This window comes from Oncorhynchus masou, chromosome 4 (genome assembly GCF_036934945.1).
Source record: "Oncorhynchus masou masou isolate Uvic2021 chromosome 4, UVic_Omas_1.1, whole genome shotgun sequence".
Lineage (NCBI taxonomy): Eukaryota > Metazoa > Chordata > Actinopteri > Salmoniformes > Salmonidae > Oncorhynchus > Oncorhynchus masou.
The window spans coordinates 14,919,144-14,991,232 of record NC_088215.1 but is presented as its reverse complement, the minus strand read 5'-3'; the positions used below and the strand labels follow the sequence as shown (position 1 = coordinate 14,991,232).

The following is a 72,089-nucleotide window of genomic DNA, read 5'->3' as shown; positions in this document are numbered from 1 at the left end:
ATGGCATGACTGTGATTTGCTTTGCTGCAGATGCCTGGTAAATATTTTAGCATCAAAACACCACCACTCAGCCATTCCCTAAATCGCCCTTCAAAAGTAGAAGGTAAACAGAGTAGAAGGTAAACAGAGTAGAAGATAAACAGAGTAGAAGGTAGACAGAGTAGAATGTAAACAGAGTAGAAGGTAAACAGAGTAGAAGGTAAACAGAGTAGAAGGTAAACAGAGTAGAAGGTAAACAGAGTAGACGGTAAACAGAGTAGAAGGTAAACAGAGTAGAAGGTAAACAGAGTAGAAGGTAAACAGAGTAGAAGGTAAACAGATAGCTCCGCCCAGGCCACGAGTCAGCCAGACATACATCTATTTCTTTCTTTCTTTCTTTTTACAAGCAATTACTTATTTAATGACTGTCTACAGAACATTGAGATAATGGAATGCTAGCGTCTTGTCTAATTAATCAATATCTGTTTATGCGTGTACAGAGGAAGTGAATACTTTCTGTCTCCTGGATCCTTTAGGACCGAGAGCCATGGGCTGAGTTACACTGCTGTCAGCACTTAGAGTGAGAGGAGAGAGGAAGAGAGGAGAGGAGAGGAGAGGAGAGGAGAGGAGAGGAGAGGAGAGGAGAGGAGAGGAGAGGAGAGGAGAGGAGAGGAGAGATTTGGGTTTGTTATTTTGTGGGAAACAGTGCTGAATTGGGGTGTTTCTATACGTGTGCTGTGATGCTATGATGTTATAGAGGAGAACAAGCCCTTGTACTGCACGTGTTGTTGTCTGGATGGCTGGGGCTTGTGAGAATGTGCCTCGAATAACCTCCTGTTTTATTGTGTATGATTGGTTAATATGGATCTTTCAGTGTGCCATAGAGGTGTTGAAGTGGAGTACCCCTCCAGTGGGACAGCCGATGATGAGTACTCTGTCACTATTAGTTCACTATCACCATGAACTTGGCAGGACATTATCAGTGTTTTATGGACAGGCTCTCTGGCTTTAGAACATCTCTCAAAACCTACATTTATGTTTCTGTGGCCAAAAATAGACAGTATAATTAAATGATGCCCTCCACTCTAATCTGGAGAGAATCTTTCATGGATTTCATAACAGGGGTTTCAGGGTTCATATCTGTCTCTTCAGTGTGGGTGGGAGTGAAAACTACAGAAGGACCCTCTTTCATCATGAGGGTCTTTCATGATTTCAGCACTGCTGTGCAGGGAGGGAGACAGGGAGACGTCATAGTTAGGGAGAGATATGGAGTAAAAGTGGATGAACATTCACAAAGTCTGAATAATGAATACCAGCGTGTGTGTGTGTGTGTGTGTGTGTGTGTGTGTGTGTGTGCTCTCCATCCCTCTCCCCTCTAACTTTGCACAGAGCTTCATCTGCAACTGCCTGACATGGAAGTAGACAGGGATACAGTTCCTGATTCCTCCGTGACAGATCTCCATAGAGCCTTGTGTGTGCAGCTTGTCATTACCATAACAAATGGACTTAAATTAGTATTAGCAACTAATATCCTATTTTTACACCCTGAGTTTGTTTGCCTTCAGTGGACATACGCAGGGTTTTTGTCAAACCCGTAACACGGCCCCAATGCTTGTCATTACTGTTACAAATGGACTTAAACAACCACATTTTTCATTCGTCATTATTGCAATAAAATAAGTTTTTCAGTGCAGTTGTTTTGTCCAACCCGTAACGGATTCCACATAGCAGCATAATATAAACAACATCTGTCTCTATTTCTCTCCACTCACTTCCCTCTCTAAGGTACAGGAACACATGATTAATACCAGCATTACCATTAAGTCAGACCCGGTGACATTTCCCCAGAACAAATTCACTGTTGGTCAGAGAGTAATGGCTCCATTAACTGTTGGCCTTCTGCCTCTGCTGTTGGTGTTAGCCAAGCCATCGGAGGGAATCGAAGGGTGATAAATTCATTCAACGTTACGGTTCTGAATGATGCCTCATAATTGCCTTCCACTCACGTGTGACTGGCAGGTTAGATGGAGAAAGACCCACTTCCTGAATAATCCCCTATTGTGATTCTGTGGGGATTGTGTGTGTGTGTGCGCCCATGTGTGTGTGTATGTGTACGCTGGTGCTTGTGTATGTGTGCGTTCCTGAAGGTTAAAATAGACATTCCCATTGTCAGGTAAGGGCACAGGAGAGATGGTGATAATGTTGCAGCACTCGATACATATTCCCTCAGTCACCCACCTGGCATCAAGAGACAGACCTCCTACAAAGACAAACAACACACACACACACACACACACACACACACACACACACACACACACACACACACACACACACACACACACACACACACACACACACACACACACACAACCACAAGACAGAACATATGAGGAAAAAACTGCTTCAGACAGCAATGCTTTCAAGAGGGGTTACTACAGGGAAGTAGACTACAAGCCATTTAGAGCAGAGCTAGGACAGTACTGTTCTAGTACCTCACTGCATGGTGGTTGTGGTTTAGCATAGTGATAAATAGACACTGTTGTAGGTCATTACCTCTCTGATTTCGAAGGGTTTAGAGACACATTCTCTTTTGTTATTTCCTCCCAACCAGGGAAGAGGAACCAGTGTCTTGCCAAATGTGTTTGACCACCAATTGAAGAGAAAATGAAAGTCTGGTCAAAGAAATATATTCTATACCGTTGAACAGGACTACAAACGACTTAAAGGTCCTTTGAAGGTGGTTCATCATTTTCCCACAGAAGCATTTGTCATAAAGTTTCCATTTTCATTTCCATCCCATGGAAGAGTTGTTCAAACATGAATGCAATGCCATTCATCTCTATAATGTTCAAACACACACACGCACACGCACACACACACACACACACACACACACACACAGACAGACAGACAGACAGACAGACAGACAGACAGACAGTGTGTTTGATAGTCCTGCATTGTCCTGTTTACAAGAGAGTTGTAACAGACTCATAGGACCAGCTGCTACAAGCTTTGTCCATTTGCAGGTACTACTTTGCACCAGCTGAGGTGAGAATAGAGGATGGATAGTCTGTTAGAGGAAGAGAAGAAAGGGATGATCAAAAAAGAGAGGGAGGAGAAGTAGGGGGAGTCAGCAGAGAGAAGGACAGTGCAGCTCCCACTCTCGTCACATCATTCTCTCTCTCTCTCTCGCTCTCCCGCTCTCTCGCTCTCTCGCTCTCTATCTTTAAGACCTCTGCAGTAACATGTATGCAGTTTTAAAGAAACATGCATCACGCACACAGGCTCATGACATCACACACTATCGATTGGAACTGCAATGGGCGTGGCCACCTTTCCTAACCAAATCATATCAGCCCCTTTTTGTTAGATTTTAGTATGTCCTCTGGTTAAAAGTTGGACACTACAATGACAAGGTTTAATTATATTCTGTGTCATCTCATTTAATCATATCTTTCTTGTATTTTGTCTGATATTGTCTCCGATCAGTGCTACAGTTTTGCAGGGGAATCAGCAGAGAATAGGATTTCTCCAGCACCAGTGATGTATCAATTCTCAACGGGAAGATATAGGGCAGGTTCCATCATGTGGGTTTCACACTACCCTCCCCCAACACACACACACACACACACACACACACACACACACACACACACACACACTACCCTCCCCCAACACACACACACACACACACACACACACACACACACACACACACCCACTCACCCACGCAGTGTGTCTGCACTGTGCCTAACAGATGCCCTAGGGTGGGACAACACAGTGCTCAGTCAGTGACACTTTGATACGAAAACAGATTTATCTCTCAATTAAACACACCTCTGGTGTAATCGTTATCTCTGCAGCACACCAGCCTGCAGTGCAACTCCGTATGGGTGTGTCTCTATCTCTGCCATCACGCCAGCTAGAATCTGACTGTGGCCCATTTGTGGAATCAACACGGGTGTGCTGAAGACTGTAGAGTACAAATAATGTGATTGCTTGTACTGTATAGTGATTTGGAAGCAGGTTAGCTTTTTTTCCATGAATCTTGATCAAAGTGATCAAATCTGATTTGAAACCCAACCTTAAACACTAACCTTAACCTTAACCTAAGACAAAAAGCAAATGTTTTGTTTTCATGAATTTTTAGCCAATTTTGACTTTGCAACTGGCCTATCTAAGCAGAAATCGGTCAGTTCTGCCTCCAGGACATGACAATAGCGTCAACCTGCCATTTGGTTGCATGGAAAATAGTCGCTAGCTAGAATTTCAATGTGACAGAGCTACAGTTATTCCCTCCATCCAGTCGTTTAGCTTCATAGAATATACGGAGTGGAGACTAATCGTTCTCAGATTGTGAGGGGAAATGGTTAAATAAAGCATATGCCAAAAGCAGGCGATGTTCTTATTCTCTATTTATATCCCGATGCTTTAAGTGAAAAGCTCACAAACACGGCTTTGTAAGAAAATCTCCTCTGATGGAGCAGTGCTATTAATAACCTGAGAGAACCTCTGAGAGCTGTGTGTCCTCTAGTTCAGATACAGCAAGTACTAGGAATGTGGTGCAGTGCCTTGGCACAAACACACATGCTCAAACACACACACACAACCCCCTCTCCAACCCCCCCCCCCCCCCCCACTCACACCTTGGCTCATACACACGCATGCCCTCTGAGAGAGGTCTGGAGAAGGGTAGGGTCCCCCTCCGTCTCCTCCACCTCCTCCACCCTTCCACCTGTTTAACAGCTGGACTACTATACCACTGAGGGGATGACTGCCTTAGCCGGCCAAAAGTCAGCTGGGCTGATATCATTAAGCTATGAACCAGTTCATTGTAATTAAGACATGAAATGTTGTCGTTGCAGATATAAGTGTTTTCTGTACATTGATAACTCCACATAGGCCTGCCTACTGAAACTTAGCCATTTTAACATGGAAATCAGCTTTCTTTAAGGTAGAAGAAAATAGTTTTGAGAAAATGAGGTTTCTCCTGACAGAGAAATGATAAATGAGATTCTATGAAGAGACAGGAAGTTCAACATCCGTTCTATTGAGACAAATCATCAAAAACTGATATGAAACAAAAATCCTAAAGGCTTGGAGCTCTTTTGCCTCTTCATCATTAGTTATTCTGTCTGATACACCCACATATCAATCCGTTCCATCTCTGAGGTGTGAAATCAGCCTCCACCACAGTTGAGTCCCCCCGGAAGTGTTACTGCACTCCACAGAACACCTTGTCACTTCGGGTTATCGTCACCTACTGTGGCGTTTATTTCCAAAGTGTTCTTTTCCCCTGACCGGTGCGGCTTGGTTAGGTCCGTTCATTTTGTAGCTTTTTTTTGTCCCTTCTCTCAAAGTGCCAAGTCACCCTAGGCGGTTGTAGGATTGTTGGAGTGCAACCTTGAGTCATTGTTGATTTAACATGGCCAGTCATTGTTGATTTATAATAAATGCTGTACCCTGCTTGTAGCGAGATGAGTGAGTGAGATTTTATGGAATATTTAGCTGGGAGTATGAATGACTAGCTTGAGTGAGGTGGCGTTGTCACAACATTTATATATAGTGGAATTGGAGGCCATCCATATTATTGAGCACAGATATCAATATATTGTCAACCTTGAGTTATCAATAATTGTCAGTCACCACCGTTTTGCAATGTCATGCTGTCTCTCTCCTCCCTCTAATGTTGGGTTGCCCTGATATTGATTGTACTCTACATTTTCAGCACTGCCATGCAACATAATCCCTCTGATGTCCAGGACTATTTTATGCTCCATTTTGCAATGTCACCGGCGTCAGGATACGTCCCATTGGACGGGGTTGTTTTTCCTGTGATGCGCCCTAAAAAAAAAAATAACGAGTCCCATCTGAATAGAGATTAAACATCTCTCTGTTTCTCCTCCCAGTTTACACTGGAAATCCCGGGCAGTAATTACAACTAGAGTCAAAGACATTTGCTGAGACAAAGAGGCCTAATCGTTAAAGGAAAGCTTTCAAATGTAACTGTTTTATTTGTACGCAGCTCACGGTCTCTGTGTTGTAGTCTGAGAAGGTTCCTGGAGTTTTGTGGGAATATTCCAATGGTAGAATATAGCCAAACACTGGAGTGGAGGAGCGTTTGTATAGAGTTGTACATTCGAAGGGAGTCAATGGATTGGTTTGCCAAGTGTATTCAGAATGCACCCACAGGGATAGTTAGTATCCAGAAATGTATCCACATCCAAATTATAGACATCAACCACATCAAGAGTCCTGCATCTCAAACTCATACTTTCATATGAGCAAAAAAAACAGACTCTAAAAAATGTCTAACTCCTCCGATTTACTGGAAGGCAAACTGGCATTCGATCTGTTGAAAAACTAGTTTTCCACTTGAAGTGCATCTCAGGAGCATCCTAGAGGAACTAGAGGAACCCTGAAGAGCTCAATCTGCCTCCAGCACTCTGCTGCTGCAGATGGCTTAAAAAGTTTCCTTGCTGATTGAGGTTGGAGTCCGTCTTTTAAGAGTTGAGTCTTAAAGTGTCTCTCTTTTAACATCTCCAGAAAACGTTCTTCTGTTCTGTTGTGAGAGGCTGCTCAAGGTACAGTATTGGGAAATTATTCAAGAACATGATTGTTCTCAATTCTCTCTCTCTCTGCCAGGCCTGAGGAGAGTTGGGGGCGAAATCTCATTCTTTCACTGTTTCTTTGATCAGCAGCCTTTGAGTGAAGTGGGAGGGATTCTGGTTCAAAGTTTTCCCTGAATATCATTTTGCTCCCACATGAAAAAATACCTGCCGCATTCACTGTAGTGTTTCTGCGGACTGAAGTCTAAAGTCTGCAAAAACTCTACAGTGAATACCGTAGTACTTACTGTAGTGTACTGTTATATTTCCATTAACTATAGTATAAATACTGCTGTAAAAGAAAAATGTGGTATATACTATAGTATTTAATGTAGCGTTTTTGCGGATTGAAGCGGCGTAAAATCACTGAGGAAAACATCCGTAAAACATCCATATTACAACCAATGTTGTGATAATTGTGTTGTTTGCTCTTTAAACCCATTTGTTCATATAAAATGGCCGAGACAACAAACAAGACAACAGTCACACAGTGGCGGAATAAATTCAACTACACATATGTTTGTTTCATCACAGAACCGGAGCCAACATATGTCCGATTAAGTCTACAAAGCAAATATTTCATGTAACAAACAGTTATATGACCTGCAACATGGTAAAGCAAGTTAATGTTTGACAGTTTACTAAACAACTTCTCATTTAGAAGCACAGTTACCGCAAATCATCACGAAGACAACAGGAGCATTGCCTCTGCTATTTCAGCACCATTTCAACTTAAACATTTAAACATCATCAAATCAACAAGGCTATATATGCTTAGTTTGATAGATACCAAAAACAACTTAGTCCAATCAATGTTGCTAAATATCATGTGGCTGTCTATGGTACTTATTTCTGTCTGTGTGTGTGTGTGTGTGTCTGTCTGTGTGTGTGTGTCTGTCTGTGGGTGTGTGTCTGTCTGTGTGTGTGTGTGTGTGTGTGTGTGTGTGTGTGTGTGTGTGTGTGTGTGTCTGTCTGCCTGTCTGTCTGTCTGTCTGTCTGTCTGTCTGTCTGTCTCTGTGTGTGTCTGTCTGTCTGTCTGTCTGTCTGTCTCTGTGTGTGTCTGTCTGTCTGTCTGTCTGTCTGTCTGTCTGTCTGTCTGTCTGTCTGTCTGTCTGTCTGTCTGTCTGTCTGTCTGTCTGTCTGTCTGTCTGTCTGTCTGTCTGTCTGTCTGTCTGTCTGTCTGTCCGTCCGTCCGTCCGTGTGTGTGTGTGTGTGTGTGTGTGTGTGTGTGCACGCGTACGCGTGCATGGGTGCGCAAGTAAAAACATGTTTTTGACTCTCCCTACTTAAAAACTAGCTGAAAACCAATGCATTCCTCCTCTCTTTCATGTTGGCAAAATGGTCTGTGGCTCTGTCATGCAGTACGCTTTTAGTTTTTGTTGTCATAGGCTACCTAGCTAAAACGCTTGTTAGCCTAACTTCCTCGCATGGGCAACAATGAACCAGCTAAGTTAGCAAGCTAGTTAACGGCTACATTTTGAATGTCAATTGTCTCAGGCCAGTGGCACAATATACAACGCATTAGAAAAGAATTCAGACCGCTTGACTTAAGTTAAGTTACAGACTGATTCTAAAATGTATTAAATATTTTTTTCCCCCTCATCAATTGACACATAATGACAAAGCAAAAACAGGTTTGTAGATATTTTTTCAAATGTGTTTACATAAGTATTCAGACCCTTTGCTATGAGACTCGAAATTGAGCTCAGGTGCATCCTGTTTCTATTGATCATCCGCGAGATGTTTCTTCAACTTGATTGGAGTCCACCTGTGGTAAATTAAATTGATTGGACATGATTTGGAAAGGCACACACCTGTCTATATAAGGTTCCACAGTTGACAGTGCATGTCAGAGCAAAAACCAAGCCATGAGGTCGCAGGAATTGTCTGTAGAGCTCCGAGACAGGATTGTGTCCAGGCACATCTGGGGAACAACATTTCTGCAGTATTGGAAGTCCCCAAGAATACAGTGGCCTCCATCATTATTAAATGGAAGAAGTTTGGAACCACCAAGACTCTTCCTAGAGCTGGCCGCCCGACCAAACTGAGCAATTGGTGGAGAAGGGTCTTGGTCAGGGAGGTGACCAAGAAACCTACGGTTACTCTGACAGAGCTTCTTCAGAGTTCCTCGGTGGAGATGGGAGAAACTTCCAGAAGGACAACCATCTCTGCAGCACTCCACCAATCAAGCCTTTATGGTAGAGTGGCCAGACGGAAGCCACTCCTCGGTAAAAGGCACATGACGGCCCACTTGGAGTTTGTGAAATGGCACCTAAAGTACTCTCAGACCATGTGAGACGAGTCAGGATCGAGGGAAAGATGAACAGAGCAAGACACAGAGAGATCCTTGATGAAAACCTGCTCCAGAGCACTCAGGATCTCAGACTGGGGCGAAGGTTCACCTTCCAATAGGAAGTGGCTTTGGGACAAGTCTCTAAATGTCCTTGAGTGGCCCAGCCAGAGCCTGGATTCAAACCCTATCTAACATCTCTGGAGAGACCTGAAAATAGCTGTCCAGCGATGCTCCCCATCCAACCTGACAGAGCTTGTGAGGATCTGCAGAGATGAATGGGGAGAAACTCCCCAAATACAGTTGTGCCAAGCTTGTAGCGTCATACCCAATAACACTCAAGGCTGTAATTGCTGCCAAAGGTGCTTTAACAAAGTAATGAGTAAAGGGTCTGAATACTTGTGTAAATGTCATTTTTAGTCATTCTTTTTAATAAATTAGCAAAAATATTGTTTTTTTTCTGTTTTTGCTTTGTCATTCTGGGGTATTGTGTGTAGAGTGATGAGGGGAAAAACAATGTAATCTATTTTAGAATAAGGCTGTAATGTAACAACATTTGGAAAAAGGGTCGGAATACCTTCAGAATGCACAGTATTTCCATAGTAAGTACTATAGTATTCTATAGTACAATGTAGTATTTATTTTATGTGGGCTGACTGCTTTTCTCTGCCATGTGATGTACAACAAGGAACATGTTGCTATGCAATTCTAAGATGGATGTGTTATACTGTAAGTCTGCAAAAACAATCACTTGTAATTTAAACTAATGCAAATGAAAAAAAATGCTATCCTGCGTTTATGCTTTGATCTACCCACACGGTCTCTTTCCCTTTCTCTCTCTGAGTGTGCCATCCTCTGCCGCAGTCAGAACGGCAGTGGTGTGACATGGCGTTGGGCTCTCCAGGGACAGGAGGAGAAAAGGCTTGGCTTTAAGAGGGGTTTTGCAGAGACACGCTCCACATCAACACACTGACTCACAACACTAACTATAACATCCATCAATATAGGTATAGCAGTTATATACAGTGGGGAGAACAAGTATTTGATACACTGCTGATTTTGCAGGTTTTCCTACTTACAAAGCATGTAGAGGTCTGTCATTTTTATCGTAGGTACACTTCAACTGTGAGAGACGGAATCTAAAACAAAAATCCAGAAAATCACATTGTATGATTTTTAAGTAATTCATTTGCATTTTATTGCATGACATAAGCATTTGATCACCTACAAACCAATAAGAATTCCGGCTCTCACAGACCTGTTAGTTTTTCTTTAAGAAGCCCTCCTGTTCTCCACTCATTACCTGTATTAACTGCACCTGTTTGAACTCGTTACCTGTATAAAATACACCTGTCCACACACTCAATCAAACAGACTCCAACCTCTCCACAATGGCCAAGACCAGAGAGCTGTGTAAGGACATCAGGGATAAAAATGTAGACCTGCACAAGGCAGAAATGGGCTACAGGACAATAGGCAAGCAGCTTGGTGAGAACCCAACAACTGTTGGCGCAATTATTAGAAAATGGAAGAAGTTCAAGATGACGGTGATTACCCTCGGTCTGGGGCTCCATGCAAGATCTCACCTCGTGGGGCATCAATGATAATGAGGAAGGTGAGGGATCAGCCCAGAACTACACGGCAGGACTGTGTATTCCCATTCTAGCTTGCTGTATGACAGACAGGGGAGAGCTCAGCTGGATTCTCATATTGCACACCAACCCCGTCAGCTGTATAAAGAGACAGAGAATAACACAGTCTTCCTCCCCAGGCTGGTCTGTCTATCCATCTGAACAGTTAGGCTGATGGCGTGGGATGTGTGGGTGTATGTATCTTGTTGAACCGTTACTGAGTCTCAAATGGGGTTAGATACTGTAGGTCTGTTCTGTTTCTTCTGCCTCTGCTGCTGGACCCCTCAGGGTTCAGGGTTCAGGGCTCATGGTTTGGGGGCTCAGGGCTCAGGGCTCAGGGCTCTGGGCTCAGTACAGATAATACCAGGGAATAGACTGTTCCATCTCCTCCAGAGGAGATTATATAAGACTAGTGCACAGTGTCCATGGTGACAGCAGCAGCACAGCCGATCCCTTTGTTCAGGGTTTAACTGCTTCTGTCTGTCTTGCTCTGTTGAGTCGGTCTGATCTATAATTAGCACCAGCTGGGGGGAAAAACAAGCTGTTTTCATAGCAGGGAGAGTCCTGAGTCACTTATCCTTTTGGGTAATGTGACAGTTTTTTTTCTCAATCATGGGGAAACACTGATTGTAGTAATTGGAGATGTGGTTTGGTGTAGCTGCTAGCTGTATTATAGTATGCTTGGACATACTCCTGGTTTCTGGATTATCCCACTGGGCACAGACGTCAATTCATCATCTATTCCGTGTTGGTTCAACGTAATTCCATTCAAATGATGTGGGAACATCATTGATTCAACCTGTGTGTGCTCAGTGGGATTTTCTTTATCAATACGCTATTTTTAGTCCATGCAGTGCTTTTGATATGGTTTTGATGGTCACATGTTTTTGGGGGTTTTATTACCTTATCAATACTCTATTTTTAGGCCTTTACCATGTCAATATCCTGTGTTATTCTATTTTTAGGCCTTTACCATGTCAATATCCTGTGTTATTCTATTTTTAGGCCTTTACCATGTCAATATCCTGTGTTATTCTATTTTTAGGCCTTTACCATGTCAATATCCTATGTTATTCTTAGCCCCTGCAGCTCTTCTGTTGAAGACACCTTTTGTTTTTGATGTTCCCTTTAATCTGCAGTAATAGTGATTGTTGGACTGTGGGCTCCCACATCATTTGACTTATGCTGTTTCTATGATTTCCCAGAGGGGCACCACATATACGCCTGTGTAATGGGCCGGGACATTGGAGACTGTCGGACTACTGAGATAATAAAGCCACTGCTGGCAGCAGGCTACTAAAACAACGCTAGACTATTATTTGCTGGATGTGGGACACTTTCCAATCACAGTAAACTGCCATGACAGCACAGAACACACCTCTTTGAGAATTCACCATGATAAAAACAACATACTGTCCTGTTTGTAATAGTCTCTATACTATGACCAGCTGGGGCTCTGTCTGCAGCCACTGAATGATACAATGACTGGTCCCTGACTACTGAACCTGTAGGCTTGGGATCCTATCAACTTTGAGGTTACTGGTTCCTGACAACTGAACCTGTAGGCTTGGGATCCTACTGACTGAGAGGTTAATGTTCCCTGAATACTGAACCTGTAGGCTTGGGATCCTACTGACTGAGAGGTTAATGTTCCCTGAATACTGAACCTGTAGGCTTGGGATCCTACTGACTGAGAGGTTAATATTTCCCGACTACTGAACCTGTAGGCTTGGGATCCTACTGACTGAGAGGTTAATGTTCCCTGAATGCTGAACCTGTAGGCTTGGGATCCTACTGACTGAGAGGTTACTGGTCCCTGACTACTGAACCTGTAGGCTTGGGATCCCACTGACTCAGAGGTTAATGTTCCCTGAATACTGAACCTGTAGGCTTGGGATCCTACTGACTGAGAGGTTAATGTTCCCTGAATGCTGAACCTGTAGGCTTGGGATCCTACTGACTGAGAGGTTACTGGTCCCTGACTACTGAACCTGTAGGCTTGGGATCCCACTGACTCAGAGGTTAATGTTCCCTGAATACTGAACCTGTAGGCTTGGGATCCTACTGACTGAGAGGTTAATGTTCCCTGAATACTGAACCTGTAGGCTTGGGATCCTACTGACTGAGAGGTTACTGGTCCCTGACTACTGAACCTGTAGGCTTGGGATCCTACTGACTGAGAGGTTAATGTTCCCTGAATACTGAACCTGTAGGCTTGGGATCCTACTGACTGAGAGGTTAATGTTCCCTGAATACTGAACCTGTAGACTTGGGATCCTACTGACTGAGAGGTTAATGTTCCCTGTATACTGAACCTGTAGGCTTGGGATCCTACTGACTGAGAGGTTAATGTTCCCTGAATACTGAACCTGTAGGCTTGGGATCCTACTGACTCAGAGGTTACTGGTCCCTGAATACTGAACCTGTAGGCTTGGGATCCTACTGACTGAGAGTTTAATGTTCCCTGAATACTGAACCTGTAGGCTTGGGATCCTACTGACTGAGAGGTTACTGGTCCCTGAATACTGAACCTGTAGACTTGGGATCCTACTGACTCAGAGGTTACTGGTCCCTGAATACTGAACCTGTAGGCTGGGGATCCTACTGACTCAGAGATTACTGGTCCCTGAATACTGAACCTGTAGGTTTGGGATCCTATTGACTCAGAGGTTACTGGTCCCTGAATACTGAACCTGTAGGCTGGGGATCCTACTGACTCAGAGGTTACTGGTCCCTGAATACTGAACCTGTAGGCTTGGGATCCTACTGACTCAGAGGTTACTGGTCCCTGAATACTGAACCTGTAGACTTGGGATCCTACTGACTCAGAGGTTACTGGTCCCTGAATACTGAACTTGTAGGCTGGGGATCCTACTGACTCAGAGGTTACTGGTCCCTGAGTTTAAACTGTGATGTCTGATCTCCTTTGTCTTTTGGATGCAACTCCAGGCACTGACAGGACTGTGTGTGTGTGTGTCTGTGAGGTCGCTCTCAAGGACGCTAGAGCACAGTGGGACGTTAGCAACAGTATCCAAGGCAACAGCAGCCGCTAGCGACCCAGAATTAACACTTTGTTTACAGGTAACGAGACCAAGCTATGCAAAGAAGTGTTTTCCTAATAGTTGTTGTTTTTACACGTCGATTGTCTATGTCTGCTTAGAAAAAAAGGATTTTGAAACATCACAAAGATTGGATAAATAGATCATAGGTCCTGCAGAGCATCTGCATATTCCATCTGCATGTTCCATCTCCATGTTCCAAATACAGTGTGTTTAATACAACATGCCTATTTACACATTAATGTTCTGGTCAGTTAAGGCTGGTGAGAGGAGCTATGGGGGGATGGGCTCATTGTAATGGCTGGAATGGAATTATTTGGAACAATATCAAACCACATGTTTGATTCTATTCCAGCCATTACAATGAGCCCGTCCTCCTATAGCTCCTCCCACCAGCCTCCACTGGTACTGGTAAAAGATTGAAGGCCATACTATTCTCTCACATTCATTAGGCACAGAGTCCAAGCTTAACGATAACCCTCAGGACGCCTACTGATGACCTCAACAGCCCTGGATGGTGACCTCTGAAGATTCTCAATCACTTTCTAACGTGACCTTGAGATGGGAGACTGCAGCACGTCCACCATTTTACAACCAATAGTTCCTCCCTCCTCCTGTCTGCCATTAGGTGATACATAACATGAGGGTTAAAGCTACAAAGTCAGGAATTTTTCAGTAACAGTCGTATTCCTTGCCTTGATTCCGGAATTATTATTATTTTTTTTACGGCCCATTGAAGTAGTGGTGGGCGGGAGAGACTGTGTGTGTCTGCTCATCTGTGTGTGTGTGTGCGCATCTGCTTACGTGTCCACATGAGTGTGTGTGTGTGTGTGTGCTGCGTTTATGGGTCTGTGGGTGGACTAAGTGACAGGTAAGCCTTTGAGAGAGTGTGATGAATGTGTCTACTCCCACCGGGTTAAGGAGCAACAGAGGTCAGAGCGGTGGGTGATTTCATTTCATTAGAATAGGCTGCAGGCTGATATCATACTGTTGCTATAGGGAATATATATAGAATGTAATGGTAATGTATCGTAACTGTTGTTTTCAGTGGGCCCTTGGGTTCAGGGATTTTGACGTACTGTCCATACTTGTCACAGTAAGTAGTGACTGATGAAGTAATGAGATGATTTATGGGAGTGTGTGTGTGTGTGCGTATGTGAATATGTGCATTCTGTGTGTGACTCTGCATCTGTCCGTGCTGTGCTACAAGCTCTCACAGTCTCACAGTGCCCATCCGCCATCCCCATCCCCATCCCCATCCACAAAACTGAAACCTACTTGAAGGTAACAACGCTCACTGTTGCCCCTAGTGGCAGGTTCCCACATCATCTCCCAACGTCCTCAGACATGGATGGACGTTGAATACTGACTTGTATCACAGGTGACCTGCCTGGTACCATGATGACTCACTCCTTCTCTTGTTCTCCCACAGAGGAGCATTGATCTGAGGCGCTGATGGCCAGATGAAGTTTATGGCCTCCCTCGTTCCCCCAGCCCCAGTCAAGTGTGTGTGTGTGTGTGTGTGTGTGTGTGTGTGTGTGTGTGTGTGTGTGTGTGTGTGTGTGTGTGTGGTGTCCTTCGCTCCGCAGCCACAGTCCCCGGCCTGATTGTCATTGCCCCGTCCACCGCCAACAGAGAGGAGATTGAGACTCATCGCCATGACTTCGGAAAGATAAAACAGGTTCATTTTTCAGAACATCCCTCACAGAGAGAGAGGGAGGACGAGGAGGGAGGGAGAAAGATGGAGAGAACAGGGGTGAAACAGAGAGAGAGACCATGAGAGAGATAGATAGAGACGGAGGAAGAGAGAGAATGTTTCCTCAAAACAGATGCCATTGCCTGACAAGCTGACGAGTCATGATTGCCTTAGTCATTCCTCTCTCTGTTCACGTAGTTCGTTGTAGAGTTATTTTAGAACATATGTCGCTATCACGCTATGGAGCTACTGGGGTTATCCAGAGTTTGTCCCTACTGAAGCATATCCAATACACTCCAACTAAGTCATTTAAGTTCATCATTTCCACTGTAAGGAAAACTTTATGCATGACACAGTGTGTTAACTGCATGTGCACAACATGCTGACGCAAGCAGGACATTAGCCATCAGCACACTACACTGGCCTTGAGTGATTGGTTGTTTCTTGCATTGGCCTCTGAGCCATCCACTCTTGACAGCATTTGCTTCACTCTCTAAAATACACAACTGGCAACATCTCTGAATGTTCTGAGCAGGGTTGTTAAGTTGGGACCTGGGTAACAAGGTTAAAAGGCATAGCTCCGATGCAGGACGGTCTGATGTGATGCAGGGCTGTTTCATAACAGGGCTTTTACATGGCGTGCCACTGTGTGAGCCTCTCGCTAGACCTTCCACTCGGCAGCATTGCAGGGGCATAAATCTTTGAAGGACTGCAGAGTGCGTCACACACACAGAACCGCCCAGCCCAATCCGTCCCGGCCCACAGGCACCGAGACTGCATGGAGAGAGGGGCTTACAGGGGGTCCATGGAGGCCCAAGGCCTGGGTGTTGAAAGGGTTTTGTGCGGGAGTGTGCATGTGTGTGCTTGTGTGTGTATGAGGTAGGTAGAGGAAGAGATACAAAGGTCAACACAGCAGACAATCTATAAAGGTGTCTCTCTACCATGACACTGGAGAGCAGACTACAGCCATAACCAAACGGTCAAGGTGGTTGTGCCCTTATTGTCTCAGCATCACTTCTTGACACAGAGATGTTCAAACATCTACAACAACTGTCATTCATTTCCCACCTGACAGATGGAGGGGCGGGACATTCAAAATGAAATAAACATCTTTTGTTCTTTATTCATGAGTTTATTTGTGAGTTGTTCAATGATCATTCTTACATTCCTACCTACTCCATCATTAACAACATGAACAAAGGCGCTCTAACTGGAAAGTGAACTGCGAGAGTGAATGGGTCTACTAATGTAGTTATCTATTGCACATTCAACTTCTGATGAACACCCTAGGCTTTGATAGAATTATTAACACGTAACGCTAGATGAATCACAGAAGATGCTCACTTAAAGCTAAGAATAATTGATTCATCTAAAGTGAGATCCTGCATATTAGATTCATTTACCTAGCATGACCAAGAGTGGAAAAGCACTTTCCATCATACCACTGTTAATCTTGTCTGAATAAGATTAGAATCTCATTAGTAAATGGGATTACGTGTTTTCTTCATAGATGTACTAAACCTCGCTTGATTGGTCCATTACCACCATAATGACTGAATTACCGCTTAAAAATGACTACTTTATAGTAGGAGCCACCCATTCGTTGATGTATGATGTCATTTGGCTTGGTTGAGATATCCCGTGACTGAGTGCACATGGGAAACATTACTTTTAAAGGTTTGAGTTTGGGTCTAATGTGTTTCAGCACATCGGAAGTCAAATAGTCCACTGGGCACACACTGGCTGAATCAACGTTGTTTCCACGTCATTTCAATTAAATTACAATGAACCGACGTGGAATTGACGCCTGTGCCCAGTTTGGTATGCTCGCTCACCCCACGAGGCAAGTCCTTTAAAAGCCCATCAGAAAGACACAACAAGCCCAGAGATACAGTCTTAATCATGTCTAGTCTTTATTGGTGTGTGCCATACATCAGCAGTAAGGTACAGAGTTGGAGCCTATCAAACTACATTCAGATACTAAGCGTTGACATGTTTTCAGTTATTCAGTTCAGCATGGTAGCTGTTGCTCTTAACGCTAGAGGAAGATGGTTGAGAATAAAACATCCTAAACATAACCACACGCAGACGCACATGAATCCCGACTTCCACTTAAGCCCTATTTCCACTTGCGTTGATATCTATGGGAGGCTAAGTGGAGGTTTAACTTGAAGTGCAAGTCAGGATTCATTCAGTTAGAAAGCGGCTGGTGTTTTAAGGCATTTTGACAACACTCTAGCATTCATTCCATGTTTTGTTTGGTGTTATTTTTGTCGGTTTTGGTTTTGCGTGGCAACGGATATTCAAAAACAGCTCTATTTTGTACACGAAAAGTTGTTTTTGCCGAACATGCATTTTAGAAAAGTTTGGCAGTGCTGCAGTAGTAGTCGTGAGGTTTGTTGTAGAGGCTTGTTGCAATGGTATTTAGACACCTGTGACCCTCTTGATTACGTTGAAGTCATAGCTATTCTACACTTATACCTGTGGTTGTGTACAAGGCTACTTGTACTTGTACTCATTTGTACTTTTACTTGTACTCATATTTGTACTTGTACTTATATTTGTACTTGTCGATGTAGCTGTGTTTGTACTTGCAACCAGTTTTCCTTTGTAAATTTCCTTTATATTGGAGCTCAAGAATTAAGGAAACGGTAGGCCAAACTTTCTGATTTTCCCAACCTGATTCCCCACTATGAGTTACCCTAGGAAACTGTCCACATATACAAACACATACAACTCCAGACACTCAGACACTTAGTAACGCAAGCCTTGTGTAAAACAACGGCAACCACATCTCCACCAATCAACAGCTTTCTGTAGTTTGTTGTACAATCAGTGGTTTCCATTCGCAGGGTGAGTGAGGGCAGCCGGTCAGGGCTTAGAGGGCCGTGTCAGACAGCCAGACAGACAGACATAGATACAGAGGTAGCCTAGTTCCAGATTTGTTTGTGCTCTCTTGCCAACTCTCTGTCAATGAGAGACAATGAGCTGGCAACATAGCAGTAATAGACTGGCAGTCAAGCTAAGATATAGAGGTAAGAAGACAGAAGTAGTTGTGTTGAATCCTGGACAGTGCACAAGAAGGAAACAAAAGGGCTGCCTAGTGTCCTAACATACAGATTTCTATTGGTGAGATCATTCACTACAGACATAATAACTCAGTCACGGCTGTATTTTCAGAGGTCATGGTGCTTCAAAAGCATCATGATCCGGTCCATTTTTCTGGACTTTTGGCTTGTTTTTGTTTACTTGTTTGTTTGGATTGTTAGTTGTGGTGTTCCTAAGGCGTAGTGTCGTGATGTGGTACTGTTCGGAGGCTGGACGTCGCTGTTATAATTCAAACGAGCTTCAGGAGTCCGCAATGGAACGTGGGAAATGGGGTTTATGCATACCATTCTGTCCGTCACACCCTATTGGACCGTGTAGAAGTCCATGCATTCGTGCTAAAACGTCATTCGCTACCTACGCATTCTCTATTTGATTGATTGAGTCTGTCGTGAGAAAGATAATTTAAAGGTAGCTCATCTTCTCTCTCTCTCTCTCTCTCTCTCTCTCTGTTTCATTTCCTTTCTCCCTGTTTATCAGAGTCACACACCTCCTACTTTTTTTTCAACTTCTCCCATTGCCCCTTTTCTTGAAACCAGTCATGGCCTGCACAAACTGATCGTCAGTACAAATGAAATCCCATCTAGAACGATATATAAGTGCCCTGAATATGACTCTCGCCATGACGGACATCCTCATCACTAGCATAATCATCACTCAAGAACCAAGCAGCGTGGCTGAGGACAATGTCAGCAGCGTGTGCCGAAGTCACATCCTGTCTAAATGATGGCATTCATCTCAAATCTAACCTACTGGCCAACTAAGCACGTACAACCTCATGTTCTAAAACGAGTGTTGTGTACATGGCAATGTAAAGCATTGGCAATGAAGTGTGGAACCTAGCCTCCCATTGATTTCCGACTATACGTTATGAGTGTGTGAATATGAAGTATGGCCCTCTAACAATCTGTCACCATGCAAGCTTGAGATATGCTACATACATCATGCAAATAATAATAATAATAATTATTAGCTAGTTTCACTTTCAGGCTGAAATGTCAGGCGGTCTATTCAAACAGCAATCAGCGCTTACACTAAAAGGGCATTATCATTTTCACAATTTTACTGAATTATTCCAACCGCGTAGTTTGTAAACATCTATAAAACACCGGAAAATCACGTTTCTGACTGGACTGGACCTTTGTAGAAGTTTGATTCATTGGCATCACGAGCAATCTTGGAGAGAAATTATGCGTTTGGTGGAACCGTTGTTGGTTGAGTTCTGGTTCTGGAGCAGTTTAAACAGCTACGCGCTGTTGTCATACAGATTTGAGTGGACCAGGATAATAAGGCAGATGCTATTGACAGTGACGAGACCAGGGTACGAACAAGCCTTTTAGATATAGTCCGATTTTGTTACTCGTGATGTTTTGTCTGAAAAAAATAAAGAGAGAATTTTATCTGCATTGTATTGAAACGCAAGAGTTCGCAATATTATCTGCGTTGTAGATAAGGCAAAAAATGGCTCAGCAAGATCACAGATATTGTTGGTTGTCTGCTGAGTTTGAATAACTGCGTGCTCCTTTAACAACTTTCTCTAGCTCTCACCTCCGTACCATACAGGTGCTTCCCTTCATATTGTAGTATGTGGATGTAGTAGACGTGTTAACAACAGTTAACAAGCTGATATGTTTTGGATTTTTGTTTTCCGTGCACAAATTCAAACTCTCTCACACACACAAACACACCCCTCCCCCTATGGAATGTGTGCAGAGAATATTATCATAGGCGGTGGCAGTAACGCGTGATTATTTCTTGAACTGAATGACATCTATCACAGCTTGGTGCCAAACTAGCCTGGCGTCCCAGACGGATTTAGCTGTGTTTCACTGTTGTTTCTAGTGAGCGCAGCGTTCAGTCTGGTTAAACCAGGCTAGGGCCATACAATAGCGCGAGCCCAAAGTGGGAGTAAACTGTTGGGAGTATTGTACTGAACTGTATGTTCCTATCACCACAATAACCTACGTGTCTCCTGATAGGGCCAGAAGTGTGCCTGTAACTACTTTGTTATTGTCATAGTAAGAGAGTAGAGTGGAGAGAAGTACAGTGATTGGTTGTTGGATTGTGATAGGTTACACAGCAGTAGTAGTAGAGTCTAAACTATAACGGATTCCTCTCTGAGAATACCCCTGTGAAGGGGGAGGGGGATGGGGAGTAGGAGGGAGGGGATGGAAGGTGTAAGGTTAAACCTAAGGGAAGGGGAGAGTCTAGTTTTTCTGGTTGGCGTCGCTGGACCCCTTCTGGTCTCCGTCGTTGGACCCCTTGCCAGACTTGCTCTGCCCATCCTCCTGGTCCTTTCCCTCGTCCTTCTTGGATCCTGCAGAGATGGTGGTGTACCTGGTGGTCTGGTTGTAGCTGCCCATGCTGGGCAAGTCCACGTCGCCGGAGGAGGTCATGTCGGAGGACCTCATGTTGGAGGACCTCATCCCGAAGGACCTCATCTCGGAGGACCTCATGTTCATGCTGGGGCTGGAGTAGGTGATGCCTGTGCCGATGCGAGTCTCTTCCCCTTCCAGGAGTTTCCTGAGGAGAGGGGGGGGGGGGTGTTAGGGAGGGAGTGTGACAGAGGGAGGGAGGGAGGGATGGGAGGAGATGAAAGAAGGGGCAGAGGGAAGAGGGAGAGGGAAAGGAAGGAGAGATGTAGAGATAGCGGGAGGGGAGGAAGGGAGAGAGAGGGGGGTTGGTTAAATACAGGTTAAAATATAAACTAGTCAGGTGACCAGCCCATGCTACCCCAGGAGAGTAATGCTAAGTCACCTCAAGGTGTGTGGCTAATGACTTCTAAATCTATGTCATTGATTGATCAGGATCTTTAAAGTGATGCTGATCACGTGTAAGTCATGCAGGTATTTAAGCATGACATTTTCAAGTTTAATAAATCTACTGTAACTATATGAAAGCTAGGATATCAATTTGTATGTTACAGTAATACATCTTTGTGATGTTGTGATTACAAGGATGAGTGTTATGAATACAAGCTATGTAAAATGTTTGCATGACTGTAAGTGTCTTTGGGTAAAAGCATCTGCTAAATTGCATATATTATATTATTATATATGATTATATTAAGTACCTGTATGCAGCAATTTCAATATCCAGCGCCATCTTGACATTCAGCAGGTCCTGATACTCCCGCAGGTGACGAGCCATCTCGCTCTTAGTGGTCCTCAGGTCATTGTCCATCTCGGCCATGTTGTCCTGGTAACATATTGAAGTAGATAACACATTTTGAAACAGTGGCAACCCTAAAAGTGAATTGTGTTGATATAGGCTATGTTTTAATATAGCCTACCTTTCTTCTGAGTATTGGTGATGCCTGACTCAAGAGAATAACGATAACAATACGACGTATAAATTCGATTTTAAATAACCAGAACCGGCCGCTCTCCAAATAATATTTCATCACTATGTACAGAGACGCGCTAACGCCAAATAAAATACGGTTGTAAGAGAGCAGTCAATGGGTTTCTCAGTTACTAAGTACAACACAAAGCAGTTACAATGAGAGGCGCGTGCGTATTTTAAAATTAGAACAATGGTTTTCAACTTCCAAACTCAAAAAGATCTAAAAGAAGCTTTCAACCGCAGCCCGATAACCGGTGACAGAGCGTCTTATCACGCCACCGGAATAGTTTCAGCACCATGGAGAGTGAACAGCTCCTGCTGTCATCTCAACACTTTTATTTTACAGCTCTCGTGTTGTGCATTTTAGTAAAACAATTTAATAGCTCTGAAATAATGTTATAAAGCTATATTCCCCACTTTTATTAGAACAGAAATTGTGATTTTGTTTTAATCAGAATTATAATTTTTTTTGCACATGGTTAAATGCAACATCTTTCCAAACGAAACAGTTATTCATCTCTTGCTTTATCCTGGACATGTTTGTAAACAAACTGCAAGAAAGATAAGCTCAAATTTGAGCTTTTAAGTGTATTTAAAGTAAACAAATAATGTCTTACCTGGTACTGGCCAATCTCCTGGTTGTGCCTCTCCTCCATCTCGTTGAGCTGCCTTTCCAGGGACTCGTTGGTTCCCCTCAGGCTCTCAATCTCGATGGTCTTGGACTGGAGCTGCCTCCGGAACTCGTTGAGTTCCTCCCGGCTGGCGCGCATCGCCTCCTGGCTACGGGTGGCCTGCTCATTGAGGTCAACGAACTTCGACTTGTACCACTCCTCGGCGGACTGGAGGTTCTTTGAGGCCATGGACTCGTACTGGCCTCGAATCTCCTTCAGGGCAGAGGTGAGGTCCGGTTTGGAGACCTCCATCTCCACGGACACCTGGGCGGCTTGGATCATGTTCATAAGCTCGGCCACCTCCTCCTCGTGCACCTTCCTCATGAAGTTGATCTCGTCGAGGAGCGATTCTACCTTCTTCTCCAGGTCTAAACGCACCATGGTGGCGTCGTCCACGTCCTTCTTGAACGCCTTGAGGGTCTGCTCGGCTTCCTCCCGCAGGCGGTACTCGTCATCGTATTTGCCGCGGAGCTTTTGCAGGTCCTCCTCGATGTTGTCACGCTCGATGAGGATCTGGGACTTCTCGCCGTTCACCTCATCGAGCTGGGAGCGCAGCTCGCGGATCTCCTGCTGGTACAGGTCCGCCAGGCGCGAGGGCTCCGTCTGCCTCTGACGCAGGGTCACCAGCTCGGTCTCGAGCACCTTGTTCTGCTGTTCCAAGTTGCGAACCTTGTCGATGAACATGGCAAAGCGGTCATTGAGCCCCATCATCTGCTCCTTCTCGTTGGTGCGGATGATTTTGAACTCATTGTTGAGCACCGTGCTCTGGGCGAAATCCAAGTTCTCCATCGGCATGGGCATCTGCGAGTAGGACCGGCCAGAGGACCTCTTCTGGTGGAAAGAGGAGCCCAGGTTAGAGCCCATGCTCCGGGACTGAGAGTGGGACCGGTAACCGCCGCTGCGTAAAGAGGCATTGCTCATCCGGGAAGGAGAGCTGGAGTAACGGGGAGACTCCCCGAACATCTTTCGGTAGGAAGAAGCGGAATTGAAGTCAGATCCGTAGCTCATCTTGGCGAGTGATGAAAGGGAGCAGAGCAGGAGGCGCGTCTCCTTTTTATAGGGGGACCTCCCAACGATCAATAATTAAAGCCGGCTGATGGCAACCTCTAGCCTGCCCAACTGGCCACTGCAGATTTACCAGGTAAAACAACCTCTCATCAAATACCTTAAATATACTGAGTCATTGATTATAAGCACTTTCAAATGGTTAATAACCACATTTATATTTGTGATTAAACTCACATCTAAGGAGCCGCACCTATTTTGGACGCTAGAGTCGGTAGATGGAACTGTCCGTTTTGGCGCAGTGCTGATTTCAGCAAGAAATACTGTATCTCGTTTTAGCCACTCACCTCTGAGGAGACTGGACAACATTGCACTAAACTATATTTAATGTTGTTCTAAACCTATGCCGTTTTCATTCTCAATACTATTGGACTTAGGATACGTTTCAGGCTACCTAACATATTTATTCTGTAGCCTAAAACCGGTAGTAATGCTGAAATGTATATTATTTTAGAAGGTGAACCTGAAGTGTTACTGCCATTTGTGAGCTACTCCTCCCATTACTGAAAGTAATACATGTCCTTCTACATAATTTGAAACTACAATTTTGAACCATGAATTATGAAGCGTCTTGTATCTAAGTCAATAGGCCTACATCAGATATTGTCATGCAGAGAATCATGCACATTTCTGACATATGGCTAGATTTAGTTTGTAAATATCCCTGTATCATCCTTAGTCATCATGCAGCTTTCCAAAATCAGATCTCTCTCCACACCTCCCATGGAAACGGTTGTGTGACGCTGCCCTCTGTTGACGCAACTAATACTGCACGGCACCAGAGTTTGGGATGGGAGAGATGCAGCTAAATACAAGGCTCGGTGCATATGGTTAGATGGATGGATGGATGTAGACAGTGTTGGGTTTATATAGCCTCATATTACAAATTGCTTTGCAGACATTTATATCTTTAAATATGATATGAGATGGTTGGGTAACCTGACGGTTCAGTTCACTGTTACATGGTTTGGTAACCTGACGGGGCACCTCACTGTTACATGGTTTGGTAACCTGACGGTGTAGCTCACTGTTACATGGTTTGGTAACCTGATGGTGCAGCTCACTGTTACATGGTTTGGTAACCTGACGGTTCAGTTCACTGTTACATGGTTTGGTAACCTGACGGGGCACCTCACTGTTACATGGTTTGGTAACCTGACGGGGCACCTCACTGTTACATGGTTTGGTAACCTGACGGTGCAGCTCACTGTTACATGGTTTGGTAACCTGATGGTGCAGCTCACTGTTACATGGTTTGGTCACCTGACGGTGTAGCTCACTGTTACATGGTTTGGTCACCTGACGGGGCACCTCACTGTTACATGGTTTGGTAACCTGACGGTGCAGCTCACTGTTACATGGTTTGGTAACCTGACGGTGCAGCTCACTGTTACATGGTTTGGTCACCTGACGGTGTAGCTCACTGTTACATGGTTTGGTCACCTGACGGTGTAGCTCACTGTTACATGGTTTGGTCACCTGACGGGGCACCTCACTGTTACATGGTTTGGTCACCTGACGGTGTAGCTCACTGTTACATGGTTTGGTCACCTGACGGGGCACCTCACTGTTACATGGTTTGGTAACCCGATGGTGTAGCTCACTGTTACATGGTTTGGTCACCTGACGGTGTAGCTCACTGTTACATGGTTTGGTCACCTGACGGTGTAGCTCACTGTTACATGGTTTGGTCACCTGACGGTGCAGATCACTGTTACATGGTTTGGTCACCTGACGGGGCACCTCACTGTTACATGGTTTGGTCACCTGACGGGGCACCTCACTGTTACATGGTTGGGTAACCTGACGGTGCAGCTCACTGTTACATGGTTGGGTAACCTGACGGTGAAGCTCACTGTTACATGGTTTGGTAACCTGACGGTGCACCTCACTGTTACATGGTTTGGTAACCTGACGGGGCACCTCACTGTTACATGGTTTGGTAACCTGACGGTGCAGCTCAAAGCCCAAATCTTGAGACTGACTAAGACAGCAGGGAAGATTATAGGCATGACACTTCCCTCCTCTCTCCCGGACAGGGTCATATCGGACCCCACACATGCATTGAACACAGAGTTCCAGCTGATGTCACCGGGGAGGTGTTATAGGGTGCCAAGATGCAGGCTGAACAGATATAAACAGTACTTTGTCCCCCTGTCATTAAAACTGCTAAACAGCAGCGGAGACACAGTGGTAGATTAGGGAGACAGCAATAACAGACTGGAGCCTGGCCCTTAGACCTTCATCATGTGGAACTGCCACATTGTCACATCCTTGTTTGCAGCGAAACTTGTGAAATTACGAAATCACAATTGTATTTGTATTCGAAATACATTTAGTGAATGAAATGAATTGCAACAGTAGTCTCCTTGATGGCCCATTGACGATATCAGAATTGTATTCAGCCTAAAAACATCACATTTCAATAATACAATTTATGTCCCTCCCCCTTACAGCAGAAAAACACCGCCCACTGCCTCCGTAACAATCCACTGTCAGTAGAGAGCTTTTTCAAGAAATTGCGAAAGAATCATATCTCCACGGACTGTGTATGCATAACGTATCTACTTGTTCTTCTGCGAGTGCATTTCAGATACTTTTTTCGATTTTGTTCCACGTTGATCGTGTATGAAGCGCATGTTCAGATTATCAAACGGTGCAGTTGTTGCTTTATCGAGGAATACAGAGGTGAGTGTATGGAAAATCGGTCACAGAACACTCGTTTTTGTTCTATTCTACTATAGACAGTCTGCCACTTTGGCTTTTCCGTGAAGGGGGAGCAGATGTGAATGGTTGTTTTGTAACCTGCTAGCTAGCTTAGCATAATGCTAATAAATGCGACAAAATAGTTCAATTGTGCCTTAGCTAACGTCCATTTTGTAAATTGCCTAACGTTAGTATTTAATGCTAAACTCCATAATCAGCTGTTAGCTGACAAGGTAGCTATAACTATCTACATTACTAGCTAACCCCCTTGGCGACCTGCAAGCAAAGAAAAGGTGATTTGACAGAGACCATTGTTTGTGCTGGCAAGATAAGCGCATAATGACAAGCCCTGCGCGAGCTGAGCCTATAATTAAAAGGTAACTACAGTATATATGCAGGCTAACAATTAGCTAAACCTAGTTATTAAAGATGCAATATGTCACTTTTTCTTGGGCGACCCAACCAAATGCACATAGAAATACAGATTATAGATCTTTCATTAGTATTGAAAGCAAGTCTAAGAAGCGGCAGATCTGTTCTATGTGCGCGTTTTCTATGCTTCCCGTTCCTAAGTTTTGGTTTTGTATACCAGCTTCAAACAGCTGAAAATACAATATTTTTGTTTATGGAAAATGTAGATTGTACAATGATTCTCTACACAATGACTGGTTGTTTTGTCACAAACTGAACTCAGGCGAAATATTAGCAAGTGATTTATGTATATTGCACCTTTTAAAGCACATACCTCGCTGCTGAATTTAAAATGTGACCTAACTTATCACTTTTTTGTTGGCCACACAATTGCTGTTAGCTACCATGCTAGCTAGCTCAGCTGATTATTGCTTGCTACTCAAATGGAGTAGTTACTGCTAGTTTACTTGACATTCTTTTTTTTACCTTGTGTTGATTTGCCCATTCTTTTAGCAAACGTAAAAAGTAGTTAGCTGCTGCATAACGTTAGCTATCAGTTTTTTTTTCATCAAAAACATCTCTGGCATGGTGCATCATCAGCCAATCAGGCATTGACTGGCCTGACAAGGCAGGTCCAGTGTTCCCTGTAGGACCTTGGACCAAGTCTGAACACTGTAGAATTTTCTATTGAGTATAAACATATTAACTTGGTCTTTGATTGTATAGCCCATTACAAAATGTTAAATAAAGCTATACTCTGCATTTCTTCACTGGTTTGTCAAGGAGCATAAGGCTGGAACAGGCAAACTTTTATCTATGCCAAAAATGCCAAGGGTTGTCCTTGGCCTCCTTAGGTAACTTGCTCCGTTGAGTAGTTCACACTGTGATGTCACTTTGCCTGAACCCAGTTTCAGAGCATCTCATCAACTGTCACTTTTCCCTGAGCACAGCTGCGAGCGAGGAAACTCAAGGTTGCTGGGGATGTCTTTCCCTCACTCTTAGCCAGCAGATCTGACCCCTTGCTTGCAGCTGCACTAGGGTTGGACAGCTTTCCTGTGTATATGAAGACACCGTGGAGCCGGAGCGAGGTATTGCTCAGAAAATGTACCTCAATCCAGGGATGAGAAATGTGTTTTACTCCGAATTGTCCCGTTATCCCAACTGTTACACCGAGAAGATTGAACGAGTGTTTGTTTTTCAGCAGTCGTTCAATCTTCTCAGTGTAACAGTTGGGATAACGGGACAGTTCGAAGTTCAACGCATTTCTCATCCCTGGATTGAGGTACGTTTCCCGAGCTTTATCCCACACCGGCCCTGGGAACCCTAGTGCTGCTGTAAGCAAGGTCAGTTCTGCTGGCTACCTCGCCCTTCAGCCCCTCAAGGTTTTCTGGCTTGTTTGTTTATTGTGTCATTTGCGAGTTGTGTGACAAAGAAAAGCTGACCTCAGCTTTTTCTCCTGCCCCCTTCCCTAGTCTCCTGGGAGATAGAGAAGGCAGTTAATGTTTAAAAAAAACAACTGGTCATTCTCTGGAGACAGCTAAAAACATAAATATTTCCCCTGAGAATTTTACGCTGCTAAACACTGAACAGATGTGCCTGCTGGCACTGAAGGCTCTTTTCGTTTCTGTTTTTATCATTAAAAAAAAGAATAATAATGTGTTGCGCCTACCGTGCAACTCAATTTCCTTTCACGTGTGATTTAATCTAATCTAACCTGCCATAGCTCTTTGTCCCTCAGACTGAGTAGCCCAGACGAAGTGACTCTTTTGATTTCTCCCACCTTGGTGGCCGACCGTTTTTCATTAGTCAGGATGAGGACAGTAATTAGTCTTCCATTCATCCCCTGTTCCTCTAACTCATTTCCGAGTCTTGCATAGAAATGGCCTGCAAAGTGTGAACATTGACAACACACGCTGTTCAATTTCTTTAGTCGTCAAGAGTGACTCAAACTAGGGATGTGTTCCCAAGCGGCACCCTGTACACTATGTATGGAATAGGGTGCCATTTGGCACACAGACTTGGCCTAGTGTATTTTAGGGATTTGATAAGATTATTGTGGTTCTTTTTTGTTCTGTCATTGACATAAACAGCTGGTGTGACTGGAGGACTAGGTTCTCCCCGCCCGGCGGCTCTCCCCGCCTTAGAACTCCATAATTAGTCCAAATGCAGCTGTTTTTCAGGCAGTGGCTTGCAACTGTGGCTCGTTCGTACAGATTTCGCAGAGCGAGTGTAGTGAACTCTTTGAGAGTTCATACTCCTCCTGTTTGAAGATTTCAGAGATATTTGACGCTAAATAGATCATCCTATATAATATTCAGTTAGGCCTATGCTCAAAGTGCAAGAAGAGGAAACTGCAGAATCATGTCAAGGTGAATTTCTCTTATTTTCTCCCTCTCTAGATTGACTGTCAGAGGATTTAAAAGGTAGAAATATGACCACTTCATGGAGCGACAGACTGCAGAACTATGCAGACCTTCCAGCCAACATGGATGGGCTGGCCATGAAGAAGTACCGCAGAGAGGCTTACCATAGGTATGTATGGATGGACAGTGACATATTAGTTACCCACAGTTATTAATATTGTCAGGGGTGACATGTTCCCATAGGTATGTATGTACAGTACCAGTCAAAAGTTTGGACACCTACTCATTCAAGGGTTTTTCTTTATTTTTACTATTTTCTACATTGTAGAATAATAGTGAAAACATCAAAACTATGAAATAACACATGGAATCATGAAGTAACCAAAAAAGTGTTAAACACTCTTGGCATTCTCTCAACCAGCATCACCTGGTTTGCTTTTCCAACAGTCTTGAAAGAGTTCCCACATATGTTGAGAACTTGTTTGCTGCTTTTCCTTCACTCTGCGTTCCAACTAATTTCAAACCATCTTAATTGGGTTGAGGTAGGGTGATTGTAGAGGCCAGGTCATCTGATGCAGCAAACCATCACTCTCCTTCTTGGTCAAATTGCTCTTACACTGCCTAGAGGTGTGTTGGGTCATTTTCCCGTTGAAAACAAATGATAGGCCCATTAAGCACAAATCTGATGGGATGGCGTATCGCTGCAAAATACTGTGGTAGCCATGCTGGTTAAGTGTGCCTTAAATTCTAAATAATTCACTGACAGTGTCACTAGAAAGCACCATCACACCTCCATGCTTCACGACGGGAACCACACATGCATAGATCATCCATTCACTTACTCTGCATCTCCCAAAGACACGGCGGTTGGAAGCAAGAATCTCACATTTGGACTCATCAGACCAGGACAGATTTCCACCGGTCTAATGTCCATTGCTCCTGTTTCTTTGCCCAAGCAAGTCTCTTTTTCTTATTGGTGTCTTTAGTAGTGGTTTCTTTGCTGCAATTCGACCATCTCCTCTGAACAGTTGATGTGTCTACTTGAACTCTGTGAAGCATTAATTTGTGCTGTAATCTGAGGCTGGTAACTCTAATGAACTTATCCTCTGCATCAGAGGTAACTCTGGGTCTTCTTTTCCTGTGGCGGTCCTCGTGAGTCAGTTTCATCATAGTGCTTGATGGTTTTTGTGACTGCACTTGAAGAAACGTTAAAGGTTTAAAAGTTCTTGAAATGTTCAGCGTTGACTGACCTTCACGTCTTAAAGTAATGAAACATTGTCGTTTCTCTTTGCTTATTTGAGCTGTTCTCGCCATAATATGGACTTGGTCTTTTACCAAATAGGTTTACCTTTGGTATACCACCCCTACCTTGGACCGCAGAGTGAAGGAAAAGCAGCAAACAAGTTCTCAGCATATGTGGGAACTCCTTCAAGACTGTTGGAAAGCAAACCAGGTGATGCTGGTTGAGAGAATGCCAAGAGTGTTGAAAATAGTAAACATAAAGAAAAACCCTTGAATGAGTTGGTGTGTCCAAATTTATGACTGGTACTATATGTATGGATGGATGCACACTGGGAAGATAGCCTAGCGGTTAAGAGCTGTGGGCCATTAAGAGTTGTGGGCCAGGAGCCGATAGGTTATTGGTTCGAATCCCCAAGCCGAGTAGGTGAAAAATCAAGGCACTTAACCCTAATTGCGCCTTTAAGTCACTGTGGATAAGATCGTCTGCTAAATGACTAACATGTAAATTATGTATAATAAGGTTAAGTTATATTAAGCTACTATACTGTATGTAGCAGGTATTGTGTGTCACTGTTTTCTTTAGTCATTAGTCTACATCAGATAATTACAGCAGCAACATATGACAGGACGCTATGATACTACTTGGCTGTAAATGTGTTAACCCAACCCTCTGTTTGTAAATGTCTTTCAACTTGGGGTAAACACATTTCCACTTTTCACATTTCCTAATTCTCAGTACACACCGTCATAACCACTCAGTATGTTTTGTTAAATGGCTGTGGATTTGAATGTGGTGTAGTTGTAGGTTATTCTTTGGTCAAATATCTTGTGACAACCTGTCAGCCATGTAGCGTATATTACAGAGTCACTGTGTACAAGTTTGTTTTACACCCGTTCAGTTCTGAAGTCTCTGTGGTTTTAATCTAATACTTCCTGTCTGAAGCGTCTTCCTTGGAACCTCATAACCGTTATACCAACATCCTGTTCGACTGAAACACGTGTATTTTCTCAATACTGACATGTGATGTGTGTGTTAGAGGTGGGCGATATGGAAAAAAAAATCCATATTGCAATAAATTGCCTGAATTTAGGCGAGAACGATAAATTTACAACATGAATGTACACCACAGGTTTTTAAAATGATCCTTTAAACGACTCGTACCTGTTTGATGGTTGTAGCCATCAATTGTCATTAACAAACATCCATATTATATTAGCAAACTTATTTCATTTCAAACTTCACATTCCTCTACTATAGGCTACTTATCGTAATGAAAGATATCAGCAAAATGTCTGTCGATCATTTTCGGTTCATCATCCTAGCTCTAGTGTGTGTGTGTGTGTGTGTGTGTGTGTGTGTGTGTGTGTGAGGGGTCCTACACTAGCTGCGTGCAGCGGTCAAATAACCTCTCTCTATGTCCTAACTTGATAAACTAGTCCTCTAATTCGTTAAATATAGGCTAAAGTGGTGCCCGGTCGTAAAATAAGTTACAATGGTTTGACAGTCACTTAGTTTTATAACTGATAATGGGGACCCTAAAATAGATGAGCCCTAAATGCATTGTATCTCATGACAGGAAAGAAGCCTTTGGCCGTGCATGCTGGTTAGCTGGCCTTAATGTTAGACAATGGCAGTGAGCAGGAATGCCGGCTCCACGTGAGTGAGATAAACAGCCGCTTGTCCAACGTTTAACTTCATCAAAGAGACATTGTGTGTGTGCGCGTGCGGCTTAATGGCATTTTATTTCAAATGGTTACATAACCTATGGACATTACAGTGCCACTAAAGCTGTCACTTTTCTGTCACTGTCACTGTTGGGTCTATCTGCGTTCTCTGGCACTCTGGCATCTGTAAGGAAGTCTGTAAGCAAAGCCCCTCACGACAACAGCATTGAACTGTTACTACCTGGTTGTTTTGCTCGTTTTGAAAGGGGTTGATACATTTATGTACATCTAACAACACTTTTTTGTTGAAATGTCGGGCTTAGTTAAACAAGCTTTGCAGATAAAAAAAAACCCCATCAGCAACCTTTACAGAAAGATTATCTTTGCGGAGAGGTTGATGAAACCATACAATGAAACAATCCACTCAGTCAGTAAGGCTAACACCCTTTGTTAGTCTCACAGAGAAGAGTCTGTTAGACTTAGATAAACTCTTTCACGGTAGGTTCAATGTACTGTTTCCATAAGATAAGGCACAAATCTGCCTGATTGTCACACGCTGTGGTCTGCCTAAGCTAGGGATTCACTCTTAGAGATAGAAATAGACTACATAGAAATAGAATCACTGTGCTCTTGAGGGGATTTACCCGTTCTAGTAAATCTATTTCTACGCCGACTGCACCTAAAAGTGAATCCCTCAGTCAGACCACAGAGGCGACAACCAGACAATCAGGTAATGGTAGGCTAGTATGGGAGGCCGGCCCACACATTCAGTCTATTTGAGGCCCGGTCATCAGGCCAAAGTGGGCTGTCCCCCACCGTCACTCTTTGTCAATAGTAGGGAGAAGAGTACTCGCACACTTGGGCAAAATTTATGACTCCCACTCACATTCACCTCAGTGCTAATAGCCCCAGAACACCTTGGTCTATTTGCAGAAGGAGGGCCTGAACTGTACACCTAGAGTTTGACCGTTTAACCTGTTCATAGGGGGACTGGACCAAGGAGAACCCCCAGTAATCTACCCATTACTTCAAGACTCCGCTTTGTACTCAATGCTGAGAATACAGTAGGTCCTTCTTAGGGCTACTCACATTCCAGACGATTGTTATCAGTTAGCCTAGAGAGACCTCGGCTGTAAGCTACAGCTTAGTGTCAGTAGTAGGTCTACCTAACATCCAGTGCTCTGACATTGTAATCGTATCATCCATATTAGGTAATTGGCTATTTCTGATGAAATTCTTCTGAGTTAAAGATCCTAGTACACTATGACTCTTTGCGAATACAGGCTTGAGCCTTAGTACTGTAGAGTAGCCTAGCTGCAGTGGCTTAGGGCCTGGGAGGCACTGAGTTTGTTGCTGTTCCACCTGATGGATTGTTCTGGATGTCTTTGAGGGCTAGAGCAAACAACTCCCTCCAACCAACAACACTAGTGACAAACGGGCACCACAAACAACAACAACAATAACAGAGAATGATGCAGAATGGCAACAATAATTTTTGCAACACGGCAGAAATTGAATGGCAAGGAAGCAAAGAGAGTGGGCTCTTTTTGTTTCTGGGCTGGAGTTGGAATAGCATTATGTAAGCAGGCAAGGCCAGAGCGCAGGCTAGTACACTGTTAGTCACGACACAGAATGCATCGTATGTCTGCCGCCGGGCTTAACTCTCAGTGGAAGCTGGTTCAGTATGGAGCTGCAGCAAGGTAATGGCAAAATATTGGATAATTCCTGAATGTATTATGGTCTATTTCCGAGGTCCGTGACGATAGCAGTATCATAATAGCTGTGTTCAAATACCCATATTAACATACTGTATACTACGTACTTAATGAGTGTATATACTACATACTATTAGTTATATTTAGTATACTGTAAAATAACTGTATCCTTTCAGTTGAGTGTACTAGTGCTTTGCCTGTCTACCGGAAGTTGATGCTGTTGCTATGCAACCTCTTGCTAGCTTGTTAGCATAACAAATGACTAGCTAGACCTTTTACGATTTCGGGTGTGTTCATAATTTCAATCTGGAGCGTTTGTAAATTCAGAACGTTTCGCTCTTGGAGCGTTCAGAGCGCACACACTGGACTCTCTGGTCGAGGAGTAGGGTTGATCTGAGCGTTCTGACCTCACAACGGCAGTCAAGCACCCAAGCTAACTGGCTAACGTTAGCTAGCTTGTTAGCTACTTCCAGACACAAATGGTGTCATTTTACTCTAGGGTGACCAGATGTCCCCGTTCACCGGGGACAGTCCTCATTTTTGGTTGCCTGTCCTCGGCTGGAGCTGTCCCCGGAAATGTCCCCGTTATTTAAATGTGCGTTAAAAACAGACTGCAAAGTGAAATATTTTACTTGGCAAGAAAGACAGAGCCTATGGGTTGACATCCAAATCGCGTTGTGCTTGTTTAGGCCAACAGGGGGGGGGGCTTCTCGCTATAGCAGCTTCATTCACTCTTCTTCTTCTACAAACTACTTGCTCGCGATAGTTTTAGAGAGAACTGCTGTGGAAAACTCGGCCAGAAGCTAGCAAGTATCAAGTGAATCCACAACATCCCCACAAACGTCTTTTCAAGCCAGGTAAGTTACACTCGTTTGAGATACTAGCTAGTGATGTTATAATGTCACAATTTATTATATAGATAGATGATCTGCTCTATAAGGTTTTAAATAGGTTATGCTAGCTTACGTTAGCTATGTAGACTAAGTTAGCTAGCTAGGTTAGCTAGCTACTGTTATGGTAGCTAGGTTAAAAAACGTTCACGTGTAAACATGCAGTGAATGGGCTATTTTGAAAATATGATTGTATTAAATGAATGCACAATTTATTCTGATAATATTTTTGTAGATTACAATTTTAGTGGTTTGGCATTATAATAAGTAGTGTGAAAATGTATTTAGAAATGTTCATGGATAGCATTAGAAGTGGGGAGGAAGGAGAGGAGGAAGACTGCATAGGAAAGAAGAATGAAGGAGACAGAGGAGGAAAGGTAAAGATATGATTACAGAGCCTGCCAATTTATTATTCCAAACAATGTTTTTGAGATCAAATGCAAACACGAGGCAAGCAATGGGAATCTGTTAAAATACTTTGGTTATCTAATAGTATGCTATTTATTAATACAGATTGGAGAGGAAGGAGAAGGACACATGAAGGTAGTGATGCAAGGAGAGTGTAGGAGAGTCAGTTGGAAAGAAGGAAAGGAAGACTAGTGAAGAAAAGAGGAGGAGAAAGATTGGAGGATAATGAAAAAGTTAAGAGAGTAATTAAGAGTGGCACAAGGAGAGTGAAGAAGAGCAGACAGAGGAGATACAATGACTCTTTCCAAAAAACGGAAATGCACTCTTTATGATAAAAATGATGAGAGAATTTCCATTTAATACGCTCAGGTCAAAACGATAGAATGGTTCACTGCATCCTCTCTTTCAATTGGCAGCCAGAGAAGAACGGCAGTTGTAGAACATCAGCAGGCAAAAAAAGCATAAAGCCTCTCTGATTGGCCGTGTTGGTTTGCCCTCTGTCACCACATTCTTCAAGAAGGTAGAGCCTTCCCAAGAAGAATATGGTTTAGCTGTGCAGGAGGGTGTCTTTGCATACCACACTATGCGACACAATCATAGTTACAGATCTATGGACTGCACAGCACAACTGACACGGAAGCTTTATGAGCCAAAGTTTACATATGCTAGGACAAAATGTGACGCCATAGTGAGTAGCGCATTAGTAACATGGGCAACTACTTTGGTAACACAGGACCTAGACCAGGTTGAATTTATGCCCCTGTCCATTGATGCGTCCAATCATGGACATGTAAAGCTGCTGCCAATTGTAGTCAGATATAGTAAGATATATGATGGCAGCACATTTTGTTGAATTGAATGGAGAAACAGCAGAGGAAATTGCAGCTGAGGTCCTGGTGGTCATCCAAAAATGTAACCTGGAAAACATTCTCTGACGACTGAATAGGCTGGTTGAGGGTCAATGTCCATACCAAAGTAAAAAATGCTCTGCAGCGGGAGGTGATTGGCTTAGGTTTTCCTGCCCACATCAGCTTTGGATATGATGTTGAGTTCCTGCTCACAAAGATATTTGAATATGTTCATATTTTCACCATCAGAGTAGAAAGACTGAAGGGCTTTTGTGAGTTTGTTGGCCAGAAGTACCATAACGTTTTAGGACACAGCTATGTTTGCTGGATGTCTATGCTCCCTGCTCTAGAAAGAGTGATCAAAAGGTATGTGCCATTGAAATCCTTTTTTTTCTTTCCGAAGACAAATGCCCTGTTGTCCTACGAACAATGTTCGAAGATCCACTGACTGAACTTTGGCTGGACTTTGTCCATGGAAACTTGACCGTATTCAGTGACACGATCAAGATGCTTGGAGGCCAGGACCACTGTGCTGTGGAGTCCACTGCAATTCTGAGAAACGTTGAGGCAAAATTGACTAAGTTGTGATGACAACTTCATTCCAGTTTTGGTCAGAGGACTTCTGAGAGAGCTAGAGGACAATGGAGCCATGTTTAAAGAGAGCTTTCTCAAAACATCCCAATAATTATTCACTGTGAACTACTTGCAAGCATGGGAAAGGCACACAGATAATCTAAAAGATTTACATTGTCTCCTTTTTAAAAAGGCAACCTCAGCGTGAAGAGATCCAGAAGGCAGCAGGCACACTGCAGGAATAATGCCCCAATGTGACCATCAATGAGGATGCATTGTGTGACGAAGTTACTGGCCTGCAAGAGTTCCTAAAGGGGGGATCGCTTGAAGAATGGAAAACATCGGAGACACCGCTTAGTCAGATGGAGCACGGTGGTTACTCACTTCAAAGAGAACGACATCCCACACACTAACCTAGATTAGCGTCTGTTGTCATGTGCTTACCTGGAGGTAATGCACCAGTCGAGAGAGTGTTCTCCCAAATGAATGATCTATGGACAGCAGCAAGAAATAGGTTAATTGTTCCTACCATCAAGGCCACACTTATTGTGAAGACCAACTTTAACCTCCCCTGCCAGGAGTTCATGGAGAAGCTGGCCAAACACACAGCAATCTTGAATAAGATGCATTCTTCTGAGAAATATACAGATTAGGTTGGTATAAGTATATTATGTAGTTACCAATCTCATCAGCATCTTATTTCACACATACTATTGTCTGTTTTTTTTCTTCATTTTTGCTCATGTTCACTTCTGCTCTTATTCTAGCAGAACGGCTGTTCAGATCGGACAGCTCTGTCTTGTCTGTAGTGTTTCTGTAATATAGTTGTTTTCTCTATCACAGTGTGCCTGTTAGACTAAATACATGGAACCGGAATTGTACCTATTTTTTATTTAATAGATAATAACATTGGATATTTTAATTATTTATTGACCGCCGAACTGGAAATGTCCCCGGTTTTCATTTCAGAAATCTGGTTACCTTATTTTACTCGCCCTAGTAGAGCTGGTTATCCAGAGCGTTGGTGACTGTAACTGTGCGGCTGGCAACATTTTAATTACGCTTTTTTAAGCCAACGTTTGACACCGGCCATATTCAATGTTGAGCGTTCATAAATTCATCAGTTATTCTGCGCTCTGTCACACTCAGACTAGAGTGCTCTGAAATTGGAGAATATAGCCAACGTGAATTTACAATGCGCCCTCTGACGAGACGAGAGTGCTCTGAAGTCGGAGTAGATAGACAGAATTAGCAATGCCCGTTGAGAATGCACAATGACTAAACCACATAGCTAAGAAAGTAGCCAACTAACTTTAGGACGGTAGCTAGCTGTCAGCCAACATAATGTGAAATGTAACTTATTTTAAAAGTCATTACTTTATTACATTGCTCAACATTTTCTTAACATTTGTCTTAATTAGTGAAAGCAATGAATTTGTATCCTTTCTCGTTGTACTTTAGCTGCATATTTTTGGAAAACGTTGTGAAGCCACGCCCATTTTGCATTATGGGCCCTAAAAGCTCGGAAATAGTGTCCACTGCTTGTATACTTCATATTTTGGTGATTTTTAGTATGACTTCCGGAACTTTTGGCATACTAACTATATGCATACTATGACCAGTAAGCACACTACATACTCAATTTAAGTCACAAATAGTACATTAGTGTGGTTAGTATGAGTATTCGATCTCTAGTGAATATGTTTTCCATGGTAAAAATGAAAACACAAAGCAGACAATTCTTTGCTCCTTTTAAAAACCTGCTGTATTTAAATATTGTGTTCTATAGCTTGCAAAATATGTTAATGTGACTTGATGACAACATGATGTCTGTTAGCAACAATAGGACTTTTTTTTGTAAAGAAATTAAATCTGTTTATTTATTTATTTTTGCCATAATACTAACGAGTATTGCGATACTGGTATCATTCGGGACCTACTATTTCCCTGAGTAGTGTTAGGGTAGTGTGGAAATGAGGATTGTGTCATAGATGTGGATTGACTGTTTCGGAGCAAAGAAAAACCGGTTTGTGGAATGCCTGACGACATGTTTTCAATCTCATTAACAGATATGTAGTTGTTGAACTGGATTTACTAGTTGTATGAGATATAAAACAAATGGCTAGATGAGTTACGTTGATTTGTGTGTGAAAACATCTGGAGACCTTTTTTTGAATACCAACATATTTATAAAGAAATTGCGAAATTCTATGTGTATTTAATACAAGTTACTTTGCAGTATAAGTTGTTTTGTGGTAGCTGCCCAGCTGCCTGGTCTGCCACTGGAGCTGCCTGGCCTGCCACTGGAGATGGCTGGATCAGAGTGTCAGGCAGGATATGTCAACAATGCCGACCACTCCGGCCATGCAGACCCCCCCTACCGTGCTTTCAGATTTAACACCGGGAACAGTTGAGCTAGTTGAGGTGCCACCGTAAACATGCTGTCTATGCAGAATGGAGAGTCATGTTCATTAGGTACCAAACGGACTGAAACAGGGATGGAACGTGTCCAATAAAGGCTCATTTTTGTTGTCCATTTCTAAATGTTTTGCTATAGTGTGCACTTGTGAACCTACCCTGCAGGAAGCAATGCACTGTCTAAGGGCTAATAATGCATTTTAAAAGATTAAAAAGCTCAGACAGCGAGTCTACCTGTCTAATACTCAAATTCCTATTTTAAGGCATGTGGGAACGTGCCTTGTAAGGCTAGAGAAAATAGGAGCTTACTGACTTCATTGTCTGTGCCAGATTGTTTCTAATGTCTGTTTAGAGGCCATGCATATCAATTGTAGATGTTTGTTAGGCTATATTTCAAAACGAGAACCACACAAAACGAGAACCCTAACCCATCACTGGATGGCTAACATATGATTTAATCCCAAAAATACCTCTGCTCATTCTTCTTCTGTGAGAGGCAATTTATCCTAATGTTCTCCTTGCACACAGAGGTAGAACTCTCTTGTACAGTGGGGCAAAAAAGTATTTAGTCAGCCACCAATTGTGCAAGTTCTCCCACTTAAAAATATGAGAGTGTAGGATTTTTAATGAATTTATTTGCACATTATGGTGGAAAATAAGTATTTGGTCAATAACCAAAGTTTATCTAAATACTTTGTTATATACCCTTTGTTGGCAATGACAGAGGTCAAACGGTTTCTGTAAGTCTTCACAAGGTTTTCACACACTGTTGCTGGTATTTTGGCCCATTCCTCCATGCAGATCTCCTCTCGAGCAGTGATGTTTTGGGGCTGTTGCTGGGCAACACGGACTTTCAACTCCCTCCAAAGATGTTCTATGGGGTTGAGATCTGGAGACTGGCTAGGCCACTCCAGGACCTTGAAATGCTTCTTACGAAGCCACTCCTTCGTTGCCCGGGTGGTGTGTTTGGGATCATTGTCATGCTGAAAGACCCAGCCACGTTTCATCTTCAATGCCCTTGCTGATGGAAGGAGGTTTTCACTCAAAATCTCACGATACATGGCCCCATTCAGTCTTGCCTTTACACGGATCAGTCGTCCTGGTCCCTTTGCAGAAAAACAGCCCCAAAGCATGATGTTTCCCCCCCATGCTTCACAGTAGGTATGGTGTTCTTTGGATGCAACTCAGCATTCTTTGTCCTCCAAACATGACGAGTAGAGTTTTACCAAAAAGTTATATTTTGGTTTCATCTGACCATATGACATTCTCCCAATCTTCTTCTGGATCATCCAAATGCTCTCTAGCAAACTTCAGACGGGCCTGGACATGTACTGGCTTAAGCAGGGGGACACGTCTGGCACTGCAGGATTTGAGTCCCTGGCGGTGGTGTGTTACTGATGGTAGGCTTTGTTACTTTGGTCCCAGCTCTATGCAGGTCATTCACTAGGTTCCCCCGTGTGGTTCTGGGATTTTTGCTCACCGTTCTTGTGATCATTTTGACCCCACGTGGTGAGATCTTGCGTGGAGCCCCAGATCGAGGGAGATTATCAGTGGTCTTGTATGTCTTCCATTTCCTAATAATTGCTCCCACAGTTGATTTCTTCAAACCAAGCTGCTTACCTATTGCAGATTCAGTCTTCCCCACCTGGTGCAGGTCTACAATTTTTGTTTCTGGTGTCCTTTGACAGCTCTTTGGTCTTGGCCATAGTAGAGTTTGGAGTGTGACTGTTTGAGGTTGTGGACAGGTGTCTTTTTTATACTGATAACCAGTTCAAACAGGTGCCATTAATACAGGTAATGAGTGGAGGACAAATGAGCCTCTTAAAGAGGAAGTTACAGGTCTGTGAGAGCCAGAAATCTTGCTTGTTTGTAGGTGACCAATTACTTATTTTCCACCATAATTTGCAAAGAAAAAATGTGATTTTTCTGGATTTTTTTTTCTCATTTTGTCTGTCATAGTTGAAGTGTACCTATGATGAAATTTACAGGCCTCATCTTTTTAAGTGGGAGAACTTGCACAATTGGTGGCTGACTAAATACTTTTTGGCCCCACTGTATGTCTCTCAAAATCACTCTTCTGATTCTATCCTTCTGTTTCCTCCCTTTTTTTTTAGAGTTTTTGTAAACAGAAGCTTGGCCATGGAGAAGATTAAATGTTTTGGCTTCGATATGGATTACACTCTAGCCGGTAAGTGCACTACAGTCGCTGCCCTGGCCGTCAACACTTCTTTACTGTGTGTGTGTGTGTGTGTGTGTGTGTGTGTGTGTGTGTGTGTGTGTGTGTGGGGGGGGGCTTCAACCCACCTTCACTACTTTACAATGTAGGCTCAACTCTAGTTTGGTTGGCATAGCAACTAGTCGTCGGCCATATTGATTTCTCTTTCAGTGTTTGTTGACAAAGTACACCGGTTCAGAACAGGGGCTCACATGTCATTCGATAAGCCCAGACCAGACTCACTGGGGACTAGGGGTGGTGGGTAGAAGGGCAGGGGAGGTGTAGGTTTCTTGGGGTACAGCGATGATGGAAAAAGGTGATGAGTTCTTCAGAAGGATACTGTAACGGAGGGAAATGCGTTAACTGAATCTGTAATCTGATTTAATGTCAGTTTAGATGTATTGTTTTTCGTCTCTTCTGTCATTGGAATATGCAAACAACAAAACTCTTTGACCTCAAGTGAATGGCTAAGACTATACTCACTTTCTAAATATTAACACTAGTACAGTTTCTCTGTATTTCAGTAAGTAAAAGTAAAAAAAAAAAAAAAAAAAAAAGTAGCACTAATACTCTAATAGTTTTCTAAGTAACAATAGGTTGTCTGTAACCTGACTGTCAACCACATGAATGCTAAAGTCAGTTAGGGGACATCACTTGACACAATGTCTAGATGATGGCGTTGACATGAGTCCGTGCCCGATTGTAACCGCAAGGCGCACCAGAACCCTAGATGAGGTTCTCCCCAGTGACCGGCAGGAGGCTGAGCCCGTTCCTGCGGTCGCAACTCGAGCGTTGAGTGAAGCCATACGATAGCCCTGGCATCTTGTAAACATCATCACTTGGTTATGGGCCGTCCCGTATAAAAAGGCTACATGTCAACAGTTGAGCGTCTGTAAAATCTGCCCTCAGATGATGGAAATGGGATATGGGCTGTGTGTTTGCGAGTACAAGCGATCCCCTTTCCCTACAGATGACCCCCTCCTCAAAGTCACACACACACACACACACACACACACACACTGTATTTATAGATGAATTACCAACCCTCCATTTAGCTGAGTCACTGAAGCACGTTTAGCTAGTGAGATAGCGTCTTGACCAATGGTGATAGGACTTGACGCCTGAGGAGTCAGACCCCTCACTGGGACGACTTCTCACGGCAGCAGGTAGGCTATACATTGGTTTCTGTTTCTAGTGAGGATTTAAAGAGGGCTGTTAGGAGTTGTCCACAATTTGTTTTCATACAGCATGGTTAAATGTACAACAAATCCTCTGACCGTAAATAGACCATAACCAGTCGGTGGTCCTATACGTTCGTGTTAGGACCGTGATCTCTGGTCAGTGTTGAACCATGTTCCTCTATGATATATAGGCCTTCTGTCAATAGCTTTGTGTCACACAGAGGAGATCAAATGTCCTCCCGTCTATCCATGTCACTACGATACAGTATTTCCACATCAAGATCACGATGCCTGATAAAAGAAAAGGGCATTAGTTGAACCATGCCCTTCGATGATAGGTCATCCGTTATTAACTGTGGTTTATATCAAAGGTCGTGAAATCATCCACTGATGACAGCTCTGTCTGGCCTAACACTGTCCCTGCCCACTCGCCTCTAGCAAATTACCGTGGTAACTAGATGCCCCCGGTGACGCTGGCTGACACATCTGTCCTCGACGACTCGCTGTTCTGAAAACACAACATAGAGAGGCTTCACTGTACTGTAGTTCAAATGACACAGACACACTGTACACACACACACACACACACACACACACTGTTCTGAAAACAACCTAGTGAGAGACTCCACTGTTCTGAGAAGCTCAAATGACACTGGAGCCACACTGTCGACCTGTTAGTTCTATGGGGCACGGGGTTATTTTTCACTGTTCTATTGTAGCTTGGTAATTAGCCTGAAAGCCATTCGTTTTGGAATAAGCTAGACGATGCTATGCTAACTCTTAGCCTTTGGCAGAGCGGAGCCCAAGCTACTAACAGTGCTCATGTTAATTTATGTTATTTTGACAAGGTGTTGCTGTCTAATAAAGATATTGCTGTCTGAGTGACAGCGATGTCTGGACCCACCTCCGATACGGCTATATAATTTATAATTACTTAGGCCTATGATTAGCAACCAGGAAGTTGTACAGAAGACACTTCATATGTCATAAGCTATGGCTACGATCCATACGGCACACTATTCCCGATACAGTACACTTTTTTTTGACCTGGTGCCGTAGGGCTCTGGTCAAAATTAGTGCACTTTATCGGGAATAGGGTGCCATTTGGGATGAAGGCTGTTTATGTATCTGTATATAGCACAGTCTAATAGATTTACAGGTCGACAACCATATTTTAGTTAGAGTTAAGTTGTTTACCCTTAAGTGAGGGGTATAGCTTACATAAATTCTACCCTACTCACTCTCTCACACACACACACACACACACGATTTGTTTACTCATAGGTGAGGGGTATAGCTTACATAAATTCTACCCTACTCACTCTCTCACACACACACACACACACACACACACACACACACACACACACACACACACACACACACACACACACACACACACACACACGATTTGTTTACTCATAGGTGAGGGGTATAGCTTACATAAATTCTACCCTACTCACTCACTCTCTCACACACACACACACACACGATTTGTTTACTCATAGGTGAGGGGTATAGCTTACATAAATTCTACCCTACTCGCACGCACGCACGCACACACACACACACACGATTTGTTTACTCATAGGTGAGGGGTATAGCTTACATTTGGGATGAAAGTGACACTGGAAAGTAGTAAATTATAGCTTGGTAACATAAACACACACTAAGCTTGGGGATCCATTAAATCCCCCTCTCCTGATGCAGTCGTTGACTGATAATTATACCCCTTAAGGTGTGAGTGAGTGACCAGGCTAGAATTTACTGCCCTCCAGGGTCACTTTCGTCCCAAATGTAAGGTATACCCCTCACCTATGAGTAAACAAATAAATTATTTCAACTTAAACATGGTCCCAGACCAGTAAATCTAATGGACTAGACCAGGGATGGGCCACCGGCGGGCCACGGAACAATTTCACCCCCCAAGAGTTAGAACAATAGAACACACAAGGTGCAATTTTGAAATGTCAGGGATTTTTTTTTGTATGGATTGGTAAATTCGTCTAGCGTTCACCTATTTAAACTTGTAGTAACCATGACCAAATTAGCGACCGGGTTGGGGCCAGTTATCATATTAAAAACTGCAAACTTTTCTGTTCGCCCCATGGAAAAATTTGTAGAATTGCAGGAATTAAACAAATTCATTGAAAAAAAAAGCAGACTGAAAAAAAAAAAAATTGCTGTCACGAGGGGGGGGGCCGCTGAAATGTTTTGCTCGCAAGTTGGGGGTGTGGATGTAGGTACGCAGACCCACTGCAGCCCCTCATGAGTTCTGTCCTTTTTTTTTTTTTTGTAACCCCCCCACTAGACTGTGCTATATATACAGACATAAATAGGCTGTGCGTGTGTTTCCACGCCTGTGTGTGTTTAAGATAAAGCTGTCTGAAGGTCACAGCAGTGGACAGTGCAGAGAGAGAGAATTCTGCTCATCACCGGGCCAACCAAAGAGCGAGCTGATCGGGAAGGTGGTGGAGGGGAAAATACTCTTTAAAATAGGTTTATTTGTATCAGCCACAGAGCTTAGGGAAATGGAGGCAGGGATGAGGGGAGGAAAGGTGGGGGTATTTGTATGGAGGAGTCTGGTCCAGGACTGTGCGACTCTTCGAGGCTGCAGCACTGGGCATGATGCCCACCACTCCTCTGCTTCGCTAGCCAGCCAGGGACACTGGAACACCACAGGGGATTTGAACTCACCAGAGAGGGAGAGAGAGAACACACAATTGGGTAAATGTGCGCGCACACACACATTACTCCAAGATGGGTATTCACACTCCTTTGTCTGTATCTCTCTCTCTATGTCTGTCTCTCTGTCTGTCCTGTCAGCGCGCGTGCACACACAGACGGACAAACTCAGTAAGACACATATTTGCCCAGGCCTATTCCTTCCATGTTTGGGGTCTCAGCGCTAGCTAGCCGATCCCCACATTGTCCTTCCTGCTCCCTCTAAGCATCAGCCAAGTCCTCCCCTCCTGCAGCATGACTGGATCTAATGTGGAAAAACACCCTTTATATGAATACCATCTGACAGAGCCTTCTTCCAATGTCAGTTAGCATTCTCATCGGCTGATAGGCCCCTCTGGCCCAGGCCTGGACATTGTATCCCTCTCTACTTTTCCCCTTCATCCATGGCTTGGCTCGCCAGGCCTGGGGGTGTGTTCATTAGGCACCAAACAGACAAACAGGTGGGGACTAAATGGACCTGCCCAATAAGAAAGGCTTATTATCCTTTTCCGTTGCAAAACTGTGTAAACTGTTTTCTGTCACGTGCCCGAATGAACAGGGCCCTAGAGATGCCTGGTTGTTTGGTGTCTGAATGTCTCCACGGGCCTCATTAGTATCAGAGTCCAGAGTTGAGCGATGGATCCTGTTTCTCCACGGATTAGATCCTAAGGTATTCATGCTCCTGCGCTCGGTGTGTGTGTGCCCGAGCATGTGCACGTGTGCACTTTCGGGGGAGTGGGGCTAGGCTATGTTATTACCAACAGTATCCCAGATACCCTGACGGTTAGAGTTATTTAAAAAATACTTGTCTCACGTTGCATCACCATCATGTCACGTTGCGGTAGCTGACATGCTGTTATCTAGTCGAGGTGAATGGGTCCACATTGGCTGGTTGAGGATAAATGGGAGGCTGCTATTTACAGAGTGGTCCGTTCACAAACAGGCCATTAGACTTGACTTCCCCTTACGTCCTTCTCCTAAATGTATGGTGTCAGTGTAATTACGTGCCTGTATAGGCATCGGGGAGTGCTGCTGTGTGACTCTGTGTAGTCTACACCGGCTTGTGTTAAATGCTCACGTCTGTGTTCCTATTGTCCAGTGTACAAGTCTCCAGAGTATGAGTCCCTGGGCTTTGAGCTGACCGTGGAGCGCCTGGTCCACATCGGTTACCCCCAGGAGCTGCTCAGCTTCGTCTACGACCCCGCCTTCCCCACCAGGTGACCACCAATCACATCGTACTGTTAATGTTGTTGCCATGGTGATATACTGCAATATATATTTTTTTACAACTGGAAAACGCTTTGATGTCAACGGGGCACCAGCTGTACTTTATTACCAGGTACCTATTACCTATCACATCATGGTTGCCATGTTGTTGCCATGGTGAGGACGTTTTAATGCTATTTTTATACCTGGATGTGTGGGTTTCTAATTTGGTCCTGGTTGTAGCTAGGTAGATTGTCTGATGGGCTTTTAAAGATGTGTCAACCATTTCTAGATATTCTAACTGACTGAATGATGTTGTTTCTCTGTATTTCTTCAGAGGCCTGGTGTTTGACACCCTGTATGGGAACCTGTTAAAGGTGGACGCCTACGGCAATATCCTGGTCTGTGTCCACGGCTTCAATTTCCTACGAGGGTAAATGGTGAACCCAACGCTCTCCTAACCTTCTCGCAATGTCCTCCCTACGTCCCCTTGTCCCCAGATCATTGAGCGGGTTTTGAAGGTTAGATCCCGGTCGACCTGCCAAGAAATTCTCCTGACGTTGCATTTTCTTTTTCTCTTCTCTCCCCAGACCTGAAATACGGGAGCTATACCCGAACAAGTTCATCCAGCGTGACGATACTGAACGTTTCTATATCCTCAACACTCTCTTCAACTTGCCAGGTAGAAGGAGGAGAGATTCTGTCCATGCCAGAGCCATTCAATTATTTAAAAATGTGTTTATCTCCATCTAGATTCAACTGTCATTCATAAGAGGGACAAGCCCAGACATGCCCTCCATTTTGTCTGAGCACAGTTTGAGGCAAGGCCATGGAGTTCAACTCAACTTTATTGACACTCGATTGTTTTTACAGTGCAGTTTCTCTCTCTCTCCAGAGACCTACCTCTTTGCCTGCCTCGTGGACTTCTTCTCAAACTGTGACAGATATGCAAGGTAAGGAATCCCTAGTCACACTACCCACCTTATTTGTCTTGTGGGTTATATACAAGTAATTCCTGGATATGACATGGCAACATTTGATAAGCCAATTAGACAACATGACAACAGGGTAGGTCCATATCTCCAATAAAAATCCTCCAATAAGGAAGTACTTTAGCCCTAACCCTGATAAGCCAGTGGTTGAGTAATAGGACCACCCTTTTATTGTGTCATAAACAAGATACTTTATTAGGATTACTCAGCTCTCTGAATGATTATTGGTCTTCGATACTAATCATTCCACGAATGCATGCAGTAACTTAATTCCATATTTTCAGATTTCATGACTTTTATTATTTAAATGAATCTGCAATGACTAATCATCTGGCATGATGTAATATCATGTCTATCGTCTCAATATAATTATACAATAATTAGTTAGCGATAGTTTTAATGAGTTCTTTGTGTGATGATGTGATCTGCAATGGAATGGCTGCATGTCTTCTCTGAAACGAGTTGTTGGTCTTTTAGGGGGAGATTGCTTTCCTGTTTGGCTGGAAACCACCTCAAACAAGGGAAGACTATCCCATTTAAAAGCAAAACAAAAACAAAACAAAAAAATGTAGTGAAAATGGCTACTAGCATTTAAAAGCAAAGCTCTCTGTCTGGCCTTGGCCTGTCCACTGGCTCTGTGTGTCCCTCTCCTCCCCCCTTACCTCAGCTGTGAGACTGGCTTTAAAGATGGCGACCTCTTCATGTCCTTCAAGAGCATGTTCCAGGACATCCGCGATGCCGTCGACTGGGTCCACTTCAAGGTAGCGCGATGAGGAAGTCTATCACAATGCAATCATTTGTTCACTTCAATTCACTTCACTTCCATTTCAAGGTATTGAAGCGATTATCTTTATCTTGAAGCAATCATTTACTGTTTATCGTCGTGCTAATGGTATGTACCCTGAAAATGACATTAGTTTACACTGAGTGTCATTATGAAGAAGACATTTTATGTGATGTTTAGATGTGAGCTTGTTATTTTTCTACGTATTTCAACCCATTTACCGGTAGTCCTGTCTTCCAGGGCACCCTGAAGGAAAAGACGGTAGAGAACCTTGAAAAGTACGTAGTGAGAGACGTAAGTACACACATTAACATTTTACCAGCCCCTTTAGCGCTCGACTTGTCGTAATACTACGGTAACACACTGGCACAACGACTTCAAAACCTGACGAGAAGTTAACATTTACTTTACCTCTCTGTCTGTATGCCTGTACGAACGCACTGTGTATGATAATGGCTTTGTAATATTTAGTGTTCTCTCTCATGAAGGCTAAGCTGCCTCTCCTGCTGAGTAGAATGAATGAAGTAGCCAAGGTGTTCCTGGCCACCAACAGTGACTACAAGTACACACACGTGAGTACACAGTACTGACCACGCTAAGTGCCCAGGTCCACTGTTTACACACACACACACACACACACACACACACACACACACACACACACACACACACACACACACACAGAGGAATGGACGCTTCACATGCACAGTACACAGTAACAGACATCCTTCAGAGCCCAAAACAATAGGTACGTCCTCCCTTGTTCAACATCCATGCAGAACAACATTTAATATGCAAAGCAAACGTGCACACAGCTTCACAAAACATGTCCTGGCATATTGTCACGTTTGCATATGAAACTGGGGTGACGTGTTTGCGTACTGAACTTGGGCGTTTAGCTGCGGTATCTGTCCCAGTCATAAAGACATTTTAAATGAGATGACTAATAGGCTCGTTATGTTGTTACATTTTCTCACAGAAGATCATGACATACCTGTTTGACTTCCCCCACGGCCCAAAGGTAAGAGAATCATTCCAACATTCATACACGGCATTCTCCTATAGACGTGAAATCTTGTTAACTTATGTAGATGCATGTAGTTAACTATCGTCGGTACGCATTGACCAGAATCTGTGTTGTGTTGCAGCACGGGACATCCCACCGGCCGTGGCAGTCCTACTTTGACCTGATTCTGGTGGACGCCAGGAAGCCCCTGTTCTTTGGAGAGGGAACGGTGCTCAGACAAGTCGACACAGTGAGTAATTACACCTCTAATCACACCTCTACACTCACGTAGACGGAGAACGGATTCTGTCAGAACACAGTGCCAAGACTTTTTTTGAGTGTGGTAGCCTGGTAGTGTGGTAGCCTGATAGCTAATCGGTCACACAATGTGAAGTACAACTTCTAAAGAATTATAATTTGAGCAAGTTGAGGAGACTAATCTGCTCGGAGTAACCCTGGATTGTAAACAGTAATGGTCAAAACATGTTGATACAACAGTAGCTAAGAGGAGAAGTCTGTCCATAATAAAGTGTTGCTCTGCATTCTTAACAACACTATCAACAAGGCAGGTCCTACAGGCCCTGGTTTTGACACACCTGGACTACTGTTCAGTCGTGTGGTCAGGTGCCACACAAAGGGATTTAGGAAAATTGCAATTGGCTCAGAACAAGGCAGTATGACTGGACCTTGGATGTACACAGAGAGCTAACATTAACAATATGCATGTCAATCTCTCCTGGCTCAAAGTGGAGTAGAGATTGACTTCATCACTACTTGTACTTTGGCACACAGCTCGGACACCCATGCATACCCCACAAGACATGACACCAGAGGTCTCTTCACAGTCCAGAACAGACTATGGGAGGTGCACAGTACTATATAAAGCCATGACTACATGGAACTCTATTCCACATCAAGTAACTGATGTAAGCAGTAAAATTAGATTTCAAAACGGATAAATACACCTTATGGAACAGCAGGGACATAGGCACAGACACATGCATACACACACATAACATGCACACTATACACACACACACACACACACACACACACACACACACATGGATTTTGTACTGTAGATATGTGGTAGTGGTGGAGTAGGGGCCTGAGGGCACACAGTGTGTTGTGAAATCTGTGAATGTAATGTTTTTCAAATTTTAGAAACTGCCTTCATTTTGCTGGACCCCAGGAAGAGTAGCTGCTGCTTTGGCAGGAACTAATGGGGATCCATAATAAACCCCAGGGAGAGCAGCTGTTGCTTTGGCAGGAACTAATGGGGATCCATAATAAACCCCAGGGAGAGCAGCTGCTGCTTTGGCAGGAACTAATGGGGATCCATAATAAACCCCAGGGAGAGCAGCTGCTGCTTTGGCAGGAACTAAATGGGGATCCATAATAAACCCCAGGGAGAGTAGCTGCTGCTTTGGCAGGAACCTAATGGGGATCCATAATGAATACATATACTTGACATTGTTTTGCGGTGAGGCCACTGTTCCATGTGTTCTCTGGTGTTAGGCGACAGGGCGGCTGAAGATCGGGACCTACACCGGACCCCTGCACCATGGCATCGTCTACTCTGGAGGTAAGATACCTAGGGACATGCACTGACTCACAGCACGAACCGCCAGACAGCCAGACAGCACTGCCAACTTCACAAATCATCTAACTAGCAGAGTACCTCGAAACAAGATGGATCCCAGTTAACCTTTATTTAGCCAGCATAGTCTTCTCAACAACCTTCACTGTTCTCCAGGGAGGTCTGGGTTCCCTAAAAACAAAACAATGTTATGAATCGAAAAACAACGTGGTACAAATCTTTAATCAAACAATAACGTCCAGTAACATCTACATTTCAATATGTCTCTCTCTCTCTCTCTCTCTCTCTCTCTCTCTCTCTCGCCCAGGTTCTTCTGACATCGTGTGTGACCTGCTGGGGGCCAAGGGGAAGGACATCGTCTACATCGGAGACCACATCTTCGGGGACATCCTCAAGTCCAAGAAACGCCAGGGCTGGAGGACCTTCCTCGTCATCCCCGAGCTGGCCCAGGAGTTGCATGTCTGGACTGACAAGAGCTGTGAGTCTCGCACGCAGTCTTTCTCTCTCTCTCTCTCTCACACACACACACACACACACACACACACACACACACACACACACACACACACACACACACACACACACACACACACACACACACACACACACACACACAAAAGGACGGGTGGACATTTCCATGCAAGCAGCCAGACAGACGTGTGCAGACACACAGATAGGCTGATGGACACACTGGAGAGCACTGGTCCTCTGTAGCTCAGTTGGTAGAGCATGGTGCTTGCAAAGCCAGAATTATGGGTTCGGTTCCCGGGACCACCAGTACGTAAAATGTATGCAGCATGACTGCTAAATGGCATACAGTGCGTTCAGAAAGTATTCGCACTCCTTGACTTATACCACATTTTGTTGTTACAGACTGAATTCAACTTGGATTCAATATATTTTTTTCTCACCCATCTACACACAAAGCCCCATAATGACTAAGTGAAAACATTTTTGTGTTTTAATTTCAAATGAAACTCTGAAATATCTAATTTACATAAGTATTCACACCCCTGAGTCAATACATGTTAGAACCATCTTAGGCAGCGATTACAGCTGTGAGTCTTTCTGGGTAAGTTTCTAAGAGCTTTGCACACCTGGGTTGTACAACATTTTCATATTATTCTTTAAGCTCTGTTAAATTGGTTGTTGATCGTTGCTAGACAACCATTTTCAAGTCTTGTCATATATTTTCAAGCAATTTGAAGTCAGAACTGTAACTTGGCCACTCAGGACCATTCAATGTCATCTTGGTAAGCAACTCCAGTGTATATTTGGTCTTGTGTTTTAGATTATTGTCCTGCTGAAAGGTGAATTTATCTCCCAGTGTCTGTTGCAATGCAGACTGAACCAGGTTTTCCTCTAGGATTTTGCCTGTGCTTAGCTCTATTTATTCTTATGCTAAAAACATTCCCTCGTCCTTGCTGATGACAAGCATACCCATAACAGGATGCAGCCACCACCATGTTTGAAAATATGAAGAGTGGTACTCAGTGACGTGTTGTGTTGGATTTGCCCCAAATGTAACACTTTGTATTCAGGACGTAAAGTTTATTTTTATTTTTGTGCCTTATTGCAAGCAAGATGCATATTTTTCAATATTTTTTTTCTTCTGTACAGGCTTCCTTCTTTTCACTCTGTCATTTGTTAGTATTGTGGAGTAACTACAAAGCTGTTGATTCATCCTCAGTTTTTTCCTATCACAACCATTCAACTCTGTAACTGTTTTAAAGTCATGGTGGCCTCACGGTGAAATCCCTGTGCGGTTTCCTTCCTCGCTGGCAACTGAGTTAGGAAGGACGCCTGTATCTTTGTAGTGACTGGGTGTATTGATACACCATCCAACGTGTAATTAATAGTTTCACCATGCTCAAAGGGATATTCAATGTCTGCCTTTTCATTTTATAGGTGCCATTCTTTGCGAGGCATTGGAAATCCTCCCTGGTCTTTGGTTGAATCTGTAGTTGGAATTCACTGCCGACTGAGGGATCTTAACTTATTTAGGCTTGCCATAAGAAAGCGGTGGAGTTCTTATCGACTCAAGACAATTCAGCTTTTCATTTTTTAAATTAATTTGTAAAAATGTCGTAACATAATTCCACTTTGACATTATGGGAAATTATGTGTTGGCCAGTGACACCAAATCTCAATTTAATCCATTTTAAATTTAGGCTGTAACACAACAAAATGTGGAAAAAGTCAAGGGGTATTAATTAGTCAAGGGGTGTATACTATAGCAATGACACACACACACACACACAGACATTCATGCACAGGCACACATACACAAATATAACTGTGACGTGTCATTGTAGCTGTAAAATGCCCTCGTAAACCTCTCAACGGCCTGTGAGTGACAGCGTGCCAGGGAAGATAGAGGGGGAGAGTGAAAAAGCAACAGATGGAACAAGAGTGAGCCAACACCTGTGATTAAGGGCAGTGGTGTAAAGTACTTAAGTAAAAAAATAATAACTTTAAAGTACTACTTACGTAGTTTTTTTGTGGTATCTGTACTTTCTCCACCGCTGAATTAAGGGAGGAGGGAAATATGTTGTGACTGAGACTGACACTGGCCTCCTTTTTCCTCTTCTGTCTTACAGCGTTATTTGAGGAATTGCAGGGCCTGGACATTTTCTTGGCAGAGCTCTACAAGTGAGTACTGCACCGTCTGCTCCCCTACAACGCCCCTCTGCTCGATCTCTAGGCTGCCTCTGCACCTGGCGTGTGTGTGAACGACTGTTTGAGTGCGTGAGTTGGTGTGTGTCACCGTCGGCTCCGTGTGTGTGTGTGTCTTGGGCCAAAGTCTGCAGGGTTTGCCCCATCGGTCTGATGATAACCGGCTTCACAGTCAGACTTCAGCCCATTTAGAAAGTCATCTGTCTGTCTCCTTCCCTCTTGCTCTGTATAATAGTGACTAGCACTGTCTTCTCTCTCTCACGCTCTCTCACTTCCAATCCCCTTCTTCTCTCTATCTCTTTGCCCTTTATCTAACCCATTATCTCTACCTCTTTGCCCTCTACTCATTCTCATCCATCTCTCCAGGCATCTGGACAGCAGTAGTAATGAGAGACCTGACATCAGTGCTCTCCAGAGAAGGGTCAAGGTACTGATTCTACACTATTCCATAGCAACTTCAGAAACATTATTCAATATGTCCACATGTGTTCCTGAATAGTTACAGGTTTCAGTTTTGTCTTTCAACCAAGTCATTCCCAACTGTGGACTTATATGGTCTTTACAACCCCTAAGTAAATCCTGAAAATACTATGATCCTCCTCCCGTCCCATCGAAAGCTTAGATATACCGGAACACAAGTCGCTGAATTTCCATTGTCCTCCTCGAGGAATTTAGCATTTTGTATTAGAAACCTCTTTTTTTTTTTTAGAAGGGGACCTGGCAAGAGGTCAGCAGGAAGTAGTCTGCATGTACACGTAACACAAGAGCACAATACCATCCATTTAAAAAATATTTGACAATGGTCATCACGTTCTTCCACCAGAGCTTGAAGTATTGTCAGAGCGTCTTTCGGGCTGAGTATCTAAACCCAGTGTTCTTTTCCCCTCCCCAGAAAGTGACCCATGACATGGACATGTGCTACGGCATGATGGGTAGTCTGTTCAGGTCTGGCTCCAGACAGACTCTGTTTGCCTCTCAGGTGATGCGCTATGCTGACCTGTACGCTGCCTCCTTCATCAACCTCCTGTACTATCCCTTCAGCTACCTCTTCAGAGCTGCTCACGTACTGGTGAGCCACTGTATTGAATTCCTTCTGTTGATTCCTGTTTACAGTTTACGGAAAAAAAGTGAGAAATGCAGCATTTACGGAATAAAATGTTGCAGAGAAAATAGTGTAAGATACAGCCCTTTTCTTTTGCTAATTGGATAACTGTAATTGTTAGAAATTGATGGTTAAAAATATAGATGCACATGAATCAACATTTCTGGCTAGTTTAATAAAAAAATATACAGTACTTGACTCTTAACTTAGACTGAACCCTTACATAGTCTGGCACCCATCTAGCTGAAACACTGACAGGCAGAGTGACATTTGCATTCGAGTTGGTACGTATGAGTAATCTTCTCATTTCAATACAAATGTCTTTACCAGACACAGTATCTGAAACATGCACATCACATAAACACAGTGATCAATATTCTGTGTAACAAGTTCAACGCATGGTAATAACATTATTATATTACGTATTGGTGAGCTGAAACTCTCTGTACTAGCTGCTAGCCAACTGGAAGTGCTCTGGTAGTAACTTCTCTTCTCACCTTCTCTCGCACATTCTCTCTCTGTCTGTTTCTCTCTCTCTCTCTCTCTCTGTCTGTTTCTCTCTCTCTCTGTCTGTTTCTCTGTCTCTGTCTGTCTCTCTCTCTCTCCTTCCTTCTCCTCCCAGATGCCTCACGAATCAACGGTGGAGCACGCGCACATCGACACGGACACCGAGTCCCCCTGGCCACACGCAACCGCCACTGCACTGAGAGCAAGGACCTGGAGTGCTGTAGCAACAAGAACCACAGCCAGCTAACCCGGTCCATCAGTGAGATCAAACCCCCCAACATGTTCCCCCAGACCCCCCAGGAGATCACCCACTGCCACGATGAAGATGACGATGAGGAGGAGGAAGAGTAGATGGGAGGAGGTGTGATGGCGTGACCCTAACCAAGCTTGATTCCTTCCTAGGAGGAGGCAGAGAGAGAGAGGAGTGAAAACCATATTGATTCCTTTCTGAGGTTTCCCTGAGGAGGTTTTAGAGTATAAATACTTCTAGGAAGATATAAACTATAATGTACTCTATAGTCCACAGTAAGAGTCAATGTGGGATACATTGGAATGAGGGTGGAGAGGATATGGACATTGTGGTGTATCTATGGGAGATTTATATAGAGAGAAATTAAGTTACTTTTTATACTAGAGATGTATCAGGATATTAAGCTTTTATGAATCAGATCAGACAACGGTATGTTACTACAGCACATTGCCCCGTGCCCACCCCTTTTCAAGTTTTATGTTTTCAATGGTTGTTTTTTTTCTATGGATTTTTATGATGAAATGGGAAAAGGTTGACTTGAAGTTGGCCAATTTTTTAAAAGTTGATGAAGCTAAAACAGTTTTTACGGCATAGGATGTTGTAGCAGACAAATATACATGAATACACACAAGAAGCAAATATTACGAACACTACTTGTCTCTGTACTGACTTTACAGTGTCTGGTCATGGAGAATAATTATCTGTGTGTGTTTACATAGTCTACCATAATGCAGGCACCGTAGTTTCAATGTGAAGCACTAAGACGGAATATAGCCTTTGCCAAACCGTATGCACAGTACTGTATATAAACTCTATATACTGTTTTGCTGTTCTCCTTTTGAAATGAAACAAAGTGTTCTAGCCTTTTGCTGTACTGGTGTTGACGCGTATCGAGCAGCACGGCAATCCAAAAACATGGTCCAAAAAATGTATTTCTCGCTGGTTGTTATTTTGGTCATTTTTTTTGCAGTATAATTCCTCCCGTCGTGACCCTGCATAACACAGCTTGTGTGTGTGTGTGTGTGTGTGTGTGTGTGTGTGTGTGTGTGTGTGTGTGTGTGTGTGTGTGTCCGGCCTTGGCCAATCAAAAGTCGAGTTTGTGTCGTCCTGAGCGACTGTAACCAAGGCATCCATAATTGTACTAACGAACAGTGTGGTGTATGTTTTGGGTTACACAAAGCACAAGTCTGATTGTGGGTAACTGATTGTCAATATTAGCTCGATATGACATGAAACGTGCTGTCGATTTAAAGTATGGTGCACATAATGTAATCTGTGATTCTGTGTGGCTAATTTCAACTGACGGTTTGAGATGCGTGAAATGTTGTTTCTAGGCAACTGTGCGTACAGGGTATTGATTATGCTGCCTCTGTACAGATGGGGTCTATGGCAACTGTGGACGGTCACATAGGCCTAATGCTATTGAGAGGCTGTGACCCAGTATTACTGTTCTCATACATGATACTGTAAAAAGCATTCATCATGCAAAATACAATTACATTTTTTTTTGTTCTCCTGTAGGATGATATGAGATATCGAAACCTTCAACATTGTTACACTGTGCAACTAACATGCAGTAGTAGTTTTACCTTTTTTTTTTTACTAAGCTTGGAGTTGTTCGTTAGGTGTTCTCTTGAATATTACATTGTAACAGTTTTTATTATTCATTGCATAGAACTGACATATTCACCCCTACCTAACCATACCCTCATATTCCACGTGTGATAATGTGGTCTGGTGGTTCTCAGTAATTATTTGCAGTTAACATAGAGAGTACAGTATGTTATTGGAACAGACCTGGGTTCAAATACCATTTAAAATGTTTCAGAAACTTTAGCCTGCTTGGAGTGCCAGGTGGGCAGAGTTCAACATTTGTGAACATTTTTCTGGTTCCATTGCTCCAGGCAAGCCCCAATAAAGTATATGAAATGATTTTGAATCGTATTTGAACCCAGGCCTTCTCTACAGTAGGCCTTGATATTGAAAAAGGAAATCCAGGTCAGCCTGGGGTGCTGTGACGTGTGGTACTGTGTAGGATGCACGGGCACCAGACAAGGAACCAAGCCTCGGCGAGAGGGCGTTTGGGTCTGACCACCCCCAGAGAGGTTAGGGCGGGCCTGGGAAAAGGACAAGGGGTGCCCTCCTGACTGGTGGGAATAGGTTGTAGACTCACGCCAGCAGGCCTATGAAGTGTGGAAGATGAATGAAGGACTAGCTACAGTATTCAGGAGTTTTATTGATCACAGGGGTAAGAAACACTGCATGATGCAAAGAAGCACCTGGTTTTTATTTAACAAGGCAAGTCAGTTAAGAACAAATTCTTATTTTCAATGACGGCCTAGGAACAATGGGTTAATTGCCTTGTTCAGGGGCAGAACGACATATTTTGTACCCTGTCAGCTCGGGGATTCAAACTTACTAGGTTACTAGCCCAACGCTCTAACCACTAGGCTACCCTGCCGCCCCAATATTTCCCACAAGGGTTGCATTTGCTGTCTCCAAACATGTTCAAACCTTTTAATTTCAAAATGGAAATTGCAATCGTTGATTAGGCCCACAATTCCACTGAAACGTTGAGAATCTTAAACAAAATGTGACTGGAAAATGTTACCGACTTGGTTAATGTTGAACTTTCCTGTTTAGCAACGGAAATGCTAAACATTTTCAGTTGTGTGTCCTAATGAACATGACCCAGATAGTATGGAGTACGGTTTTTAAATAAAAAAAAATGTATAGGTTATCTGCAATATCATATGTGTATGCTATGTAAAACATACGTATCACTTTATTTCCAAGGCATGTAGTTGTGTAGCTAGAGGTTTCGATTGGGCTGATGAAGGGAAGACCAATAGCGGGTCTGTTTGTAACTCGGTGTTTGCCGAGGCAAGTAGTAAAAAGGGGAATGTGGGTTCAACTGGGGATCTTTAAAACAGATTCTCCTCTTACTAAAATTGTCACAGAGGAACTATATAGTGGTTCAATATTTTATTACTCTCTGAAAAAAGTATATTTTTAAGTAGTGATTTAACTGGAAGTACCACAGAAACACCCGAGGCAGCTGTATTCTTCACCTGGTTGATTAGTCGTTGTTTTGGTCTCATTACTGACGAATTCATAATAAAGCTTGGTCGTTGGGAGGAAAATTTGAAGTCCTTTTCTGTCGAAACACTTTACAAGACATTTATTTCTATGCAAAGACGCAGTACAGTGCATTATACGTGTAAACTAACTTACTAAAAGGCTGGCCAGTGTAAGCAAATAGCTTACGTCAAAGTTTGATAACGGTATGGCTAGAACTAGGTTAGGGCTACAACTGATATGTGGATGAAAAGAAAACATGTTTGTCTGTGAGAAAAAGCTCTGGATACACAAGTTCTACAATGTCATCTGTGTGGTAACAATTGTACACTTAATAATAATAATAAGATTAGCCTTGCAGACCGATATGCTGAAAAATAGGCGATGTTGAAGATCATGTATTTCCCGTGCATCAGACATGGCACCTTACTCAACAACACCTTGGTTTTGCTGTTTATTTGTTTTTTTTCTAACCAGTGTTTTCAGATTCTTAGTTTACAACGTTGTATATAATATATGCATTTCCATTTACATGTTGTTGAAGAAATGTTCCTTAAATTCTTTTTTTTTCTTCTTGTTTTTGGCATTTTTCTGGTTTCAGACATGTTTTTATTTTTTACTATAACGGCTTCAGTGAATATGTCTGAGCGAGCGAAACACGTCGGACAGGTTAATGCCACCATCCATTTATACAATTTGTCCATTTATACAAAATTTCAACAATTGCAGACCGAGCGTGACAACAATCACGCATTCACTTGTTTTTTTTTGTTTCGTGCATTTTCTTGGATGTTCCTCAGAGCGTTTTGTTTCCAGAATTATTATATAATGTGTACATTGGGGAAATGACATTTATATGTACAATAAAAGCTAATCTTCCTTAATAAGTCACTGGGTGTGTGTACTGTCTCCTGTTGTTCTTCTTGTTCTTCTTGCAAAACTATAAGTTTTACAATTTTGAGTAAAACAAGTTTTTGAATGTAATAATTATACTTGCATATAATCATACATAAACATTATTGCATGCCAAAAGGACTTAATATATCCAGTAACGTGTTAAATTAAATGTTCTACAATTAATTGTGAAAAATCTATTGCTTGCATAGCTTTTTATATCTAATGAACTTCAGGGCACTTAGAGTCTAGAATTCTCCCATCCCTCTGGTGACCAAAAAAATCAAGCACATGGGGGGGGATTACATTTGTCATTTTACCTCCCCCTCACAGTTTAAAAGGGTTGATATTTGGGTGCCCAAAAGGTGACTCAAAACATGATTCAAGAATAGAAATCCTGTCAAAGTTGGAAGATATTTTTTACAATTCTATTTAACTACCAAATAAAATATATCCAGTAATCCCAAATCCATTTCTCTGAGCACCAAATCCCCATTCATGTTACACTATGTAATAAGATTTGAAAACTGATGGCATTTCTATTACATACTGTGAGTACATTGAGACTTACTACAACGCAAACATTGTATGGTTCCAGTTAACAGATGGACATAGGCTACACAACGGGAAATGTATACAGTATAGTGGAAAAAAGTCATGAATAGGTACACAAATAAATGTACATCTCCTAATGCTGTGATCCAATGGTTAAATGTCCACAACCCTGTCAATGCGTTTGGCAGATCTGTGTACACTAACATGCAAGGTCAATGGGTAATATTTGCAGCAGCATCAGCTGCATTTTTATTTCACTCAGCAACTTTCGCTTATAATGCCGCAATGCTCTGCCGCAATGGGTTTTAACACAAATCAAGAATAGCAGGTAAATTAAAACATGGAAACATTTGAAACAGACATGGGACATTTTTTTGAAAGACATTTTTATGAGTATTTGTTTTTCAAACAGTTACGTTTTTCCAGCCTTAAATACTTTTCAGGAAGATTAAACAAGACAAACCAGCTACTGAAAATGTCATTTTAACAGAAGGGTAAATCATCTTTGCAATAGATCATTCTGTCCTTGAAATTGCCTCCATACAATGTTCTGAACTGCCTCTCTTTAATCTGAGCACCTTTGTGTTGCGGGGAAAAATTACATATTCCATCACTAATACACATTCTGTTAATAATTCACTTTTTATTGTACCACCAACACCAACCAGAGCAGAATATGGTAATGCTTTTGTCGTGTTGAGTATCAAACATGTGGACAGGCACATATACATAGCAGCATGAGGATAAACATGGTCCGATATGACTCAGATAAGGATAGAATGGAGAGTATGAAGTATTTTACAGCGGATCTAAAAGTGTCTTGACAAATACTGTAGTCGTTCATTGGTGGTGTGTGTCTTATCTTTAGAGCGGAGAAAGTCCTCAGAGAAAGAGGGGGAAAAGAGAGAGAGCAATAGAAAGAGAGAGGGATGTATTTTTTCAGGTGTTTCTTTACCTGTGAATGTTCAAGAAGCAGGGGTAAAGACCACATGGGTCAAGATATAGGTCACAACAAGGCTCCAAAACCAACACAAGACTACACTGGAAAGTCATATATGTTATTTTCAACATTCTGACATGAACATGTGAAAAACCCTCATCTGCATGTGAAGGACTTTTATTTTGAAGGAGATCCTCTTTTTTTAATATAAGTGTATTAGATACAGCAGTGATCAAAATATAGATGGTAAAGTACAAATACAATCGTATTATATCATCATCATCATCGCTTATCTCTGGAATGATTGTCCTTGCAGAGCAGAGTTCACCTGATGCATAGGAACACTCACAAGTAAAACAACAAAAACAACAATATCTGGTCAGTGTTATTAATCTCTTCCATAGTCTGGTCATTTTGAAATGGAAGCCCCTTGGTTTATGTGGGAAGGTGGCCGACCCATGTGTTTTTTTTAGAAGTTGTTTATGCTCACAGTAATTTGGGAATACTGTGACACTAAGAGAATCGCGACCACCAGTGGTCAAAAGTTGCAATTGCACTAACAATACTATTTGGAGCTACATTCTGCAATGAATATCGTGGCTTTAGCGAGCAGATATTACAACTGTCTCGGATGACTACAAACTGCGTCAACGTGCGTTACGTTAAGATGCTGCGTCTACAGAGATTTAGGATAAAATAGTTATTTTTGGACTTCTACTTTAAGTTCAGCTTTGATTCATATAAAACCATTTATATACAAACGGATACAAAGAAAAAGTCAACTCAACATTACATTACCCTAGAAATAAGTTTACACTTGAAGTTAATATACTCAACAGAAGGCATACGCCTTGTACATACAAACCGACCCTGGCCTGGTTCTTCATACATATTTCCCAAGAGACAAATGATAACAAATTACGTAATGGTCCATCGCAAAGAAAAACAGATAATCATTTGTTTACAGGCTTATAGGAGAATTGTGATAAGAAATATACAACATATGTGTGGCTACAACATATTTGTGGCTAAGATACAGAAAACACATTAGTAGTTCTAATACTGTAATTGCGTACATTCAATACAGTACATCAATGGTGAGATTTCATATTTTCCTCAATTTCCCCCAAACTATGCGTTGCTATGATTCAAGTCATCACAATTCAAAGAACTAGCATCTATAGTAACCAGCGAAGGGAATGTTTTGCTCTTACAATAAATAATCATAATAATAATAATAGTAAGCATTTGAATGTTAAGATTTTTAGCTTCAGTGGCACATGTTCATTCAATTAATTATTATTAGATTGCAAAGATGAAAAACTAGCATGTGACAACAAGCACTTAAGTGTTAATTTGGCAATGTTTTCACTTTAAAGTGTTTTAAGTTGGTATGAACTTGAGCCTTACAAAAAAGATCAGTCAGTCACAGAAAAAGAACAATTTCTGTTCATCTCCAACAGTGACCAAGTGAAAGAGTGTAAAACATCAACAAGCTTGGGGTGACAGGTAGTGGTTAGAGCGTTGGGCCAGTAACTGAAAGGTTGCTGGATCGAATCCCCGAGCTGACAAGATAAAAAAATCTGTCGCCCTGAGCTGAGCTGCCCCTGAACAAGGCACTGTTCCGCTGTAGGCCTTCATTGTAAATAAGAATTTGTTCTTAACCGACTTGCCTAGTTAAATAAAGGTTAAATTAAAAAAAGGTTTTAGTTCAAGCCCACACTATTTGATTAAACTTGCTAACCAGATGATTGGGGCATTGTTGGGAAAAAACATTCTTCTTGCACTGAAAGAGAGCATGTTTGAAGCATTATTATTTTTGTTTCACACAGTAAACATTGTTTTTCATTACATTCTCACACTGCAAGAAGAATGGTACCTTAATCTCAAAGGTACACTCCAAAAAATGACATCATTCACAGCAAGGCGACATCCTGCTTACTGACAACAACAACGAGAACATTTGAATCTGCCAAGACTCCCAACTATTGGCTCTTTCGAATTTGCACCCTCCCACAATGCAATAGTCAATTTCAGTTTTGTTGGTGTCAATTTATTGAACCAGGAAGTTGCCACACTGTGTATGCTATACACAGAGTGGACATAACATTAAGAACACCTGCTCTTTCCATGGCATAGACTGACCAGGTGATTCTAGGTGAAAGCTATGATCCCTTATTGATGTCAACTGTTAAATCCACTTCAATCAGTGTAGATGAAGGGGAAGAGACAGGTTAAAGAAGGATTGTTAAGCCTTGAGAAAATTGAGACATGGATTCTGTTTGTGTCATTCAGAGGGTGAATGGGTAACTCAAAAGATTAAGTGCCTTCGAACGGGGTATGGTAGTAGGTGCCAGGCGCACCGGTTTGTGTCAAGAACTGCAACCCTGCTGGGTTTTTCACATTCAACAGTTTCTCGTCTGTATCAAGAATGGTCCACCCCCCCAAAGGACATCCAGCCAACTTGACACAACTGTGGGAAGCATTGGAGTCAACATGGGCCAGCATTCCTGTGGAAAGCTTTCGACACATTGTAGAGTTCATGCCCCGACGAATTGAGGCTTTTCCGAGGAAAAGTGAAGGTGCAACTCAAAATGACTGGAAGGTGTTCCTAATGTTTTGCACACTCAGTGTATTTCATAATACATAGTCTGCCTTTAACCCCAAAACCCAGCTAAAGAGTTTGATTGAATAAAGCTTCCACTCTAAGCTCAACATGAGCTGAAGGCGACTGAACATACTTTAACATGCCACACAACACACACACAGTGGAAAGGAGAGTGCAGTGCCATACAAGAGGGTCATTCATGGACAATAGTTTAATGTCGAGGTTGCTTTTGTGAAGTTCATGATGCTCAACATGTTAGATGAGGTCATTAATACTGGCCAATGATCACATTTGATTATTAATAATAAAAGACACATGCGTTCATAAGTGCCAAGTTAGCACTTTTCAATGTCAATACATCCCGGGTCCCACTCCTAAACCACAGTTGTAAGACTTGTCTGGATTGTATTATTAAGTCTGATTTAAGTCTGCTAACTTAAGTCTGGATAACCTCCATATCAAACAGCAATATAATGAGGTCAAAGGGCTTCTGATCGCACATCGGCCATAATAGGAAAATAAACTGGCTTAGGGACGGGTTTTGCTTGTGGACGATTGCAACTCATCATCTTTGAACCAAAATATACACATACATACGGTGCATACAAACATACAAATATATCTGTCTCAATTTACAATAAAGTGAATTTTTTATTCATAATCATCTCTTAAATATACTGTTTTTTTCCCATTGCATTTTGTTAAAAATAATTAAGATTATTTTTTTTAAAGGCAATAGTGTGATTTTAAGAAGGTGAAAAGATACGGTACCATTAGCCTGATTGAGAAGAATAGTAAAAATAACAAGATCTGTAATATACATATCTTTAAAAGACCCTCACCAACTCATATACATGTATGTACAGTACCAGTCAAAAGTTTGGACACACCTACTCATTCAAGGGTTTTTCTTTATTTTTACTATTTTCTACATTGTAGAATAATATTGAAGACATCAAAACTATGAAATAACACATATGGAATCATGTAGTAACCAAAAAAGTGTTAAACAAATCAAAATATATTTGATACAATAGTAAAAATAAAGATAAACCCTTGAATGAATAGGTGTGTCCAAACTTTTGACTGGTACTGTATGAGTATATATATATATATATATAGCATGTATTTCAATATCACATATATACACACACAAACATCTACATGCCCATGCATGTTTGTGCAATGGTATATATCATATCTTCTCCACACATACATATATACACATATATACAGTGGGGAGAACAAGTATTTGATGCACTGCCGATTTTGCAGGTTGTCCTACTTACAAAGTATGTAGAGGTCTGTCATTTTTATCATAGGTACACTTCAACTCTGAGAGACGGAATCTAAAACAAAAATCCAGAAAATCACATTGTATGATTTTTAAGTAATTAATTAGCATTTTATTGCATGACATAAGTATTTGATAACCTACCAACCAGTAAGAATTCCGGCTCTCACAGACCTGTTAGTTTCTCTTTAAGAAGCCCTCCTGTTCTCCACTCATTACCTGTATTAACTGCACCTGTTTGAACTCGAAAATGGAAGAAGTTCAAGATGATGGTCAATCACCCTCGGTCTGGGGCTCCATGCAAGATCTCACCTCGTGGGGCATCAATGATCATGAGGAAGGTGGGGGATCAGCCCAGAACAACACGGTAGGACCTGGTCAATGACCTGAAGAGAGGGACCACAGTCTCAAAGAAAACCATTAGTAACACACTACGCCGTCATGGATTAAAATCCTGCAGCGCACGCAAGGTCCCCCTGCTCAAGCCAGCGCATGTCCAGGCCCGTCTGAAGTTTGCCAATGACCATCTGGATGATCCAGAGGAGGAATGGGAGAAGGTCATGTGGTCTGATGAGACAAAAATAGAGCTTTTTGGTCTAAACTCCACTCGCCGTGTTTGGAGGAAGAAGAAGGATGAGTACAACCCCAAGAACACCATCTCAACCGTGAAGCATGGAGGTGGAAACATCATTCTTTGGGGATGCTTTTCTGCAAAGGGGACAGGACGACTGCACCGTATTGAGGGGAGGATGGATGGGGCCTTGTATCGCGAGATCTTGGCCAACAACCCCCTTCCCTCAGTAAGAGCATTGAGGATGGGTCATGGCTGGGTCTTCCAGCATGACAACGACCCGAAACACACAGCCAGGGCAACTAAGGAGTGGCTCTGTAAGAAGCATCTCAAGGTCCTGGAGTGGCCTAGCCAGCCTCTGAACCCAATAGAAAATCTTTGGAGGAAGCTGAAAGTCCGTATTGCCCAGCGACAGCCCCGAAACCTGAAGGATCTGGAGAAGGACTGTATGGAGGAGTGGGCCAAAATCCCTGCTGAAGTGTGTGCAAACCTGGTCAAGAACTACAGGAAACGTATGATCTCTGTAATTGCAAACAAAGGTTTCTGTACCAAATATTAAGTTATGCTTTTCTGATGTATCAAATACTTATGTCATGCAATAAAATGCTAATTAATTACTTAAAAATCATACAATGTGATTTTCTGGATTTTTGTTTTAGATTCTGTCTCTCAAAGTTGAAGTGTACCTATGATAAAAATTACAGACCTCTACATGCTTTGTAAGTGGGAAAACCTGCAAAATCGCCAGTGTATCAAAATACTTGTTCTCCCCACTGTATATATATAATAAATAAATGCACAAAAACATTCTTGGTTCATGGTTCCGTGGTTTCCTTCAAAGCGGTATTTGGTACAGTCTTTGACTAACCATATTTGTCTGCGTGCGTTTAAGTCCTTCGTTGTAGTAGTACTAGTAATACTACAGTCCACTACCAATCCCTGAACAAGAACAGACTGGAAAGTGTGTATACTTATGTGCAAGTGTTTGTGTGTGGTCAGGGGAATGGGGGGGGGCATGCACACTGTTGTCCATCTTTCCGAGCTACTGGAATACCAGGTTCCCGGGTATTTAAGCGGATGGATTGGCTGAGGACGGTCTAAGCCCACCCTAACAGGGTCTTCTAGAGGTGTGTGATGTGGGTGAGGGCCCAGAGTGCTATCCCTTTAGCCCCCTTCCCCACTACCCCAAAGGGTATTCTGTTCCAGGCTGTGGAATCGGCCAAGGGTGGTGGAGGTTAGAGAGTAGAGGTTCAGGCTGGGGCTCAGTATACACATCTCCGTAGCCCCCTTCCCCTCAATTCCTCCAGGGTCTTCAATCCACAAGTGGGTGGTGGGTAAGGGTTAGAGGTCCCTCCCCTCAATTCCTCCAGGGTCTTCAATCAATAAGGGGGTGGTGGGTAGGGGTTAGAGCTCCTTCCCCTCAATTCCTCCAGGATCTTCCAGCCATAAGGGGGTGGTGGGTAAGGGTTAGAGCTCCTTCCCCTCAAATCCTCCAGGGTCTTCCAGCCATAAGGGGGTGATGGGTAGGGGTTAGAGGTCCTTGGATGTTGGAGGATTAGGCCCAGGCCCTGGCCCAGAGGGTACTAACACCATCCCTCCTCACTCCTCTCACCCTCTTCCCAGAACCCTCCTCCCTCCTCTCCCTCTGTCCCCACCACCCCAGTGTCTGCTAGATGGGTCCATCATTGTGCGCAGTGTGGTTGACCCTGTGGGCCAGACAGTTCTGGGGCTGTGTGTTGAGGTTGAGCAGGCCGGCTGTCTCGTGGTGGGCCATAGCTGGAGTCTCCAGGATGCCTCCCCCTCCACCATCGTGTAGCTCTGTGGTCAGAGTCAATTCGATCTTGGTGAACTCACTGTCCATTGACTGGGGCGTCTTATCCATGCGCGACGCCATCAGGGCGTTCTGGTACTGCTGACGGGTCACCTGCAGGAGGATAATACAGTTACATGATATCAGGTTATATGATATTACAGTATATTAAATAGCATCCCTGGGCATCAGTTGAACTGGCAGATGTGGATATCTACATGATCACCTTGAATGATAGCATAGCTACATTTCCAATAGAACATTCTTATCCACTTTCTCCTGGTTTCAATCATGTTTCACCAACCGGACACATATATCTCACTAAAGTCACACAGGGTGTGCCTCTGGGCTCCATGCTAGGCCCCCTCTTTTTCATAATCTACATCCTCCCACTTGGACAGATCCTACGCCAGTCAATTCAACCTCAACCTCCACTGTTATACAAGCGACAGCCAAATGTGACCCGTTTCAGGAAACTAGGCGTATCTCGCGGGTCACTACTTTACAGGACAGCCATTTGAACACAATCTTTTTTTTATTTATCAAAATGCGTTTTTTTATTGGAAGAAATGCCTTCTGGAACATGTGAACCTTCATGTGCCTTAATAACAAACTTGTATGCCATCTGTAAAAACAAATACAATTGTTAAATTGAAAACCTAGTTGGTTTAGCCACAGAAAGAGTCAGCAACCTTCCCGCTAGCCATGATTGGCTGAGACAATGAGTGGGCTGGAAATGCCGGGAGATGAGTTCGGATTGGTATGCCATGTAGCACACTTCTGTCTATTTGAGCTGGTCAGTATGTGTAGGTAATCCCGTCTAACGCTGCTTTTTAGAAATCTATTGCTCAGTAGAACTGCATAAGTGTTGCTCTCCATTTTCTGGAGGATCGAGGTTTGAAATCAGTGGAATTAGAGTATGATAGCTAAAGAGATGGAGAAAACACCTGTCTCCAGATTACATCTTCAAACTAAGGGCAACCATGGCATCTGTGACAGGGAGAAGCATCCAACCATGACGTATACGAGTAAGATAGCTAGCTACATTTGACACATTTCTAATTTTGACAGTTGTTTTCATTTCAAGTTAAAGTGTACTGTTAGCTAGATAATTAACATTAGCTGGCTGGCTCGCTACCTAACGTTACGTGTATGATCGTATTATTTGTATCTCAGAGCCATTTGCTTGGCTAGCTGTTGCAAAATGTTAGCTCGCTAACATTGAACCTGGTTGGTTAGCTACCTGCAGATTCATGCAGGGTAGTAACGTCATGAGTTGGGATTATGGTTCATTGTTTAGCTAGCTAGCTAGCTACATGTCTTAACAAAAGACACCACTATGCAAGTGTCCATTTTAATAGAATGTCACTGTGACAACTGTTAACCAGTTAGCTTGGGTGCTTGACTGCTGTTGTTAGGACAAAACGCTCAGATAAAGAGATTGGAGGAGCTAAAGCTTAAAAGGGTGCTGAATAGGTGTAGACAAAGAGCTCTCCAGTAGGTACCAAAGCAGTCAAAGACGATTTTCTCAAAAGTGAGTTTACAAGTTTATAAACTTTCAAAGCAAAATGACTTTCCCATTGTTTCTCAAATACAGCGTATGATAGTAGTCTTTGCTTTTATCCAATGTAAAAAACACTATTTCAAATTTTGCTACATAGGACCGAATCAAGGCGGTTGGTCACATATGTGTGTGTCTGTGTGTGTGTGTGTGTAGAAGTGTGTATAGACTCCCCTTGATATACTGCAGGTCCAACAGCCATAACAGAGCAGTCTGGCTTGTATACAATTGAAGTCAGAAGTTTACATACACTTAGGTTGGAGTCATTAAAACTAGTTTTTCAACCACTTCACACATTTCTTGTTAACAAACTATAGTTTAGGACATCTACTTTGTGCATGACACAAGTCAAGTTTACATACACAAAGTTCACTTTGCCTTTAAACAGCTTGGAAAATTCCAGAAAATGATGTCATGGCTTTAGAAGCTTCTGATAGGCTAATTGATTTAATTTGAGTCAATTGGAGGTGTACCTGTGGATGTATTTCAAGGCCTACCTTCAAACTCAGTGCCTCTTTGCTTCACATCATGGGAAAATCAAAAGAAATCAGACAAGACCTCAGAAAATAAATTGTAGACCAAGTAGACACAAGTCTGGTTCATCCTTGGGAGCAATTGCCAAACCCCTGAAGGTACCATGTTCATCTGTACAAACAATAGTACGCAAGTATAAACACCATGGGACCACCCAGACTTCATACCGCTCAGGAAGGAGACGTGTTCTGTCTCCTAGAGATGAACATACTTTGGTGTGAAAAGTGCAAATCAATCCCAGAACAACAGCAAAGGACCTTGTGAAGATGCTGGAGGAAACAGGTACAAAAGTATCTATATCCACCGGAAAATGAGTCCTATATCAAAATAACCTAAAAGGCTGCTCAGCAAGGAAGAATCCACTGCTCCAAAACTGACATAAAAAAGCCAGATTACGGCTTGCAACTGCACATCCTCTGGTCTGATGAAACAAAAATAGAACTGTTTGGCCATAATGACCGTTGTTATATTTGGAGGAAAAAGGGGAAGGCTTGCAAGCCAAAGAACACCATCCCAACCGTGCAGCATGGGGGTGGCAGCATCATGTTGTGGGGGTGCTTTGCAGCAGGCCTGGTATGCTTCACAAAATAGATGGCATCATGAGGATGGGAAATTATGTGGATATATTGAAGCATCTCAAGACATCAGTCAGGAAGTTACAGCTTGGTCGCAAATGGGTCTTCCAAATGGACATTGACCCCAAGCATACTTCCAAAGTTGTGGCAAAATGGCTTAAGGACAACAAAGTCAAGGTTTTGGAGTGGCCATCACAAAGCCCTGACCTCAATCCTGTAGAATATTTTTGGGCAGAACTGAAAAAGCGCGTGCGAGCAAGGAGGCCTACAAACCTGACACAGTTACACCAACTCTGTCAGGAGGTATGGGCCAAAATTAACCCAACTTATTTTGGGAAACTTGTGGAAGGCTACCCGAAACATCTGACACAAATTAATCAATTTAAAGGCAATGCTACCAAATACTAATTCAGTGTATGCAAACGTCTGACCCACTGGGAATGTGATGAAAGAAATAAAAGGTGAAAGAAATCATTCTCTCTACTATTATTCTGACATTGCACATCTTAAAATAATGTGGTGATCCTAACTGACCCAAGACAGGGAATTGTTACTAGGATTAAATATCAGGAATTGTGTTTAAATGTATTTGGCTGAGGTGTATGTAAACTTCCGACTTCAACTGTATCTGTAGTGTGTGTATAGTGTAATGTATGTGTAGTGTTTGTATGCGTGTTTGTGTGTGTGTATCCTGACTATCCTCTCACCTTGATGTACTGCAGGTCAGACACAGCCCGGACAGAGTAGTCTGGCATGTATATCTGTAGTGTGTGTATAGTGTAATGTGTGTGTGTGTATCCTGACTATCCTCTCACCTTGATGTACTGCAGGTCAGACACAGCCCGGACAGAGTAGTCTGGCATGTATATCTGTAGTGTGTGTATAGTGTAATGTGTGTGTGTGTAACCTGACTATCCTCTCACCTTGATGTACTGCAGGTCAGACACAGCCCGGACAGAGTAGTCTGGCATGTATATCTGTAGTGTGTGTATAGTGTAATGTGTGTGTGTGTGTGTAACCTGACTATCCTCTCACCTTGATGTACTGCAGGTCAGACACAGCCCTGACAGAGTAGTCTGGCATGTATATCTGTAGGAAGGCGTTCAGCTGGTTGTTACTGCTCCCCAGCGTGGGTGTGATGGCATCGATGCGGTCACTCCGGTTCAGGGAGTCTGAGTGGTTCAGGCCAAACGGCCGCGGGGGGGACTTGTTCTCTGCACAGGTTAGAGAAGAATAGACGTTTTCGGCTTCTGTTCACAGCAAATACACATCTGGGGTTGGGGTCGATCCCGTGTCTATAAAAGTCGATTCAGAACGTAACCCAAATTCCAATATCCAATTCTACATTTTCCTCATTGAAAAGCATTGAAGAGACCTGGAATTGAAATGGAATTGACCCCAGCCCTGATCTGAGAACAGAATAGAGAACAGAGTAAAAGCAGAACCCACAGAACATGTCACACAGACCGTGTATACGGAATCCACAATCAGTTATAGCTGTACTGCTGTACCTAGCCATAGCTTTGCATGATTTATGTTTGTCATCTAATCTCCATCTACACAACCTGATTGTGCATCATCTATTTACTGAATTCTACACAGAATGAAAAGCTATTTCTTTAATTGAATGATTAGGTAACATATAGGCCAAGAATCCTTGGTGCAATGTATGGAAATGTAATATATATTTGAAGTCCTCCCATTAGGGGCCGGTGGGCTTTGCTTCACAGGTTTTGAGTCGGTGGTCTAGAGTGACGTAGCTTTTTTTCCCACTTCTCAAATTAGAATACTTTCTCTTTATTTTAATTAAACTCAGCTTATGTTTTCCACTCCTTAAAAAGCAGACGAGAGGAAAACCACACAACAAAGTGGAAAAGACGTGGGCTTGCAGAGGACGGGGGCGTTAATGCTCACTACTCTGGCTGGAATGTATGTAATCCTGGGTTTGGATGTGGTCCCCAGACCCACACAGTAGTCCAAGGCCCAGTGAACCCTGGGAGATTAGTACTCTACTTTCTCAGGAGGCCGACGGGGGACGGTAGGGGATGGAGGAGTGGATGGAGTGGAAGAGGGTGGAGTGGGACAAGGGGGAAAAGAAGGAGGAGGGAATTTAGTAAATATGGGGTGGATCAGAGGCTTGAGCTGTTTGTGTGTGTATGTGTGTATGTTTTCAGAATGTGTGTGCTTGCAGCTTGTGTGTGTGTGTGCGTGCTGCAGTCAGCGGCCCTGCTGGGGGCTGTAACTCATAGCCTTGTTTATGGAGTCAGAGGGTTAAGGGACTAGAGGGGTGGAGCCTGTCTCTAGTGGCGGCTATGCCTCACTCTGGGGGCCCCTACTACACTATTCACTGGCTTGAGTTATGGTACTGGTTATCACACACACACACACACACACACACACACACACACACACACACACACACACACACACACACACACACACACACACACACACACACACACAGAGGAATGGACGCTTCACATGCACAGTACACAGTAACAGACATCCTTCAGAGCCCAAAACAATAGGTACGTCCTCCCTTGTTAAACATCCATGCAGAACAACATTTAATATGCAAAGCAAACGTAAGGACAGAGTAAGTAGAAAATGCATTTAATACACAAACATGTAACAAACAATGCTCAAAGTATTCTTGCTATGTCGCACAAGAGAATCCCTCTCTCAAAGAATTCATTCCTATGTCCACAACACATCATGCAGTTTTGATACCGGTA

The 72,089-nt window shown here is 43.0% G+C and overlaps 2 protein-coding genes and 1 pseudogene across 6 annotated transcripts in view; 1 reads left to right on the top strand and 2 right to left on the bottom strand.

Annotated features, from left to right (window-relative positions):
• Positions 1–17,155: 17,155 nt before the first annotated feature.
• LOC135524387 (glial fibrillary acidic protein-like) lies at positions 17,156–23,485 on the bottom strand. Its single transcript, XM_064951877.1, has 3 exons — positions 22,334–23,485; positions 21,445–21,569; positions 17,156–20,894 (listed from the first exon to the last, which is right to left on the bottom strand). The coding sequence occupies exons 1-3, from the start codon at positions 23,393–23,395 to the stop codon at positions 20,579–20,581; spliced, it is 1,503 nt and encodes a 500-aa protein (XP_064807949.1). The 5' UTR covers positions 23,396–23,485; the 3' UTR covers positions 17,156–20,578.
• A 2,446-nt stretch (positions 23,486–25,931) lies between these two features.
• On the top strand, positions 25,932–58,903 carry LOC135524327 (cytosolic purine 5'-nucleotidase-like; annotated as a pseudogene).
• A 6,664-nt stretch (positions 58,904–65,567) lies between these two features.
• Positions 65,568–72,089, bottom strand: part of LOC135524296 (metal transporter CNNM2-like) — a 75,388-nt gene continuing 68,866 nt past the window's right edge. For 3 of the 5 annotated variants that reach the window (XM_064951722.1, XM_064951736.1, XM_064951730.1), the window contains 2 exons: positions 70,390–70,568; positions 65,568–66,798 (listed from right to left, as the gene is read on the bottom strand). In XM_064951722.1, coding sequence (XP_064807794.1) covers positions 66,544–66,798; positions 70,390–70,568 — 434 coding nt within the window. In that variant the 3' untranslated portion in view covers positions 65,568–66,543. Of the gene's footprint in view, positions 66,799–70,389 lie in introns of those variants that run through there. The other 2 variants (XM_064951754.1, XM_064951744.1) reach the window with 2 other exon arrangements.

What these genes read in the sequence shown, in the direction of transcription:
- LOC135524387 (XM_064951877.1), bottom strand. Translation starts at nt 23,395, where the DNA reads ATGAGCTACGGATCTGACTTCAATTCCGCTTCTTCCTACCGAAAGATG. An exon ending in AGGAGATTGGCCAGTACCAG is followed by an intron (nt 21,570 to 22,333) that starts GTAAGACATTAT and finishes ATATGTTACCAG; the next exon opens with GACAACATGGCCGAGATGGA. An exon ending in ATTGAAATTGCTGCATACAG is followed by an intron (nt 20,895 to 21,444) that starts GTACTTAATATA and finishes CCCTCTCCTCAG; the next exon opens with GAAACTCCTGGAAGGGGAAG.